This window comes from Triticum aestivum, chromosome 7B (assembly GCF_018294505.1).
Source record: "Triticum aestivum cultivar Chinese Spring chromosome 7B, IWGSC CS RefSeq v2.1, whole genome shotgun sequence".
Lineage (NCBI taxonomy): Eukaryota > Viridiplantae > Streptophyta > Magnoliopsida > Poales > Poaceae > Triticum > Triticum aestivum.
The window spans coordinates 559,752,825-559,824,913 of record NC_057813.1 but is presented as its reverse complement, the minus strand read 5'-3'; the positions used below and the strand labels follow the sequence as shown (position 1 = coordinate 559,824,913).

The 72,089-nt window shown below is 44.0% G+C and overlaps 1 pseudogene; it reads right to left on the bottom strand.

Annotated features, from left to right (window-relative positions):
* Window positions 1-20,797: 20,797 nt before the first annotated feature.
* Window positions 20,798-55,663, bottom strand: LOC123158166 (uncharacterized; annotated as a pseudogene).
* Window positions 55,664-72,089: the final 16,426 nt, after the last annotated feature.

Here is a 72,089-nt window from a genome sequence, read left to right as displayed (position 1 = left end):
CTACGATTGAATTTCTATGATTTTTTGAAGTTTATAACATTTTCTGGATTTTCCTGATTTAATTAAAATCCAGAAAATGAATAACTGCGTCAGCATGACGACAACACGACGTCAGCAGGTCAACCGGGGCTGACCAGGGTCAAACCTGACATGTGGGGTCCACACGTCAGTGACACAGGGTTAAACAGGGGTTAGTTTAAACCTAATTAGAAGATTAGGGGCGTCGGGGCCCACTGTCAGCGCCAGGGGGTTAGGTTAGGTGGTGATTATCTTAAGCTAATCACCTGACGAGCCGGACCCACCTGTCAAGCCAGCGAGGTCAAAGCGGTCTACCCGCCGGCGTTTAACCGCAGCAGCGGAGGGCTCGGGTTTGCGTCTACAGCGACCAAACGGGCCATGGAGACCACCTACGAGGAGCCCAGGCTCGCGCACATCCAGTGGGACGCGCGGGAGACCGTGGGGGTGCCGGAGCTCGCCGGAGCAGAGCTTGCGGCGGCGTCCAGAGCACGGCCAAGGGCGGGCGCAGCGCTGCGGTGCACGGGGGCGGCGGCTGAGAGCACTGGGGCATAGCCCGGGCTCGTCAGCATCCAAGAGAGCAGACAAGAGGCTGCGGGGGCGGCGGAGCTTGCCGGAGCGAAGCTCACGGCGGCGGCCGGAGCTCGGCTCGAGCGGCAGAGGGGGCTAGAGGGCGCTGGAAGAGCAGGGAAGAGGGGGGTTCGACGGCGGGGCTCACAGTGGATCCGGCCGAGGCGTCAGCAAGCCGGGGGAGGCCCGAAGCGTGCAGGGCGGCAAAAGGCGATCTTCGGTGGCCGGAGATGAAGACGACAGCGACGGCGGCGATATGGTGTGTCCGTCAACGCGCGGCTTGGCGGAGAGCACGAGGGCGACGTGGCGGAGCTTCTGGGCACGAGGAGGGGCGAGGCCGTGGCGGTGGGCACAGCAACGGCGTGCGACGGCGACGGGGGTGCTCGGGTGTCGCGCGAGAGAGCGAGGGAGAGGAGAGGAGTGGGCACGGGAGAGTGAGAGGGATACGGGGTGATGCGTGGTGTCGCGCGGGGCATCCAGAGCGACGAGGGGGAGGATAGGTAGGCAGGCAGGAGGTGGCGCGCATGCGTGCAGGCGGTGAGCGCGTGCCCCTGTCCTCTTGGCGCGAGGAAGGGGATGACTGGCACAACCAGCTGGCCGGGCCGGCCTGCTGGCCCGCTGGGCCAGGCCAGGACGCACACTGCCAGGCCGCAGGTAAGCTCCCTTTTTCCTATTTGTTTTTGTTTTCTACTTTCTGACATTTGTTTTGATTTAATAAAAATACTAAATCATTTTATTTCCTTATGCCAATTTTGTAGGAACTAGTGGTATTATTCCAGAGCTCCCCAACAAATGGCATAATTTTTGGACATACATTATATATATAACATATATATATCCAATGCAAATAATTATGCATTAATTCCAAATGACCAAAATAAATATTTATGAGCTCCTAAAAATATTGGTTTGATTTTTACCTCTGACCAATATTTTCAGAGAGCAACATGAACATTTTCTTGGACCTTTTTGGAGCAATTTTTATTTGGGTCATTTCCAAAAATGATTCTGAGGGTTTCACAAATCCCCATTGCAAGTTTAAATGGAATTTAAACATGATGCACACATGACTAGCTAGCCTTGAGCATACCAGAGCTAGGGATGTGACAACTCGCCCCCACTTGAAAGAATCTCGTCCCAAGATTCAGGGGTCGACGGAAAGAAAGCGGGGTACTCCAGTCGAAGACAATCTTCTCGCTGCCAAGTAGCTTCTCTCTCGGAATGATGAGACCACTGAACCTTGAGAAACTTGATGTTCCGACATCGGGTAACACTCTCTGCTTGATCAAGAATGCGAATCGGGTACTCTTAGTATGTGAGATTATCTTGGAGATCAAGCGTTTCATGGTCCACTCTACGGATGGGGATCCGAGAAGCAACGCCTGAGTTGAGAGACGTGGAAGACATCATGCACTCTGTAAAGATGTGAAGGTAGTTCCAACTGGTAGGCAACCTCTCCTCGTTTAGAGAGAATGTGAAAAGGACCAATGTAACGAGGAGACAACTTGCCCTTGATACCGAAACGATGGGTACCCTTCAAAGGAGTAACCCGAAGGTAAGCTTTGTCGCCAAGTTCATAAGTCATATCCTTATGATGACGGTCGTACTGGCTTTTTTGACGAGACTGGGCTATTTTCAAATTCTCACGAATAATGCGAACTTGCTCTTCTGCCTCCTGGATCATGTCCGGTCCAAAGAACTGTCTTTCACCGGTTTCTGACCAGTTCCAGGGTGTTTGACATCTTCATCCATAGAGAATATGAAAAGGAGCTTTCTTGAGACTAGATTGATAGCTATTGTTATAAGCAAACTCGGCGAAAGGAAGACATTTCTCCCAATCCATACCGAGTGAGATAACGCAAGCTCTAAGCATGTCTTCGAGAATTTGGTTGACCCTTTCCACTTGACCACTTGATTGAGGGTGGAAAGCAGTACTGAAGGATAGATGGGTTCCCATGGCAGTTTGGAAACTCTCCTAGAAATGAGAAGTGAAAAGACTACCATGGTCTGAATTGATCTCTAGTGGAACACCATGAAGTGACACTATTCGAGAAATATATAAGTCAGCAAGCTGACTAGCAGTGATACTCTCTCGAACAGGTAGGAAGTGAGCCACTTTGGAAAGACGATCAATGACTACAAAGATAGCATTATTCCCTCTCTTGGTCCTGGGAAAGCCGGTGATGAAGTCCATACCAACTTTATCCCATTTCCATTCAGGAATAGCTAAAGGCTGAAGGGTGCCAGCAGGTCTTTCATGCTCTGCCTTAGCGCGACGACAAACATCACAGTTAGCAATGAACTGAGCGATTTCTCTCTTCATCCTAGTCCACCAGAACCTCTGGCGTAGGTCCTGATACATCTTAGTACTACCGGGATGAATCATGAGAGGAGATTCATGCGCCTCCTTAAGAATCAATTGCCGCAGATGTTGATTCTTGGGAACCACCAAGTGATTCTCAAAGAAGACAACACCTCGATCATCCATAGAGAAACATCCACCAACTCCCTTCTTAATGTTTCTCTTGATGCGGATAACACCCCTATCAAACTTCTGGTCAGTAATGATCTGATCCTCGAGGGTAGGGTTCGCCACCAAGGTAGAAAGGAATTCGTGAGGAGCAATGTGAAGGTTAAGCTTACAGAATTCCTCATGGAGAAGTGGTTGGCCCTGCCGCAACATGAGATTGTTGCAGTAGGATTTACGACTTAGCGCATCAGCCATGACACTGGCCTTGCCTGGAGTGTAGGTAATCCCTACATCATAATCTTAGATCACCTCCAACCAACGTCTTTGCCTAAGGTTCAAATCTGGTTGGCTGAAGATATACTTGAGACTCTGGTGATTGGTGTAGATCTCGCAACGTTTACCAAGATGGTAATGTCGCCAGGTCTTGAGTGCATAGACTAGGCTGCAAGCTCTAGAGAATGCGTAGGATAATTCTCCTCATGTGTATGCAACTGTAGAGATGCATAGGCAATCACATGACGATCCTGCATAAGAATGCAACCTAGTCCCTGTTGTTAGGCGTCGCAGTAGATAACAAAGTCCTTCTTGAAATCCGGTGGCACAAGTATGGGAGCAGAAGTCAGGCGTCTTTTCAGTTCTGAAAACTGTACTCACACTGTGGGGACCAGTCAAACTTTTTATCCTTCTTGAGAAGTTCCGTGAGGGGTTTGGCTACTTTGGAGAAGTTTTCAACAAAGCGGCGACAATAGCTGGCTAGACCAAGGAAACTCCTAACTTCTTTAACTGTTTCAGGTGGAGTCCAATCCAGAACGGCCTTAACTCTCTCGGGATTGACAGCAATGCCCTTACCAGAGATTACGTGGCCTAGGTAGGTCACTTCTGGCAACCAAAATTCACACTTGGAGAACTTGGCATAAAGACGATGCTCTCCGAGTTTTTCTAACACAAGTCTAAGATGTTCGGCATGCTCTTCCTCATTCTTTGAGTAAATAAGAATATCATCGAGGTAAACCACGATGAAGTTATCTAAGTACTCCATGAAGACTGAGTTCATCAAGCGGGAGAAGGTAGCTGGAGCATTGGTTAGACCAAAGGACATGACGGTGTACTCGTACTGGCCATAACGAGTAACAAAGGCCGTCTTGGGGATGTCCCCATTTCTTATCTTGATTTGATGGTAGCCTAACCTCAAGTCCATCTTAGAAAAGACAGAGGATCCAACGAGCTGATGATACAGATCATTGATCCTGGGGAGTGGATACTTGTTCTTTCTCGTGACCAAATTAACGGGACGATAATCTACAACCATCCGGTCCGTACCGTCTTTCTTCTTAACGAAGAGGACGGGGCAAGCCCAAGGAGAAGAACTAGGACGGATGAAACCCTTTTGCAAGGACTCATCAAGTTGTTTCTTAAGCTTAGCTAGTTCTAAGGGTGCCATCTTGTAAGGTCTCCTAGAGATTGGAGCGGTTCCTGGGATAAGATCTATGACGAACTCTACATCTCTGTCTGGTGGAACACCTGGCAGTTCCTCTGGAAAGACATCCGGAAAGTCACGGACTACCGGGATATCTTCAAGGTCTGGAAGAGGGCTGGCATTAAGAGAATAGAGCTGACACCTTGCAACTCTAGTGGAGATAGTGACTATCTTGCCAGATGGGTGTTTAAGCTGAACAAACCTAGTGTAACAATCAATCTTGGCATAATGAGCTTTCATCCAGTCCATACCCAAGATGATGTTTTAATATCTGTAGACTTGAGGGCTATAAGTGAGGCAAGGAATACAAGTCTGTCAACAAGGATTTCGTTACCATGGCTTACACTAGAAGTTTGCCATTTGGATCCAGGAGTTTGAATGACCAGTGGAGAGGGCATATCACAAAATGATATGTTGTGCAAGCTAGCACAACCTTCAGAAATGAAGGAATGAGATGCTCCAGTATTGAACAGACCCGATGCTGGATGACAATTGACAAGGAGTGTACCAAGAACGACATCCGGATCATCATGGGCGTCTTTAGCTGAGATGTGATGCACACATCCACGTTTAGTGTGAGTTGTTTTGGCACTGATCGTCTTGCTTCATGGCTTAACGCAGCCAACATACTTCTCGGGCTGGGGTGGAGCATAACTAGTCTGAGAGCAGTCACGTGCATAGTGTCCTGGCTTCCCGCATGTGAAGCAAGTCCCTGCAGTTGTACATGGACCCGCACTGACAAGCGATCTACCAATAGGATTGGGAGGAACATACGATTGAGCTGGGTGGGGCACCACATAGGATGGCCTTGGTGTATATCCCGAAGGAAGAGCAGAGTTTGGAACCCAAATCCGGCGCTTCTGAGAACTAGAACCAGAGGAAGATCCCAAATCACGGGTGTGCTTACGAGACTCCTCGTAAGTGAGCTGAGCTGTCTCTGCATTAATGGCCTTATTCACAAGAGCTTGGAATGTATCACAATGATGCAGGTGGAGATCACGACACAACTTGGGGTTGAGACCCTTCCGGAACCTAGCCTGCTTCTTGGCGTCCGTGGACCCTCTTCTGTGGCATAGCGAGCAAGGTTCTCAAACTCTCTACTGTAAGCATCAACAACCATCTTACTCTGGGTGAAACTACAGAACTCTTCTCTCTTGCGATCGATGAGGGCCCGAGGAATGTGATGCTCGCGAAAAGCCTCAGTGAAATCCCTCCAGGTAGGAAACTGGCCAGTTGGAAGCATAGCCTCATAGTTCTGCCACCAAAGACTAGCAGGACCTTCCAGGTGGTATGTGGCATAGGTGACCTTGTCATCTTCAGCTACATTCACGGAACGCAGCTTATGAGTGATGCTACGGAGCCAGTCATCTGCATCGAGTGGCTCAATAGAATGATGAAAGGTAGGTGGGTGCAAGAGAATGAAGTCATGAATGGTTGCAGACCCTTTGAACTGATGTGCGGTGTTCTCCTCGATACGTGCCAACAAGCGGTTAGACTCATGCTTGTTCCTCTCCATCTCTAACATGAACTCTGCCAACGAAGGCTGGTCGGGAGGATCCTCATCCCTACAATCTCCATGGTTCTGGCTACGAGTAACAGAACTTCTCTTAAATGATGACATCCTTTGAAACGAAACCAAGGACAGAATCAGCATCATCTATAGGCTGTAGAATGTAGGACAAGGAAATTAGTAACTCTCGAACTCCTAGGGCAATTCCGGCAGCATAACGGCAGTAAAATGCCCAGAATGAGACATCCTGCTAAAAATGGAGTAGTACAACAACTCAACATCACCACTCAAGGTTCTGGGATAGTACTAAACATGCTACACCGGAAGTACTCGAAACCGGGATATGGCCCTGATCAACCAATCCTATGGGACTATGGAGTAGTAACACGTGATCCTGATAGACGGAAGAGAAAGCCTAGTTCCTTAACCCTGTAGGAAAGGTAGGATGACTCAGATCAGAAGGCCATGAGGTATAAGGAGTAAAAAGAGCCTTACGTTCCTTCTCATAATCAATTCCCTTATATAACTAAAGAATTTCTAGACATAACTTCGACCAGTTTGGCTTGGTAATCCTACAGGCAGTCAGGCTCTAATACCAAAGCTGTCAGGACCCCGATTCTATGCCACACCAATCTAGCATGTAACACCTCATATCACTTTGTGGCCTCACGCACGGTATTCCCACAGGAGTCGCCTTACCATGCCCAGGACCATTTGCGCCTTTTGGCACATGTATATGATAGTGTCGCTAGCATCCATATGACAAAGAACCCGGGCTGACATGGCTAGTCGTGAACCCAAAGTGGCACTAACTTACAGGGACAGGCATACATGACCCAGCAACGAACGTGTCAGTTATCAGCGAGTGAATCCGGGCTATAGCAATTGGGCTAGCAGGACTCCGGTAAACCGGGCTATAGCAGGCTAACATGACTCCGGTAGATACCGCGTGACATTTCCCCGAAGGGACAGACACATGAATGAAGAAGGACACATGCCGGCCAGCCTAAGTATTCCGTAGCAGTAGCAAGCTACCAGGGCTCAGTGGAAGCACTAGGAGACATTTCCCGGTAAGAGAGGCTACGAAGGATAAACAACTATATAGTCAGATCCCACACATAGCAATACACATTACATGTATGCATAAGATGCAAGTATGTGCTGGACAACATGGCATCACAACATAACTCAACAACTCATATAGATAAAGGCTCAGAAGAGCCATCATATAATTTATTACAAGCAGGGGTCACATGACCCAACATTCAGAGCAAACAAGCAACAAGCGCAAGCATTACATGTCTGAGTACAGACATCTACAAATGGAAAGGCTGAAGAGCCTGACTATCTACAACATCCGATCAAGATCATAGCTGAGGTACAAGCTACTTGTCGAAGCCCACGAGAACACTAGTAAGACCGAAGTCTCCGCTACGAAAACAAAAATAAAGCAACATGAGTACAAAGGTACTTAGCAAGACTTACATCAGATCCCATCATACATGCACTTGTATCAAGGGGGGTAGTGTGGGGTTTAGTTGCAGCAAGCCAGCTTTGACTCAGTGGCTATCCTGTTCTACGACTACGAGAACTTCTCTGAGGTGATATGTCGCACACGAGTCCACTAATCACCACACAATACACTACTATGGAACCATCCCCGTCTCCCTACGAGAAGGCCATCCATAGCACTAACACTTGTCTTGAGCATTTTAGAGTATCCACTTCAAGTTGTCTATGTACATGTAAGCATCCAAGAAGTCCATAACCGCGGACCCGACTATTCGAATAGATCATGTTAACCCTGCAAGGGTGTACTTCTTCACACACGCTCTCGCCACTTACCTCCATGTACACGTCATGTATATCGGAAACCTTCAAGTGGAAGACTGGCGAGGGTGTCGGCCACGACCTGACTAACCACACGAGACTCTAATCCAGGTTTATCGCCTATTCGGGTTCCATCCACAAGGAGATCCGGCCGGGGTGTCGCTCACGGCCCCAAACGATGTGAGCAGGGTTCCCAAGCCCACCATCCAGGTGCCACTTGGTACACCGTGCCACTGTGCCTAGTCTGTCCCAAGCCCACCTGGCCAGGTGCCACTTGGTAGACTACTAGCACTACCTACAAACACCAGAGACTAATTGCAACTCCTGGACAGAGATCAAGTTGGTTAATAAGTCGAGAGGGGCACTTAAGCATCCAATGTGTGGTAGTAGCTAGTCATTGGACAACATACACAGAACTCAGTGCTTAAGGACGGTTCCAGTGAGACAACCCACCATGTACTCCTACATGGCCTCTCACCGCTACCTTTACCAAATCGGTTTCACACACTTCACTCACAGCATCAGAACATAGAGCACTGCACTCCAATTCATTCCCAATGAATCAGACCTGACACACTCTACGCAATAGCAGGCATGGCATGGTAGGAACACAACAATGGCTTCAATCAACTCCTACACATGCTAGTGGGTTTCAACTATTTACTATGGCAATGACATGTCATGCAGAGGAATGGGTTCAACTACCGCAGCACAAAGTAGCAGATGAATCGTTGTTGTCCTAATGCAATAACAAAGAGCAGGAGCGAGAGAGTAGGATTTTATCAGAATGAACAAGGGGGTTTGCTTGCCTAGTAGATCAACAAGGAAGGCACTCCTCCTCAGTCAGGTACTCTGGAACACTCTTCGGAGCAGGACCTATCGAGAAGGAACGGTGTCAACAATCAAAACACAATCATATGCAACAACATGATGCATGAACATGGCATGTAGATGTGATGCCGTTTGAGCTAATGCAGCTAGCATTCATTTGGTTGAGGTCCATTTGAACCAGGAATTCAAATGCAACTCCAAGTTAAGCCCTTTATAAATGCCATTTTAGTGTTTCACTTATAGAGTAGGTATAAGTTGGTTTTCCATGCATGAAACTAGTACAAATGGATAGATTGCATTTTTCTGATAATTTTTCATATATAAATTATTTCAATCTGAGCTACGGTTGAATTTCTATGAATTTTTGAAGTTTATAACATATTCTGGATTTTCCTGATTTAATTAAAATCCAGAAAATGAATAACTGCGTCAGCATGATGATAGCACGACGTCAGCAGGTCAACCGGGGCTGACCAGGGTCAAACCTGACATGTCAGTGACATGGGGTTAAACAGGGGTTAGTTTAAACCTAATTAAAAGATTAGGGGCATCAGGGCCCACTGTCAGCGTCAGGGGGTTAGGTTAGGTGGTGATTAGCTTAAGCTAATCACCTGACGAGCCAGACCCACCTGTCAGGCCGGTGAGGTCAAAGCGGTCTTACCTGCCGGCGTTTAACCACTGGCGAGGCCGAACACGGTGGAGGGCTCGGGTTTGCGTCTACGGCGACCAAATGGGCCATGGAGACCACCTACAAGGAGCCGAGGCTCGCACGCATCTAGTTGGACGCGCGGGAGACCGTGGGGGTGCCGGAGCTCGCCGAAGCAGAGCTCGCGGCGGCGGCCGGAGCACGGCCAAGGGCGGGCGCAGCGCTGCGGTGCACAGGGGCGGCAGCTAAGAGCACCGAGGCATAGCCCGGGCTCGTCCACATCCAGGAAAGCAGACGGGAGGCTGCGGGGGCGGCGGAGCTCGCCGGAGTGAAGCTCACGACAGCGGCCGGAGCTCGTCTCAAGCGGTAGAGGGGGCTAGAGGGCGCCGGAAGAGCAGGGGAGAGGGGGTTCGATGACGGGGCTCAGCACGGATCCGGCGGAGGCGTCAGCGAGCTCGGGGGTGGCCCAGAGCGTGCAGGGCGGCGAAGGCGATCTTCGGTGGCCGGAGATGAAGACGATAGCGACAACGATGATACCGTGCGTCCGACGACAGGCGACTTGGCGGAGAGGACGAGGGCGACGTGGCGGAGCTTCTGGGCACGACGGAGGGGCGAGGCCGTGGCGGTGGGCGCAGCAACGGCGTGCGACAGCGACGGGGGTGTTCGGGCGTCATGCGAGAGAGTAAGGGAGAGGAGAGGAGTGGGCACGGGAGAGTGAAAGGGGTGCAGGGCAGTGCGTGGCGTCGCGCGGGGCATCCAGAGCGACGAGGGGGAGGACAGGCAGGCAGGCAAGAGGTGGCGCGCATGCGCGCGGGCGGCGAGCGCGTGCCCCTATCTTCCTGGCGCGAGGAAGGGGACGACTGGCACGGCCAGCTAGCTGGGCCAGCCTGCTGGCCCGCTGGGCCAGGCCAGGCCGCATAGTGCCAGGCCGCAGGTAAGCTCCCTTTTTCCTATTTGTTTTTCTTTTCTACTTTCTGACATTTGTTTTGATTTAATAAAAATACTAAATCATTTTATTTCCTTATGCCAATTTTTGTAGGAACTAGTGGTATTATTTCAGAGCTCGCCAACAAATGGCATAATTTTTGGACATACATTATATATATAACATATATATATATCCAATGCAAATAATTATGCATTAATACCAAATGGCCAAAATAAATATTTATGAGCTCCTAAAAATATTGGTTTGATTTTTACCTCTGAGCAATATTTTCAGAGAGCCACATGAACATTTTCTTGGACCTTTTTGGAGCAATTTTTATTTGGGTCATTTCCAAAAATGATTCTGAGGGTTGCACAAATCCCCATTTCAAATTTAAATGTAATTTGAACATGATGCACACATGACTAGCTAGCCTTGAGCATACCAGAGCTAGGGATGTGACATACTTCTAGTTTCATACTTGTTCTAGGTAAGCGAACGTCAAGCATGCGTAGAGTCGTATTAGTGGCCGATAGGACTTGAGAGAGTATTTGTTCCACCTTTAGCTCCTCGTTGGGTTCAACACTCTTACTTATCGAAAGAGGCTACAACTATCCCGTATACTTGCAGGTTATCAGTCCTCACCATCATATTCTTGTAAAACTAAGGAGTCGATGTTCTCCTCCCTCTCTTCATCGTCAGTGTCATCAAATCTAGCATGGCTGCTAGGCTCCTCTGCATATTTATCTTCCACTGCCTGTTGACTAACTCTATCTACAAGTTCAGGGAATAGAATCTCATCCTGATCATCATGTTGATGCACTTCCTCGTCAGGCTCTGCATCTACTTCTACATCAGGTGCAGAAGGGAGAGGAGAAGTGGTAGAATTAGCGGCAGCCGACATGTCGTAGCTTTCAGAACCACTAGGTTTACTTGGTCTCGACCTACAAGGAGTCTGAGGACGCTCGCTATTAGCAGAGACAGATGATGTCTGAACACCCTTCCCCTTCGAGATATGTTGTTTGCGTGCCTGAAGCACACCGATATGGATTTTACCGAAACAACTATCAACATTCAAACTAAATAGCAATCCCAGATGCTAATCACAAGTTAATGGGACAAATCTCTGCTTGGTATTGTCGAAATATCTCAGTTCAACAGCATCGGCAGGGCTCCACGGATACTCACAATAGAGTGCCTCGCGGAAATCTGTGAACGAAATGCTGGTTTCTACCACTTTAGGATAGAAAAACCCAGAAATCAGACACGGTTTAGTTCCATGCAGCTCGCTAGTTTCCATTCTAACCGCCAGCCGAAAAGCAAGTGCAGGATCAACCCTATTCGATTGAAATAAGATAAAGGGCGCAGTTAGGCCAATTTTTTTAGATAAATTGCACTAATTCAGGCTAACAGTGGTCAAATACAGCCTAATTTACGGATCTCCTAATCAACTTGAGAGCATAACGATGCTTACCCAGGTGGAATCCATGAATTATCCGCTTTGATTTAACCTAATCATCTCCACGGTCGATGGGCCAGATGGGGTGCTCCCCTGACATTGCTTCCTAATCCTAGATGGGGAGAGAGGGTAGATGTGGCAGAGGCGGCACGACAGCGGTGGAGGCGGCACGACGGCGGCAGAGGCAGCACGAGAGCGGCGGAGGGGGCGGCGTGGAAGCAACTCGATCTAATTCAGGTTACAGTGAGGGGAACCTATAGTGAGTGTCAGTTTTGCAGCCCCATTGGTTAGCACGTAACGGTCAAAATGTGGACTCGGCCCTACACGGCCCCACTCATCAGAGTTAACGATCAAGCCATTGACCCAATGAGAACATCCGCTGTGACCAGTTCTGAGGGTTTCAGGCAAGGGAGTGGGGAAAAGTGAGCAAAAGTTAATATCGTGGGGATCAATGAGTAGAACTAAGGAACCAGGGGCACAGAAATAAAAATCCCTTAATGGTATACCCTTAATCCTATGGTTTCATTTTTATTTCTTCTAATTCTGGATAATAAAATTTTGTTCTAAATCATTCCTTGTTTTATTTAGAACACTTCTTTTTTCCAATATGGGGATTGAATTTGTTTTGTTCATTGTATCAAAGAATACCACCTGTTAGTGATCAAATTCCAATTTAGGGCATCTAACAAGGTATTGTTTTGGAACAATTCAAATTCTTTTTTTTTCAGAAATGGAGGAGTTTATACACTGTATTGGACCTTGCTAGTTACTCCTATAAAAACTTTTTTATAAATGTTAATGGTTTCATTTTGTGTGTGCATAATAACATCTACAATCAGGATGGGAAAATTCTGCCCCCAATGCATGCGTGCATGTCCGGACGTGTCTGCTAGTAGTGCCCGGATAGTTGCCATTTCCCTCTGCCCATAACCACAAACCCCAAATCTCCTACCTCTGTTTCATACAAAAGCATGCAAACTATGTCGATTAAACAAAATAGCATGAAACTTAGCATTTGCAATGGCAGAAATCCACATAGTTCATACAAAATGACCCAAACAGTTCACATTTCAACTAAATAAACTAAAATATTGATGAGTGTTATTTTTACACTCCTCTACCCTTAGTTTAAACCAATATATTTCGTTAAAACTAGGATATTCGCTCCGATATTGCCACTAATGACTAAGAATGCATAGGATTCCACAAAATCCTCTCTTTATTGTGTATCTACATGAAATGGGCTAAATATGGACGAAATCAAGTGATAACATGGAAAGGAGTAAAGGAAGAGATTTAAGTAATCAAGTGGAGGCGCACGAGCCAAGCCATAGCAAATGATGGCATTTCATACAACCGTGACCGCTCGTATGATAGTCGTATGGCGTGGAAACCAAGGCTCCTCGTCCACCTGAACAACTTTTATAAAGGGGTCGAGGCCAAAATGTCAATAGAAGAGCTGTGAACGGAGGTAGAACAGAGTCATCTTCATCCCATCTTCATCAACCCTAACCGCTGCCATTTCCATCTCCATCTCCACCATAGTTCTCCCTCCACTAGATTATACTTGTAATCGTGTATCACACACATCATCCATTGTAAGACATATTTTCAATCAATCTACCTTCATGATGTGTTCTATGTGTTCTTTGTGTGATCGGATCTCCATGTGTGAGTAGTTCGGTAAGGTATGGGTTGAGGCAAGGGCCTTGCAACCCGATGTATTTGTTTAAGGGGTCAATGGAAGTGCTTTGAATTAACGTCCCCTATGTGTGAAATAAAATTGTTCCATAGATGTCTCTTGTCTCTTTCATGTTCATGATGACCCACAAGTATAGGGGATCAATCTTAGTCCTTTTGATAAGTATAAGAATGTCCAACCCAACAATGAGCAGAAGGAAATGACAAGCGGTTTTCAGCAAGGTGTTTTCTACAAGCACTGAAATTATCGGTAACGAGTAGTTTGATAGCAAGATAATTTGTAAAAAGTGACAAGTAGCAATAGTAACTAAGGTGCAGCAAGGTAGCCCAATCCTTTTTGTAGCAAAGGACAGGCTGGAACAGCCTCTTATAATAAGCAAAATGTTTTTGAGGACACACGGGAATTTCATCTAGTCACTTTCATCATGTTCGTTTGATTCATGTTTGCTACTTTTATAATTTGATATGTGGGTGGACTGGTGCTTGGGTGCTATTCTTACTTGAACAAGCCTCCCACTTATGATTAACCCCTCTTACAAGCATCCAAAACTAAGAAAGAAGAGTTAAGATAAATTTAACAATAGCGTTAAACATATGGATCCCAATCAGCCCCTTACGGAATAACACATAAACTAGGGTTTAAGCTTCTGTCACTCTAGCAACCCATCATCTAATTAATACTCCATAATGCATTCCGTTAGGCCCAAAGATGGTGAATTTTCATTTAGTTGATGTTCACATGACACCACTAAGAGAATCAAAAACATACATATCATCAAAAAATCGAGCGAATACCAAATTCACATGATTACTTATGACAAGACTTCTCCCATGTCCTCAAGAACGAAAGTAACTACTGACACATCATATTCATGTCCAAGATTAGAGGGGTATTGAATAGCATAATGGATCTGAACATATAATCTTCCACCAAATAAACCAACTAGCATCAACTACAAGATGCGATCAACACTAGTAGCAACCTATAGGTACCAATCTGAGGTTTTGATACAAAGATTGAATACAAGAGATGAACTAGGGTTTGAGATGAGATGGTACTGGTGAAGATGTTGATGAAGCTTGGTCCTCCCACGATGAGAGGGTTGTTGTTGATGACGATGGCTTCGATTTCCCCCTCCCGAAGGGAAGTATCCTCAGCGGAATCGCTCTGCCGGAGAGCAAAAGTTCTCCTGCGCAAGTTCCACCTCGTGATGGCAGCGTTTCGTCCCAAAAGTCTTCTCCTTATTTTTTTCTAGGGAAAATGGGCTTATATACCAGAAGATGGGCACCGGAGGATGGCCAGGGGCCCCACAAGCCACTAGCGCGCATCTAGGGGGGTGGGCGCACCCTGGTGCCTCATGGGCACCTGGGTGGCCCCCTCTGGTATTTCTTTTATCTAATATTTGTTATTTATTTCAAAATAAATCTCCATGAACTTTGAGCTCATTTGGAGATGTGCGGAATAGGTATCTCTGACATAGCTTTTTCAGGTCCAGAATTCCAGCTGCCGGCAATCTCCCTTTTTATATAAATCTTGCATATTAAGAGATAAAAGGCATTAGAATTGCTCCACAAGGTGTTATATTGATTGAAAACACTATAAATAACAGTAGGAAAACATGATGCAAAATGGACGGATCAGTTCATCATCCCTGTAGGTACCCATGATCATGAGGAACAAGTCACGAGGAGGCTAACGGCAGGGACACCATGAGGTGTTATTATGAACACCAGTGACAAAAAGGTTTAGTACGGTAACACATATCCCAATGCTTTTGTCTGACTATTGCAATCTTAATTATCGAGGCAACCCCGCAAGACGGATATGGCCTTCGATTGGACAACTGACTCTTGATGCATGGTGTGTGCCAGTCAATACGTAACTTGGACACATCACCCACTTCAGTGTGTAACAAGCATATCTCGATGGGTGACTTCCAGCACACAATTAAGATCATATTTGGTCTAGTCACAAATATATGGTTGCAAGCATTAATACCTCATACCCATGCCTATATTTATCATAAGTGTTCTCCTTCAATTGTTTGATTTTGATCCAGTCAAAAGCTGGAATTGTTTCTTTAACAAAAGCTTGCTTCAGACCCTAGCTTCAAGGGGATCATTCTCATGTGGGTTTAATAACTCAGGGTCACCTTTGTGGAAAAAGGCGAGAATCCTTTGTGCTCCATTTCTGGATCACCAAAAGAAGCAATCAAGCCTTTTTCTGGCGTCATTGCTGGGGAGACTTTGTGTTTATAGTTTTTGTTAAAGTTTAGTTTCTGTTTTTGTTTTTGTTTTAGTTTTCCTTTTTGTTGCAAGCCTTGTTATATGAAAACCCCAAAAATATTACCATGGCTCAGAATCTTAGAAGTTTTGCTACTCCCAACAATAATTTTATGCATGAACCTATAGCACAACCTGATGTTGTTGCCGCTGAGTATGAGATAAAACCGAACCTAGTCTCTATGGTTCAACATGACCAATTTGGAGTCTCTTCTTCTGAGGATGCTAGTATGCACTTGCATAATTTTACTGAATTTTAAAACATGACATGCATTAGAGATTATGATCCTGACACTTTGAAGTTGCATCTATTTCTTTCTCCTTGAAGGAAAAAGCAAAAGAATGGCTTCTATCTCTACCTAGAGGCAGTGTAACTTCATGGGCTGATTATTGGAGCAAGTTTTATCTAAGTTTTACCCACCTACAACTTTGTTCGCAGATAACAAGTTTTAAGCATGAAGATTGTGAGCCACTAGCACTTGCGTGGGATCGAATGAAGGAAGCTATAAGGAATTCTCCTAACCAGGGAATGCAAGAATGATTGATCATTCATTTGTTTTATAATGGTTTAAATCCTATGTCGAAAACTATTCTTGATACAACTGATACATCTCCAATGTATCTATAATTATTTATTGTTCCATGCTATTATATTATCAATCTTGGATGTTTTATATACATTTACAAGCAACTTTATATCTTTTTTGGAACTAACCTACTAACTTAGTGCCCAGTGCCACTTGCTGTTTTTTGCTTGTTTTTTATACTTTGTAGAATATCAGTACCAAACAAAGTCCAAATGCTACGAAACTTTTTGGAGATTTTTTCTGGTGATAAGAGCCACTGGAAGCTTCTGTTGGCCACGAGAAGATGGAAGAGGGGACCACTAGGCACCAGGGTGCGCCAGGGGCCTCTGGCACGCCCTGGTGGGTAGTGGGGCCCATGGGCATTGTTTTGACCTACCTCCGCCTCTATAAATACTCTAAAATCCCAAAACCCTCAGGGGAGTCCAGGAAATACCTTTTCTGCTACCGCAAGTTCCAGAACCACGAGATCCAATCTAGAGGCCTTATCCAGCACTCTGCCGGAGGGGGAAACGATCACGGAGGGGTTCTCATCATCCTTGCTGCACCTCCGATGATGCGTGAGTAGTTTACCACAGACCTACGGGCCCGTAGTTAGTAGCTAGATGGCTTCTTCTCTCTTTTTGATCTTCAATACAATGTTCTCCTCGGTGTTCTTGGAGATCTATTTGAGGTAATGACTTTTTGCAATGTGTTTGTTGGGATCCAATGAATTGTGAGCTTATGATCAAATCTACAAGAACATTTGTGTACTTGTATAAGTGTACAAGAACATTTGTGTACTTGTATAAATATTTTTTAAATGTCACACACACTCTTTTATCACGGGGATTTTATTTAAAATGTCATGCACATTTTCTAAAATCTGTAAAAAAATTATATCATGCAGACACTTTTTCGTTGTATACAATCTTTTTTAAATGCATGATTATTATAGCTTCGTTTCTTCTCTGATTTATTGGTTTGGTTTGGCCAACTAGATTGATTTATCTTGTCATGGGAAGAGGTGCTTTGTAATGGGTCTGATCTTGCGGTGCTCAACCAAGTGACAGTAAGGGACATGACATGTATGTATCGTTGCTATTAAGGGTAAAAAGATGGGGTTTATTCATACATGAGTTTATCTTGTCTACATAATGTCATTTTGCTTAAATATTACTCTGTTTTCCAATGAACTTAATACACTAGATGCATGCTGGATAATGGTCGATGTGTGGAGTAATAGTAGTAGATGTAGACAGGAGTCGGTCTACTAGTCTTGGACGTGATGCCTATATACATGATCATTGCCTTGGATATCATCATTATTATTTTCTTTTCTGTTAATTTCCCAACAGTAATTTGTTTACCCACCGTATGCTATTTTCTCGAGAGAAGCCTCTAGTGAAAATTATGCCCCCCGGGTCAATTTTCTATCATATATTGAAACCAAAAATACCTTGCTAAATTTTTTTATCTTGTATTTAGTTAGATCTATCTATAAAAACCTACACAATTTAATCTTGCTCATAACTGTTAAGGGATTGACAACCCCTCTACGCATTGGGTTGCAAGTATTTGTTGTTTATGTATAGGTGTTATTTACATAGTGTTGCTTGGTTCTCCTACTAGATTGATAACCTTGGTTTCATAACTAAGTGAAATACTTATCTCTATTGTACTGCATCATCCTCTCCTTTTCAGGGAAATCCCAACGCAGCTCACAAGTAGCAACAATTGCATGAGGAACTATTATGGGTAAGCCCATAGATGATGTCAAGATGCTACTTGATGATATAAACAGAACCATGCCCAATGGCATGTTGAAACAACTAACACCAAAAGAGTCAATGCAGCTAAAGAAAAGAGTAGAAGTTAATCGATAAACTTGATGGACTCATCTCCATCATAAAAGGTAAAGAAGAGGTACACGTGAATGACATCACTGATGAAAAAGTGAATGATGGTAATTTCATTGCTCGCAATAGCTATAATCCCAATGAGAGAAATAATGGGTATGCTCCTAGACTGCCTTATCCTAATAATAGTGGAGCAGACAACAATTTCAATTGAGCTAGCAGTAGCAATAGAAATACTCTTGAAGATACTCTGATTTTTTTATTGCGAGCAAAATGACTAGAATGACACCTTCAAAAATATCCTGAAGATCATGATAACTTACTTGGTCAGCTGACCGGTAAGATTGTTGGACTAACAAATGATGCGCAGATTCTTGATGGAAGAACCAAGAATATGGAAGCACAAGTGACTAAAATTGCAGAGAGCCAAACTTTAATCCTAGCCAAGTGTGCAGGTAAACTGAAACCTAACCTGGTTGAAGATGTCAAAATGATGAGAATGATGAAGGAAAGGCAGAAGAGCTTGATGAAAGCCATGTGCCAGAATACACATATACCGTTGCAGACTTCATGAAGATGATAGCAATGAAGCACCCACTACCCGAGGTAACAATTGATAAGGCATATAATGTCTTTGTTGATCACATTGCAGCCAAGGTACATGAGTTAGTTGATGAAAGAAAGAAGTTGTATAGTAAGTTGCCAGCTAAGCAAGAAGATGTTCTTGAGCCTACTATTTATATTGGGATTGGTTTGAATAGATTTAGTGCTTTATGTGATCTAGGTGCTAGTGTTTCCACTATCACTAAGTCTGTTTATGATAGTCTCAATTTAGTTCCTTATGCTACTACTAAGATTAGATTGAATATGGCCAATTCCACTTTTATTCAAGCAGTAGGAATTAAGCATAATGTGATTATGATACTACTACGAGTTTTGAGTTTGCCTAACATTTTCATGATACACGTTGGACATTTTTCAAATACATCATATAATTTTTAAAAAATACATGTTTTGAACACTTTTTTGAATACATTGTAACATTTTTTAAATACATGTTGTACTTTTTTAATTGCAGTAATCATTTTCCTAACAACATATCATTTTTTACATTCTATAAACTGTTTTTTTAATTCATGACATTTTTTGGAAACACGTGAATATTTCTTCAAAATGTCACATACATTTTTAATGGAAATAAACATTTTTTAACCTAGAACATTTGTGTAATTGTATAAACATTTTTAAAATGTCACACACACTTTTTTTAATCACGGGGATTTTCCTTTAAAATGTCATGTACATTTTCTAAATTCTATAATGCAAACATTTTTTCATTGTATACAATGTTTTTTAAATGTTATAAACAAAAATTTCAAACTCATGAACACTTTTTGAAATGTAAGATATAGCTATTTGAATGTACAAAAAATTTCAAACTCGTGAACATTTTCCATACATATCATTAACAATTTTCTATATATGTTTGACATTTTCAAATGCATGATTAAGACTTCTCATTTTTTATGTAGATCCTTCTTGTAATATATTTAGAATATTAGAAAATATAAATAAATAACCATAAGATAATAGGTACACCATTTGGAACTGATACAAAGTTGCACAAGATTTACCTTATTTCTACAATACAGGAACATGAAAAACGCATGAAGGGAACAACACACTTTTTTTGAGGTAGAACATACACGTATTCATGAATCTTATAGGATCTAAAAAGTTCACTACCAATGGGCCTATGAAAACCACTGGAAGAAATAGAAGCATTGTGTTAGTGGATGAAAATTTTCCTACAAAATAGTGTGTAAAGAAATCCTTATGGAATTTTTCTATGAGTCCAAATCCTGCAATGCAAATCTAACAAATTAAACATGAATTTCTTAAAAGATTCAAATTCTCCCCAAAAAAATCCTACGGAAATTGGTTGAATCGAGGAAGCCTAGTGTAAAGGGATCCTTCGAGAAAAATCCTAAAATAATTCTGACATATAAATCAAAGCAAAGAAAGAAAAAAATCATAAGGATTCCAAGTCATCTTATAAGATGTAAAAGCTTCGGTACCAATGAGTGTTTGAAAACCAGGGAAAATAGAAGACTTGTACTAGTGGATGAACATTTTCCTCGAAATAGAGTGCAAATAAACCCTTATGGAAATTTTCTATGAATTCAAATCACGCGATGGAAATCAAACAAACTACACATGTTCTAAGGACTCAAATCCTCCAATATAAATCCTGCAAAATTGGGTTGAATCAAAGGAGCCTGGCAAAAGGAATCCTGAAAATGTTAGTTCTTTGTTTTGCAGATAGAGAAGAGAGAGAACAAGTGATGAACTTGGGAGGTTGGTGCTTCTTCGTTCTAAGAATAAAATCCCTAGACTAGATAGAACTAACAAACATACAAAATTATCAGGTCATGATGCATCACAGAGAAAGATATAATATGTAAAAGTGTGGAAGCTTATATATGTCATAACATGACCAATTAGCGAATGGGTTTAACAAAATGGCATAGAGCATTGGAAACATGTTTGAGCATCAGCAGCACTCCCATATATATCTCCTAGGGATTTATCGTCAGGAACCCTTATTGCTTATACTTTTCCCTAGTCTTATTATTATTAAGATAAAATTGTTCTTCAGTTGCCCCTCTTCTGGCGGGCCGAGAAAGGCATGTCATAGTCATTGCCTGCAAACTGGGTGCTCCAAAGCCAGAACATGTTGTCAGTGACATTGGACTGGTTTGGGAGATCATACACTGGGGCGTCTCCAGCGGCGGGTTCTTAAGACATGGGTGCGTCCTCGACGTCGTTTGCTGGGTTTGCCTGTTGAAGTGCCTGGTTCCAGGCTTTGTCTTCCTAGAGCAGTTCCTCTGGTGAAATGCCGTCTACCTAGAGCTGATCCACTAGTTCAAGGCGTTGCTACTCCTGCCCTGTCCCATCTGGTTCGTCTAGAATTTCCACACCTCTTCGCAATCCTAGTCATTGAAAGGCTTAGACTGCACATTCTCTCCAGCGGGGTGGTAGTTTTCTATACCGTCAAGCAGGGCATTACCTGCTAGATCCACCAGATAACCATCACCCATGGCTACAGTAGGCACCTCATTTACTTCATGCGGAGTGATGTCTGCTAGAACTATGTCGGTATTTCCCTAAAGAGGAAGGGAAGATGCAGTATAGCAACTGTAGGTATTTCCCTCAGTGATGAGACCAAGGTTATCGAACTAGTAGGAGAACCTCCTCACACCACATAAACAACATGTGCACACAAATAACAAATACTCGCAACTCGACGTGTTAAAGGGGTTGTCAATCCCTTCCGGGTACGACTGATGTAGACCGAACCCCGTTGGCGAGATCCGGTCTGTTTTTGCGGCCCGACCTTTCACGACACTCCACCTTCAGCAGCAGTAGCCTCTCACCCGTGCACGCGATATGCACGAAAAATAGAGGGTTTGAACCTTACGACCCAGCACGAGAAAATCAATCTCGACGATGATACTCACGCGCAAAAACAATTTCTACAAAGAAATCGCAACACAGAGGTTTTCTAAAGATCCCTCTAAAACTTGATACGGGTGTTTACCCTTGAAAACACATCGTGTTTATTTTATCAAATAACCTCCTTTACATTGACCGTACTATGGCTATTTATACTAGTATAGCCGACCCTTTTAACTTGACCGACAAACAATAAAACTAGTGTACGTAAACAAGTCAAACTCTTATCTCTAATTAAAATGCCTTTTACATCTCGGCATATATGATAATCTGTGGTGGACCCCAGCCCGTATCCTTTAATGAAAGCAAATCACGTACTAGCAACCTCCAAGTCTTGCCAGATTGAGGGACCTTCTTTTTACGTGGAAGTGGCAAGAATAAAAACAAATTCCTTTCTTTGATTTTATTGGCTGGGTCAAATAGATCACAGATCCTATACTCCCATGTATGTACGTACGCTCCATTAGCTTTCCAAAATTTGGAGAGTGTTTCTGTTTCCTTGCCAGACCTTGCTTGATCAATGTTGCATGTAGATGTCACGTCTTGATTTACCTCTTCACCTTGCATGTAATTACTCTCCTTTAATACATGCACGTCCAGAGACTTCTCTTCCTTCTCGTTGGCGCAAAGATCAAACAAAACAATGTCCTGTTTTATTTTAATAGAAAATAATTCCTCTAACCCACTGACGTGCGGTACTATTTTGCGATCATCAACGCTAACATCAGTTGCGGCCATATCATCCTCTCCTCCTTGAAACGAAACCATCCTCGGTTTCGAATCTATCTCTTCAACAATATTTGTATTTGCAGTTTGAACGATGCTTGGAAAATTTTCAACGACTTCAACCTTCTTCTTCTTTACTTCAGATGCAGCTTGAGCAATGTCCCGCTTCTTGCGATCAGCCATATACTTCTCCAATGTGTACGAATCAAGTGCTATGTATTGTCCTCCACGAACAAAAGAAAATTCGCCAACCGAATGATATGTCAACTGTCTTTTATCTGTCCATGGTTTTCCTAGCAGTATTGAACATGTATGTATGTGCGTAGGAAGCACATCACACATGACCATATCGTCATATCCACATAGAATAAACCGTACCTCAATGCGATGCATGATCTTGACAAACTTGTCCTTCCACCAAAGCTCATACGGTTCTGGATGTTCAATCAATGACAAGTTCAAAGCATCAACCATAGTCTGACTCACCATATTCATACTAGAGTAGCAATTCATCAATGTTGCACAACTCGTCGGCCCGACGCGCACACGCGTAAAGCATTGGTACCAAGGCAAGGAACGCAAGGGATCCTTCTCGACCGCCATCATCATTTGCGAGCTACAATCTTTTCTCATGATAAAAAAACTTCAATAGTAACTCGAAGAAAAATATTGTGTCGTGAACAGCCTTTGCTCTGAATACCACTTGATGTAGACCGAACCCCGTTGGCGAGATCCGGTCTGTTGTTGCGGCCCGACCTTTCACGACACTCCACCTTCAGCAGCAGTAGCCTCTCACCCGTGCACGCGATATGCACGAAAAATAGAGGGTTTGAACCTTACGGCCCAGCACGAGAAAATCAATCTCGACGATGATACTCACGCGCAAAAACAATTTCTACAAAGAAATCGCAACACAGAGGTTTTCTAAAGATTCCTCTAAAACTTGATACGGGTGTTTACCCTTGAAAACACATCGTGTCTATTTTATCAAATAACCTCCTTTACATTGACCGTACTATGGCTATTTATACTAGTATAGCCGACCCTTTTAACTTGACCGACAAACAGTAAAACTAGTGTACGTAAACAAGTCAAACTCTTATCTCTAATTAAACTGCCTTTTACATCTCGGCATATATGATAATCTGAGGTGGACCCCAGCCCGTATCCTTTAATGAAAGCAAATCACGTACTAGCAACCTCCAAGTCTTGCCAGATTGAGGGACCTTCTTTTTACGTGGAAGTGGCAAGAATAAAAACAAATTCCTTTCTTTGATTTTATTGGCTGGGTCAAATAGATCACAGATCCTATACTCCCATGTATGTACGTAGGCTCCATTAGCTTTCCAAAATTTGGAGAGTGTTTCTGTTTCCTTGCCAGACCTTGCTTGATCAATGTTGCATGTAGATGTCACGTCTTGATTTACCTCTTCACCTTGCATGTAATTACTCTCCTTTAATACATGCACGTCCAGAGACTTCTCTTCCTTCTCGTTGGCGCAAAGATCAAACAAAACAATGTCCTGTTTTATTTTAATAGAAAATAATTCCTCTAACCCACTGACATGCGGTACTATTTTGCGATCATCAACGCTAACATCAGTTGCGGCCATATCAACGACGCCTCAAGATAGGGAAATAACGTGAGGTAAAGTGGTAGATAGGATAAATTGCAGCAAGGTATTTTTGTATTTTTGGTTTAATAGATCTAGAAATAAATGCAAGGGAATATAGATCGCAAAGGAAAATATGATAAAAAGAGACCCGGGGGCCGTAGGTTTCACTAGTGGCTTCTCCCGAGAAAAATAGCAAATGGTGGGGAAACAATTACTGTTGGGCAATTGATAGAACTTCAAATAATCATGACGATATCCAGGAAATGATCATTATATAGGCATCACGTCCAAGATTAGTAGACCGACTCCTGCCTGCATCTACTACTATTACTCCACACATCGACCACTATCCAGCATGCATATACTGTATTCAGTTCATGAGAAAACAGAGTAATGCAATAAGAACGATGGCATGATGTAGACGAGATCCATTTATCTATTGCGGAGATATAGATCTCATCTTGTTATCCTTAGTAGCAATGATACATACATTTCGGTTCCCCTTCTGTCACTAGGATCAAGCACCGTAAGACCGTACCCACTACAAAGAACCTCTTCCCATTGCAAGATAAATAGATCAAGTTGGCCAAACAAAAGCCAAATACCGGATAATAAATACGAGACTATTAGCAATCATGCATATAAGAGATCAAAGAAGACTCAAATAACTTTCATGGATAAAAACATAGATCTGATCATACACTCGAAGTTCATCGGATCCCAACAAACACACCGCAAAAAGACTTACATCATATGGATCTCCAAGAGACCATTGTATTGATAATCGAGAGAGAGAGAGAGAGAGAGAGAGAGAGAGAGAGAGAGAGAGAGAGAGAGAGGAAGCCATCTAGCTACAAACTACGGACCCGTAGGTCTAGAAAGAACTACTCACGCATCATCGGAGAGGCACCAATGGAAGTGGTGAACCCCTCCATGACGGTGTCTAGATTGGATCTGGTGGTTCTAGACTCTGCGGCGGCTGGAATTGATTTTCGCCGACTCCCCTAGGGTTTCTGGAATATTGGGGTATTTATATAGCAAAGAGGCGGTTCAGGGGGCACCCGAGGTTGGCACAACCCACCAGGGCGCGCCTGGGCCTCCTGGCACGCCCTGGTGGGTGCTGCTCCCCTCGAGCCACCCCCAGGTGCTTCCTTGGCCCACTAGATGTCTTCTGGCCCAAAAAAAATCCTCCAGGAGTTTTGTTGCGTTTGAACTCCGTTTGATATTGATTTCCTGTGATGTAAAAAACATGCAGAAAACAGTAACTAGCACTGGACACTATGTCAATAGGTTAGTACCAAAAAATGATATAAAATGACTATAAAATGATTGTAAAACATCCAAGAATGATAATATAATTGCATGGAACAATAAAAATTTATAGATACGTTGGAGACGTATCACGGAGTAACTGTGGCATGCGCCCCGTCCATGGTGTCTTTCGGCAGAGTAACTGTGGTGCCCACCTCGTCCATTTTGTCTTTCTACGGAGTAACTGCAGCTTGCATGTCGTCCTGGTGTCTTTATGCATATCATCGCTCTCCAGGTTGATGACAATCTTGCCTGTTGCTTCAATAAGACTAGTTTTCTCCCTCCTTAGGTTGATGAAAATCAAGTGCTTTGCTCTTTGTAGGCAGCACCACGCATTTGTATGATAGGTTCTCATTATAGTACCGCGGGCTCTCGTTGTACGACCCCAGATGGACTTGGTACCATGTATTAGAACTGGATGTGGGCTTGCATTGGTCTGAGAAACTGTGCTCCGGCCAAACTCTCTCCACTTATCCCCATGGCTTTCGGGGTAATTGTACCACATAGCAAAGCCAGTTGAACTTTGATGAGTGATATTTTTACGCTCATTTCAACCTTGCCTAAACCGAGTGATTTCATTAAAAGAGAAATATGTGCTTCGATATTGCCACTAATGACTAATGAATGCAAAGGATTCCACAAATCCTCTCTTTGATATATTTTCCACAGGAAATGGGCTAAAAAGGGAAGAAATCACGTGCGAGAAAGGAAATGAAGGGAAATGGAGAAGAAAGAAGTCACCAAGAGGCGTCATAAGGCTGCGAGAGCCAAAGATGACATTCCATGCGACCGCACACGCTCGCATGAGTGTTCATTTGGTGTGGAAACCAAGGCAGGTCGTCCACCTAAAGAACTTTTATAAAGGGGACCCTGTCGAAATGTCAACGAAATGAGAGAGAGAGGAGCGTCGAGCACAGCCAGAACCTGTTCATCATCATCGTCATCCACAAACCCTAGCCGCAGCCATTATCATCTCCATAGCCATCTCCACCACCATAGTGCTATCTCATCTAGTTAATACTTGTAATCGTGCATCGTACAAGGCATTGATGTCTGAACTACATCAGTGTTTACCCAAAGAGGAAGGGATGATGCAGTATAGCGATGATAGGTATTTCCCTCAGTGATGAGACCAAGGTTATCGAACCAGTAGGAGAACCTCCTCACACCACGTGAACAACACCTGCACACAAATAACAAATACTCGCAACCCACCGTGTTAAAGAGGTTGTCAATCCCTTTCGGGTACGACGCCTCAAGATAGGCAAATAACCTGAGGTAAAAGTGCTAGATAGGATAAATAGATCGCGGAACAAATAAATTGCAGCAAGGTATTTTTTGTGTTTTTGGTTTAATAGATCTGAAAATAAATGCAAAGGAAAATAGATCGCAAAGGTAAATATGATAAAAAGAGACCCGGGGCCGTAGGTTTCACTAGTGGCTTCTCTCGAGAAAAATAGCAAATGGTGGGAAAACAATTACTGTTGGGAAAGTGATAGAACTTCAAATAATCATGACGATATCCAGGCAATGATCATTATATATGCATCACGTCCAAGATTAGTAGTCTGACTCCTGCCTACATCTACTACTATTACTCCACACATCGACCGCTATCCAGGATGCATCTAGTGTATTAAGTTCATGGAGAAACAGAGTAATGCAATAAGAAGGATGACATGATGTAGACAAGATCTATCTATGTAGAGATAGACCCCATCGTTTTATCCTTAGTAGCAACAATACATATATGTTGTTTCCCCTTCTGTCACTCGAATCAAGCACCATAAGATCGAACCCACTACAAAGCACCTCTTCCCATTGCGAGATAAATAGATCAAGTTGGCCAAACATAACCCAAATACCGGAGAAGAAATCCGAGGCTATAAGTAATGATGCATATAGGAGATCAAAGAAGGCTCAAATAACTTTCATGGATAAAAACATATATCTGATCATAAACTCAAAGTTCATCGGATCCCAACAAACACACCGCAAAAAGGCTTACATCATATGGATCTCCAAGAGACCATTGTATTGATAATCAAGAGAGAGAGAGAGAGAGGAAGCCATCTAGCTACTAACTACGGACCCGTAGGTCCACAAAGAACTACTCACGCATCATCAAAGAGGCACCAATGGAAGTGGTGAACCCCTCCGTGATGTGTCTAGATTGGATCTGGTGGTTCTGAACTCTACGACATTTGGAATTGATTTTTGGCGACTCCCCTAGGGTTTCTGGAATATTGGGGTATTTATAGGGCAAAGAGGCGGTTCAAGGGGCACCCGAGGTGTGCAAAACCCACCAGGGCGAGCCTGGGCCTCCTGGCGCGCCCTGGTGGGTGCTGCCCCCCTCGAGGCTCCCCCAGGTGCTTCCTTGGCCCACTAGATGTCTTTTGGCCCCAAAAAAATCCTCAAGAAGTTTCGTTGCATTTGGACCCCGTTTGATATTGATTTCCTGCGATGTAAAAAACATGCAGAAAACAACAACTAGCACTGTGCACTATGTCAATAGGTTAGTACCAAAAAATGATATAAAATGACTATAAAATGATTGTAAAATATCCAAGATTGATAATATAGCAGCATGGAACAATCAAAAAATATAGATACATCGGAGACGTATCAGCATCCCCAAGCTTAATTCCTGCTCGTCCTCGAGTAGGTAAATGATAAAAACAGAATTTTTGATGTGGAATGCTTCCTAACATGTTTATCACATTTTTTTTCTTTATAGCATGGACATATGGACTTTTATATGATTGAAAGCAATAGTCTAGTTTTGACGTGAAGACTTTAATACTCAAGCAACCAACAAGCAACCATGTCTTTCAAAATATCAACACTAAAGCAACCAACAAGCAATCATTGATCCATACATGAAACACACTCGAATATTAGCTACACCCAATGCTCGAATACAATCATAGTGCCCCTTAGTTGGTGCTTTATAAGAGAAGATGGAGACTCAAATTCAAAAATAAAAATTGCATAAGTGAAAGAAAGGCCCTTCGCGGAGGGAAGTAGGGATTTGTAGAGGTGCCAGAGCTCAAAGCTTAAATTGAGAGATAAAAATAATTTTGAGAGGCATACTTTTCCCACCAACGGAAACGACTTAGGGACCCCAACACTTTGCATGCTAGATACATCATAGGCGGTTCCTAAACAAAAAATAAAGTTTATTCCTTTTTCCACCATTACTTTCACTTTCCATGGCTAGCCTAATCCACGGTTGCCCTCCATACCAACACTTTCCAAGGAATTTATTATTTGACAACATAAAGTAAATTCATTTTTCATTTTAGGACTGGGCATCACTAATATCTTTGTGGTACTATCGTGCAATGACAAGTGAATAAACACTCATCATGAGAATATGACATCTAGCATGGAAAATATTGGTCACCCTTCACCTCCTCGCGAGCGGTAGAGCACACAAAAGAGAATTTTGTTCTGAAAATTAGAGATGGCACATGTAAATCTGCTGGCATGAGAATACCGCATATAGATAGGTATAGTGGACTCATAAGGAAAAAGTGGTTTAAAGGGTTTTGGATGCACAAGTAGTGATCATACTTAGTGCAAAATGAAGGCTAGCAAAAAGATTGAGAAGCGACCAACCAAAAAGAGAAAAATCTCATACCCAAGCATTAAGCGTAACTAACACTGAATAATGCACCATAAGTAGGATATAAATTTCATTGCATAACTATTTACTTTTGTGCTTGCATAGGGAATCACAAACCTTAACATCAATATTCTTACTAAAGCACAATTACTCATCAACATGACTCACATATCATATCATCATATCTCAAAACCATTACTAAGAATCAAGTTTACTTTGTCCAATGATCTTCATGAAAGTTTTTATTATATCCTCCTTGGATATCTATCACTTTGGGACTATTTTCATATGTTGCTTTTGATAAGCTCAAACAAATATAAGTGAAGATCACGAGCATAATTTTTTCTTTCTCTCAAAATAATCTAAGTGAAACAAGAGAGAATTTCTAAAAATTTTACTAACTCCCAAATAAATCAAAGTGAAGCATGAGAGCATTTCTTCAAAAATAACAAAGCATACCATGCTCAAAAAGATATAAGTGAAGCACTAGAGCAAATCCATGGCTCTCAAAATTTAAGTGAAGCATAGGAGCAAGCATAGCACAATTTTTTGCTCTCTCAAAAGGGTGTGTCCATTAAGTATTCAACACTTAAAACAGAAAGCGAAACAAGCAAAGACTCATATCATACAAGACGCTCCAAGCAAAATTCATAGTAGGTGACGAATACAAATATAGCTTCAAGTAAAATACCGATGGTTGTTAGAGCAAAGCGGGGATGCCACTCGGGGGCATCCCCCAAGCTTAGTTGCTTGATACTTCTTTGAATATTATCTTGGGGTGCCTCGGGCATCCCCAAGCTTTTGCTAATCCTTATTCCTTCATACATCGTAAGATCACCCAAAACTTGAAAACTTTAATCACACAAACCTAAACAAAACCTTCGTGAGATCCGTTAGTATAAGACAACAAGCCACTACTATAAGTACTATTCAAAACCTATTCTTATCTTGTTTCATTATATCTACCGTATACCAACTTTTCTATGGCAAAAACTCATCAAAGAAAACCGTAGAATTATCAAAACAAGCACACAACGCAAAGAAAACAGAATCTATCAAAAACAGAATAGTCTGTAGCAATCTGAATATTTCAAATACTTCTGTAACTCCAAGAATTCTGAAATAAATTGGTGGACATGAGAAATTTGTCTATTAATCTTCTGCAAAAGGAATCAACTCAAAAGCACTCTTCTGTTAAAAATGACAAAAATAAACTCGTGAGTGCAAAAGTTTCTATTTTTGAGAAAGATCAAATCAACTTTCACCCAAATCTTACCAAGGGCCTTGCTTGGCACAAACACTTATTAAAACACAAAAAACACAATCATAACAGTATCATAATTGTGTTAACACACAAGAACAGAAAAAAGCAAAAATAAAATTTATTCATTGGGTTGCCTCCCAACAAGCGCTATCGTTTTACGCCCCTAGCTAGGCATAACGCGTAGGATCTAAGTTTTGTCATCTTTGGTTCTAGATCCATAAGATGCCCTCATGATTGATTCATATGGTGGAATAATTCTTGCTCTAGAGAAGTGTTACATTCCCTTCCTCAGTGGAAATTGAAATTTAATATTGCCTTCTTTCATATCAATCACGACACCAATAGTACGCAGAAACGGTCTACCAAGAATAATTGGACAAGACGTATTGCAATTAATATCAAGAATAATAAAATCTATGGGCACATAATTCTTATTTGCAAGAATAAGAACATCATTAATTATTCCCATAGGCTTTTTAATAGTAGAATCCGCCAAGTGCAAATTTAAAGAGCATTCTTCAATATTGGTCAGACCAAGCACATCACATAAAGATTTTGGAATTGTAGAAACACTAGCACCCAAGTCACACAACGCAAGACACTCATAATTTTTAATCTTGACTTTTATAGTAGGTTCCCACTCATCATGCAATTTTCTAGGAATTGAAACTTCTAATTCCAACTTTTCTTCAAAAGCTTTCATCATGGCATCAACAATATGTTTAGTAAAAGCTTTATTTTGTTCATAAGCATGGGCTGAACTTATCATGGATTGCAACAAAGAAATACAATCAACAAAAGAGCAACTATCATACTTAAAGTATTTGTAATCCAAAATAGTGGGCACATCACTAGTTAAAGTCTTGACCTCTTCAAACCCACTTTTATCAAAATTTTCAACAAGATTTTCACCCTCCGAAACATAGGGACGCCTTCTAACTAAAGTTGACTCTTATCCAGTCCCTTTTTCACCAACCTTAATTTTACTAAAAAAAGAACCAATAGAAGAAACACTAATCATTTTAAGATCTTCATCACTTTTATGATAGTAATCACTAGAAAATGCTCTTTCTAAAAATTCTGTTTTTAGCTCTAAGAATAGCGGTTCTTTTCTTACTTTCATCCATAGAAACATAAAAAGATTTATTTGGTTCTTCAACTTTAGGAACAAACATTTTCATCTTGAGAGTTTCTAGATCATGAGAAATTCTATCAATTTTTCTAGACAAATCATCAATTTTGTTCAACTTTTCTTCTATCGAAGTGTTGAAAGCTTTTTGCGTATTGATAAATTCTTTAATATTGCTCTCAAGATCAGAGGTGTTTATATTATTATTATATGTTGGATTACCATAGGAATTACCATAGTTATTAGAGGAATTACTAGGAAAAGGCCTAGGATTAGAATTACCTCTATAAGCATTGTTATTGAAATTGTTTCGCGAGACAAAAATTCACATCTATGGCATCACTATTTTGCTCAATCAAAGTAGACAAAGGCACATCATTAAAATCAATAGGAGCACTTTTATTAGCAACCAACTTCATAAGGGCATCAACTTTTTCACTCAAAGAATTTATTTGTTCTACCGAATTGACTTTTTTTACTAGTAGGAGCTCTTTCGGTATGCCATTGCGAGTAATTTGCCATAATATTGCCTAGCAATTTAGTAGCTTAACTCAAAGTAATTTCCATAAAAGTACCCCCGCGGCGGAATCTAAAAGATTATGAGAAACAAAATTTAATCCCCCATAAAAGTTTAGTATGATCATCCAAAGATTTAACCCATGAGTTGGGCAATTCCTTAGCATCAATTTCATCCTTCCCCGCGATTGTGCAACATGCTGATGTCCAAGTTGCTTGAAATTCATGATCTGGGTTCTAAGGGAAATAATTTTTGCAGGAGGAAAATACTTAGTAATGAAAGCATCCTTGCACTTGTTCCAAGAATTGATACTATTGCGAGGCAAATAAGAAAACCAAATTTTTGCACGATCTCTCAAAGAAAATAGAAATAATTTCAACTTCACAACATCATTGTACACATATTTTTTTGTTTTGCATATCGCATAATTCCACGAATGTGTTAAGATGGGACGCGACATCCTCGTTAGGAGTACTGGAAAATTGATCTTTTATGACAAGATTCAACAAAGCAGTATTAATATCACAAGACTCCGCACTAGTCGTGGGAGGAGCAATCAGAGTGCTAATAAACTCATTGTTGTTGGTATTTGAGAAATCACACAACTTCGTGTTCTCTTGAGTCATTATGACTTCACAACAAGATTGCACTCAAAAATAGATCTGACGAGAAAACAACGAACAAAACAGAGGGCGAATAAAGTGGCAAAATTTTGTGAAGTGGGGGAGAGGAAAATGAGAGGCAAATGGCAAATAATGTAAATTGCGAGGAGATGAGATTTGTGATTAGGAACCTGATTGATGTTGAAGATCCTCCCCGACAACGGCGCTGGAAATTCCTTTTGATGTCTGCTAGAACTACGTCGGTATTTCCCCATAGAGGAAGGGATGATGCATTATAGCGATGGTAGGTATTTCCCTCAGTGATGAGACCAAGTTTATCAAATCAGTAGGAGAACCTCCTCACACCACGTAAACAACACCTGCACACAAATAACAAATACTCGGAACTCGACGTGTTAAAGGGGTTGTCAATCCCTTTCGGGTACGGCGCCTCAAGATAGGCAAATAACATGAGGTAAAAGTGCTAGATAGGATAAATAGATCGCGGAACAAATAAATTGTAGCAAGGTATTTTTGTGTTTTTGGTTTAATAGATCTGAAAATAAATGCAAAGGAAAATAGATCGCAAAGGCAAATATGATGAAAAGAGACCCGGGGGCCGTAGGTTTCACTAGTGGCTTCTCTCGAGAAAAATAACAAATAGTGGGAAAACAATTATTGTTGGGAAATTGATAAAACTTCAAATAATCATGACGATATCCAGACAATGATCATTATATAGGCATCACGTCCAAGATTAGTAGACCGACTCCTTCCTGCATCTACTACTATTACTCCAGACATCGAGCGCTATCCACCATGCATCTAGTGTATTAAGTTCATGGAGAAATAGAGTAATGCAATAAGAACGATGACATGATGTAGACAAGATCTATCAATGTAGAGATAGACCCCATCGTTCTATCCTTAGTAGCAACGATACATACGTGTCGTATCCCCTTCTGTCACTGGGATCAAGCACCGTAAGATCGAACCCACTACAAAGCACCTCTTCCCATCGTGAGATAAATAGATCAAGTTGGCCAAACAAAACCCAAATATGGGAGAAGAAATACGAGGCTATAAGCAATCATGCCTATAAGAGATCAAAAAATGATATGAAATGACTATACAATGATTGTAAAACATCCAAGAATGATAATATAGCAGCATGGAACAATAAAAAATTATAGATACGTTGGAGACGTATTAGGCATCCATTGTATGACATATTACAATCAATCAATCCCAAGATGTGTTCTTTAATGTTTTCTTCTTGCAGTTTGATCTCCATGTGTGAGTAGTTCATTAAGGTATGGGGTGAGGCATGAGCCTTGCAACCCCAGGTATTTGGTGAAGGGATCAATGGAAGTCTTTGACACAACGCCTCCTATGTGTGAAATAATTTTTTTCGTGAAGTATCTCTTGTCTTGTCCGCGATCTTCATCCCTGCAGGTACCTAGGATCATGGAGATTGAGCACCGGTGAGGCTAGGAGCAAGGGGACCGTGAAGTGTTATACCGAACACCAGTGATAGTAATGTTTAGTAGGGTAACATGGATCACATCCTTGGGGATTCATGAGGTGTAGTCATTAAACGCCTAATGCTTTTGTCTGATATTATTATCTTACCTATCGGGGCAACCCCACGAGACGGATAGGGCCTTTCGTAGGACAACTGATTCTTGATGCAGGACTCGTGTTGGTCAATATGTGATACGTCTCCAACGTATCTATAATTTTTGACTGTTCCATGCTATTATATTACCCCTTTTGGATGTTTATGGGCTTTATTTTACACAATTATGTCATTTTTGGGATTAACCTACTAACCGGAGGCCCAACCCGTATTGATGTTTTTTTGCCTATTTCAGTATTTTAAAGAAAAGGAATATCAAGCAGAGTCCAAACCAAATGAAACCTTCGGGAGCGTGATTTTTGGAACGAACATGATCCAGAGGACTTGGAGTGCAAGTCAAGAAGCAATCGAGGCGACCAGGACATAGAAGGGCGCGCCCACGCCTCTTGGGCATGCCCCTGTCTCCTGTGCCCCTCGAGCGGCCACCGACGTACTTCTTCCTCCTATATATACCTACGTACCCCGAAAACATCTAGGGAGCCAACGAAAAACAATTTCCACCGCCATAACCTTCTGTATCCGCGAGATCCCATCTTGGAGCCTTCGTCGGCACTCCGCTGGAGGGGGAATCGACCACGGAGGGCTTCTACATCAATACCATAGCCCTTCCGATGAGTTGTGAGTAGTTTACAACAGACCTTCGGGTCCAAAGTTATTAGCTAGATGGCTTCTTCTCTCTTTTTGGATCTCAATACCATGTTCTCCCCCTCTCTTGTGGAGATCTATTCGATGTAAACTCTTTTTGCGGTGTGTTTGTCGAGATCTGATGAATTGTGGGTTTATGATCAAGCTTATCTATGAGAAATATTTGAATCTCCTCTGAATTATTTTATGTATGATTGAGTTATCTTTGCAAGTCTCTTCGAATTATCAGTTTGGTTTGGCCTACTAGATTGATCTTTCTTGCCATGGGAGAAGTGCTTAGCTTTGGGTTCAATCTTGCGGTGTCCTTACCCAGTGACAGAAAGGGTTGCAAGGCACATATTATATTGTTGCCATCGAGGATAAAAAGATGGGATTTATATCATATTGCTTGAGTTTACCCCTCTACATCATGTCATCTTTCTTAATGCGTTACTCTGTTCTTATGAACTTAATACTCTAGATGCATGCTGGATAGCGATCGATGTGTGGAGTAATAGTAGTAGATGCAGGCAGGAGTCGGTCTACTTGTCGCGGACGTGATGCCTATATACATGATCATGCCTAGATAATCTCATAATTATTCGCTTTTCTATCAATTGCTCGACAGTAATTTGTTCACCCACCGTAATACTTATGCTATCTTGAGAGAAGCCACTAGCGAAACCTATGGCCCCCGGGTCTATCTTTTATCATATAAGCTTTCAATCTACTTTTGTTTGCATATTTACTTTTCGCATCCATATTATAAAATACCAAAAATATATTTATCTTATCATACTATCCCTATCAGATCTCACTTTCGCAATTGGCCGTGAAGGGATTGACAACCCGTTTATTGCGTTGGTTGCGAGTGTCGTGGTTCTAAGTCTGACAGTAGAATGGGGGTAGGTATGGAGAGGCAAGATCCTAGCTATGGAGTAGTTGTACACATGAGTGTTTAGCGAGTTTAGGCCCTTCTCGGAGGAAGTAACAGCCCTACGTCTCGGAGCCCGGAGGCGGTCGACTGATCTCTGTGTATATGAGTTACAGGGGTGCGAACCCTTCTACCAGTGGAGGGGGGTGGCTTATATAGGGGACGCCAAGACCCCAGCCAGCCCATGTTAGCAGAGGGTTAAAGTACATTAAGGTTTGGCGTTACTGGTAACGCCCTACATAAAGTGCCATCATGACCATTAAGACTACTTAATTATAGACCGTTTGGATGCAGAGTAGATCCTGAACTTCTGATGGTCGAGTGAGTCTTCATGGTCTAGTGTCTTCCAGCCGGTCGAGTGGAGCCTCTCTTGGTCGACTGGAAGGTAGCTTCGTCTAAGGATGACCTTGGGCATGGTATCCTGGATAGATCCATGACCTTACCCTAGGTACATAACATCATCATTAGCCCCCGAATGGATCGAGGTTCGAGTGAGGAAGGAGTTGATGATTTTCTCCGACTCATTTTCTACGTTTTGTTTGTGTCGTATCTTGGATCGGCGATCTTCCTTTCGACGTTGGCGTCAACTTTTACTTCAGTCGGCTTGATCCATTCTTATCTTCTGTCGAGTGAACTTTTGAACTTTGGTGAACTTCCGAGCGACGGATCGCGGGAAGGATATCGTCTGACAGATTGATCTGTTGTTAGCGGATTTTGCAGGATCTGAAATTTGGGAAGCGCGCGAAGCGGGGCGATCTGCGGCAATCGGGCGGGATAAGGCATGGACGCCTCGATTTTGTGCCGGCTTTTTCGCCACGTATCGTGTGTGCGCGACTGTTTCGGGATGTGACAGGTCTGCTCGGACCCACTCGTCAGCCACTCGGAAGCGCCCTTATATAAAGCGTCGGGGAAGAGTTTTTGAACAGTGCCTCCCCATTCTCCTCTCTTCCCTCTTTGCCTCCGCCCACAGCGCCTGCTCCCACCTCCGCCTTATCCACCTCTCGAGCGCTTCGCCGGCGATAATGGTGAAGGAGAAGACGGCGGCTCTAGAGCGCGCGAAGAAGGCGACGGCGACGGGGCAAGCGAAGGGGAGACCATCTAGTCGGGGCGGATCTTCGTCGAGGTCCCGCCTGCCGAAGGGTTGGGTCCAAGGGGATTGGATCCGCTCGACCATCACTGAGAAGGACCTCAATGACCTGGCCAATGAGGGACTGATCCCCCACGGGTTAGCGAGGCTCCCGGGGTCCGAGTGTCAACCGCAGCCGCAGGAGGGTGAGTGCGTTCTCTTAGCCACTCACATAGATCATGGTTTCTCTCTGCTGCCGAGTGTTTTCTTCCGAGGGTTTCTGAATTTCTTTGGGGCGCAACTCCATCATTTCAATCCCAATTCCATCGCCTATCTTGCTGCCTTTGTGTCCATGTGCGAGAACTTCCTGGGTTGTCGACCGCACTGGGGTCTCTTCAAGTACATATTCACCTGTCGCTCGCAGACAGTGAAAAAGGCGAGTCCGGACGATGAGAGGACCAAGGTCATTCAGATGTGTGGGGGTCTTGGGATTCAGTTGAGGAACAAGAGCACTTTCCCGACCATGACCCTTCCTGAGTCGGTCAGAGGGTGGCAGTCGACTTGGTTCTACTACCAAAATGAGTCGACGCCGGGGCAGTCGACCGGTCTCCCTCCGTTCTCCATGGACCGAGTGGACAAACCGTCTTCTCTGAAGGTGCTCCCTGAGGAGAAAGCCGAGGTAAAAATGTTGATGGAGCGCGTGGTCCAACTCGTTCGGGACGGAGTGACGGGCATGGATCTTCTCGAAGTCTTCCTTAGGTGGCGCATCCAATCGCTTTAGTTCCGAGGCCACCCGATGTGGTTGTACTGTGGTACCGAAGACACCACTCGGGTCCATCCAGAAGCAGTCGACGATGCCACGCTGGAGAGGTGGGTGGCCGCCATCACAGGGAACAAGGACAACCCTCGAGGGGCTAGGAGGATCCCGCCACTCGACTGTACTTATACGCCGGACACGGTATGACCACTTATCTCCGATTGTGATCTTGCTTTATCCATTCTGCTTTGCTGCAAATTGGTCGATTGATCTTTCTTTTGCTTTGTTATCTGACAGGCCGCCACTCAGTTATACTCGATGCCCAATGGGGCGCAGACGCCGACTGAGGAGGAGGAAGGAAGTGGGGGCGAAAGCCCGGAGGAGTGGGATTTGAATGCTGACGATGACGACGAGGGTGACGATTCTGGTGAGGAGGAAGATGAGGAGGAGGAGGAGGAAGTTGTGCCTCCTCGCTCGGAGAGATGTTCGAAGCTTGTCCATGACCCCGCGACTGAGCGCGGTAAGGGGGTGGCGACCGCTACCCAGTCGACCAAGCGCCCTCGGACGGCTTCTCCGGCGCCGACTGAGAAGGCTCCGAAGCAATCTCGAGTGGCACCGTCGAAACCTGCGAAGGTCTTGCCGAAGATGAAGATGGTGATCCCCACAATCTCAGGGTAATGGTAGTTTTGAGTTTTCCCCGTTTCATGAACCTGTTCTTGGTCGACTCATGGGTCAATCGACTGACTTTTGGAACTGCAGCGCTACTACTTCCGACACTTCGGCGAGGGCCGAAGACCACGAGATGGAGGATGCCGCAACCTCGAAGCCTGGTATGACTCTTGTGATGTCATTTTCAGTCGACTGACTCATTGTCCCTAATTTTGATTCTTTCTGCAGTTTCATCTAACATTGTTATTCACCTTCCTGATGACGACGACGAAGAACCACCACGGCCGAGGAGGAGCAAGAAAACGTCTGCTGGCAAGGCGACTCAGGATGTGCCGGCACCTGAGACGTTGGTCGCGGAGGGAGACAATGTCGCTCGACCCACCATAACTTTCGCAGTGCCGTTGACGAGTGCTCGCCCTTCGTTGTCGAGTGCAGCTCAACCCTCGCTTTTCTCCACCTACCCCGTTCCAGAAGACCAAGCTAGCGCTGCTAGAGAAGCAATACGCCAAGCGGGGGTCATGATGGAGCAAGTGAAGGCAATACGAGAAGCTAGCCAGGTAGCCTATGACGCCAGTTCGGCTCCTCAAAGTAATGTTCAGGTCAGTCGGTCACTGCCTTTTCTGTTAGGATATGATATCTGCAAACTCTTCTTTCTGCAATTCTTAGAGTTTGTCCTACACCCACTGGGTGTGTCGATTGAAATTCCGGATGAGTGGGGGCATGCTGAGTGCACCCACTGGGTGTAGTCCCCAAGGCTATGGTCGACTGCTGGCAGTCGACCATAGGCTTTATGTCTTAAGTTTTTTCTTACTCGTCTAGGTCGAATAGATTCATAGACCGGTGGGGGCACGCTGAGTGCACCCACTGGGTGTAGTCCCCGAGACTGTGGTCGACTGCGGGCAGTTGACTATAGTCTGAAGAACATCTCCCGTTCTTTTTTGTTGGTCGACTGGTCAACTCTAACCGATGAAACTAGTGGGGGCACGCTGAGTGCACCCACTGGGTGTAGTCCCCGAGACTATGGTCGAATGTTTGCATTTGGCCGTAATCTTAGAAACGTTATGATTTTTCCTTACTCACTCGGAAGTGAATCGTCTTTGACATTTGTCGATTGGTTCTTCGTAGAAATCCTGTGACCTTGCGGCTCATTATACTGAGTTGGAGAACAAACACATTCAGCTTGAGCTCGATCTAAAACTGGCTCAAGAGAACTTGACGAAGGCGAAGGAGGAAGATAAAGGTATGCTTGGGAGGCCTTTGACGATTGCCTTTGCCTCTCACTTGCTTCCCAATTTAATCTTCACTATAACTTTGCAGACAAAGTGAGGGATGCCCTGAAGAAACAAGAGCTTGACTTGGCTGAGATGCAAAAAACTGCTTTAGAGAAGACCAGGCTTGCTGATGAGAAGCTGGCTTCAGTGACCAAGCTTGAAGAAGAAAACACCAATCTGAAAGCTGCTCTTGATGCTGCCAACCAGGAGGTCAGTCGACTGAAAAGCGACAAGACCACCCTGAATGACAAGGCCGGTGAATTGAAGAGAAAGAAGAATGATCTAGAGGCTTATCTGGGTGGACTCGCTAGGAAGTTGTTCCTCATGCTTGAAGGTAACCCTTTGTATCAACCAAACCAATTATTTTAATTGTAACCTCCGACTGTTTGTCTTGACTTGGTGGTTGTGATTGCAGAATTCTGTCAGAACTTTGAAGAGGAGACTGGTCGACTGGAAGTAAACCTGGACCCCATCAACTCTTCTATGAAAGATGAAGTCACCATGAACGTGCTCTGGCTTGAATCTCGTGTTGCTGTTGTCATCGATTATCTTGCAAGGCTGAAGGTCGCAACTTCTTGCATCGACACAACACTCTGGCCAAGAGAGACGCTCCAGAACGACCTCGAGTCTCTGATGACTCGACTGAACGAGGTCCCAAGTCGAGTGCAGGAGTGGAAGAAGTCTTCGGCCAGGTGCGGTGCGGATGTTGCTCTGTCTCTGGTCCGCGTTCACTACAAGGATGCACGAGAGAACAAGCTGGTGGCCCTTAGGGTGGCTAACACCAAGAAGCACGACTTCAGATCCTTCATGGAGACCTTCATTGCCGCTGCCACTCGGATTGCAGATGGAATTGATCTGGACGAGTTCGTGGCACCTTCCAGCCCTCCACAGGAGGGGTAAAAAACTTCTGAGCTTGATACTTTAAATTTGCCTCGGTATGCCGAGTGAGTTTTGTAGCCGACAAACCTTAACAGGCCTAGTGCCTGAGCACATTCGATTTTGTTAGGTGTTATCAGAACTTGGATTCGTTGTTGAATATGTTTGCATTTGGTTTGAGGTGTCTTTTGCAGGTTAAAGCGAAGCGCTTATTGCAATCGACTTCTTCCCCAACACACTTAGGCGAGCACTGGGCTGCAGCTAAGCCCCCGAGTGAGAGGTTTGCTCTCCACTCGGTAGGATTTTCACATACTTAGGCGAGCACTGGGCTGCAGCTAAGCCTCCGAGTGGGAGGTCTGCTCTCCACTCGGTAGGAATTCAGATACTTAGGCGAGCACTGGGCTGCAGCTAAGCCCCCGAGTGGGAGGTTTGCTCTCCACTCGGTAGGATTTCAGATACTTAGGCGAGCACTGGGCTGCAGCTAAGCCCCCGAGTGGGAGGTCTGCTCTCCACTCGGTAGGATTTCAGATACTTAGGCGAGCACTGGGCTGCAGCTAAGCCCCCGAGTGGGAGGTCTGCTCTCCACTCGGTAGGATTTCAGATACTTAGGCGAGCACTGGGTGCAGCTAAGCCCCCGAGTGGGAGGTCTGCTCTCCACTCGGTAGGATTTCAGATACTTAGGCGAGCACTGGGCTGCAGCTAAGCCTCCGAGTGGGAGGTTTGCTCTCCACTCGGTAGGATTTCAGATACTTAGGCGAGCACTGGGCTGTAGCTAAGCCCCCAAGTGGGAGGTCTGCTCTCCACTCGGTAGGATTTCAGATACTTAGGCGAGCACTGGGCTGCAGCTAAGCCCCCGAGTGGGAGGTCTGCTCTCCACTCGGTAGGATTTCAGATACTTAGGCGAGCACTGGGCTGCAGCTAAGCCCCCGAGTGGGAGGTCTGCTCTCCACTCGGTAGGATTTCAGATACTTAGGCAAGCACTGGGCTGCAGCTAAGCCCCCGAGTGGGAGGTTTGCTCTCCACTCGGTAGGATTTCAGATACTTAGGCGAGCACTGGGCTGCAGCTAAGCCTCCGAGTGGGAGGTTTGCTCTCCACTCGGTAGGATTTCAGATACTTAGGCGAGCACTGGGCTGCAGCTAAGCCCTCGAGTGGGAGGTCTGCTCTCCACTCGGTAGGATTTCAGATACTTAGGCGAGCACTGGGCTGCAGCTAAGCCTACGAGTGGGAGGTTTTCTCTCCACTCGGTAGGATTTGAATTGGTGGCGTAGCTCGGAAAGAGAGGGTAGCAGTCGACCTGCACCTCGTCTCCCTTGCAGAGCGCATGTTGAACTTGTGGCGTAGATCAGAAGGAGAGGGTAGCAATCGACTTGCACCTCGTCCTCCTTGCAGAGCGCACGTTGTATTTGGACTTAGGCGAGCGCAATGTTGCAGCTAAGCCTCCGAGTTGAAGGCTGGCTTACCACTCGACAGGATTTTGTTGATCTTAGGCGAGTACTTGGACTGCAGCTAAGCCTCCGAGTGGAAGGCTGGCTTACCACTCGGTAGGATTTTATTTATCTTAGGCGAGTACTTGGACTGCAGCTAAGCCTCCGAGTGGAAGGCTGGCTTACCACTCGGTAGGGTTTTATTTATCTTAGGCGAGTACTTGGACTGCAGCTAAGCCTCCGAGTGGAAGGCTGGCTTACCACTCGGTAGGATTTTATTTATCTTAGGCGAGTACTTGGACCGCAGCTAAGCCTCCGAGTGGAAGGCTGGCTTACCACTCGGTAGGATTTTATTTATCTTAGGCGAGTTCTTGGACTGCAGCTAAGCCTCCGAGTGGAAGGCTGGCTTACCACTCGGTAGGATTTTATTTATCTTAGGCGAAACGGATTTCGCAGCTAAGCCTCCGAGTGGAAGGCTGGCTTACCACTCGGTAGGATTTTATTTATCTTAGGCGAGTACTTGGACTGCAGCTAAGCCTCCGAGTGGAAGGCTGGCTTACCACTCGGTAGGATTTTATTTATCTTAGGCGAAACGGATTTCGCAGCTAAGCCTTCGTGTGGGAGACTGGCTCACCACTCGGTTAGGATTTTTTTTACAGACTTGGGCGAATCGGATTCGCAGCCAAGCCGCCCACTGGGGGATTGTTTTGAGTAGACAAAAGAAATAACGACTACAGGGAAGATTATAAATCTCTTGTCTTTGATCAACAAACTACAGAAGTACTTTTATTACAACTCGTTTGAGTGAATACTTAGGTGTAAAAGGGACGGAGAAGTTCCGCGTTCCAAGCTCGGGGCTCGTCGATCTGATGCTCGACATTGTAAAGACGGTATGCTCCATTGTGGAGAACCTTGGTGACGATGAAGGGACCTTCCCAAGAAGGAGCAAGTTTGTGTGGTTTCTGCTGATCCACTCGGAGAACTAAATCTCCTTCCTGGAAGGCTCGACTCTTCACGTTTTTGGTGTGGAAGCGACGCAAGTCCTGTTGGTAAATTGTCGATCTGATCAGAGCCATCTCCCTCTCTTCCTCTAACAGGTCGACTGCATCCTGCCGCGCTTGTTCTGCTTCTGCTTCAGGGTAGAGCTCGACTCGAGGAGCATTGTGGAGAAGGTCACTTGGTAAGACTGCTTCAGCCCCGTAGACCAAGAAGAATGGAGTTCTCCCAGTCGACCGGTTGGGCGTGGTCCTCAAGCCCCAAAGCACTGAGGGAAGTTCGTCGACCCATGCACCAGCCGCATGCTTAAGATCACGCATTAAACGGGGATTCAACCCTTTGAGGATCAAACCGTTGGCTCGTTCAGCTTGTCCATTCGACTGTGGGTGAGCGACTGAAGCATAGTCGACTCGCGTGCCCTGGGATGTGCAGAAGGCTCTGAACTCTTCGGAGTCGAAGTTTGACCCGTTGTCAGTGATGATGCTGTGCGGGACCCCATATCTGAATATCAATTCTCTGATGAAGCTGACGGCATTACTGGCATCGAGGTTCTTGATGGGTTTAGCTTTGATCCACTTAGTGAACTTGTCGACTGCTACCAGCACATGGGTAAAACCGCTTCTGCCTGTTCTCAAAGGACCGACCATATCCAAACCCCACACTGCAAAGGGCCAGACGAGTGGTATAGTCTTCAAAGCTGACGCGGGCTTGTGTGACATATTGGAATAAAATTGGCACCCCTCACACTTGTCGACTATCTCCTTCGCCATTTCATTTGCTCTAGGCCAATAAAATCCTTCTCGGTATGCTTTGGCCACGATGGTCCGAGAGGACGCATGATGGCCACAGGTCCCTGAGTGGATGTCATCAAGGATTATTTGACCTTCCTCTGGCGTTATGCATTTCTGACCAACTCCAGTCGCGCTTTCTCTGTACAACTGTCCCTTTATCACAGTAAAGTCTTTAGATCGGCGGACGATCTGTCGAGCCTCTTCTTCATCCTCCGGGAGCTCTTTCCTCAAGATATACGCGATATATGGTACTGTCCAATCTGGAGTGATCACTAGAACTTCCATGATCAGGTCGACCACTCCTGGGACTTCAACCTCAGTCGGGTCCGTGACACTCTTAGGCTACGGGGCTTCATCGGTAAAAGGATCTTCTACGACTGATGGAGTGTGGATATGTTCCAAAAACACACCACTAGGGATGGCTTCTCTCTTGGATCCTATCTTCGCCAGGTCGTCAGCTGCTTGATTTTTTAGTCGGGGTATGTGGTGGAGCTCTAACCCTTCGAACTTCTTTTCGAGCTTCCTCACTGCATTGCAGTATCCAGCCATAGCTGGGCTTCTAACGTCCCACTCCTTCATTACTTGATTGACCACCAAATCTGAATCGCCGTAGACCAAAAGGCGACGGACGCCGAGTGAAATGGCCATGCGTAATTCATACAAGAGCGCTTCATATTCTGCTTCATTGTTGGAGGAATCAAAGTGGATCTGGAGCACATATCTGAGCTTGTCTCCTCGGGGGGAAACCAAAACAACCCCAGCACCAGAACCATTTAACATCTTAGAGCCATCAAAGAACATGGTCCAATGCTCCGAGTGGACTTGAGTCGGCTGTTGTTGCTCAATCCACTCGGCAAGGAAATCTGCTATAGCCTGGGACTTAATGGCTTTCTTTGCCTCGAATTTGATATCAAGGGGAAGGAGTTCAATCGCCCATTTAGCCACTCGACCAGTTGCATCTCTGTTGTGCAGAATTTCTGACAATGGTGCATCGCTGACGATTGTAATGTCGTGATCAGAGAAATAATGAGCAACCTTCTTCATGGTCATGTAGATCCCATATACGAGCTTCTGATAATGAGGATATCTTTGCTTCGATGGGGTTAAAACTTTAGAGAGATAATACACTGGGCGCTGAACTTTGAAGGCTTTCCCTTCTTCTTCCCGCTCGACCGTAAGTACTATACTGACGACTTGTCCTGTGGCTGCAATATAAAGCAACAGAGGCTCTTTGCTGATTGGAGCAGCAAGCACCAGCTGGGTGGAGAGCAGAGTTTTTAACTCGGCAAACGCTGCATCAGCTTCTGGAGTCCACTCGAACTTGTCTGCCTTCTTCATTAGTCGGTAAAGGGGCAACGCCTTTTCACCGAGGCGAGAGATGAATCGAGTTAACGCGGCCAAGCATTCAGTAAGCTTCTGGACGTCGTGCACACGCACAGGGCGTTTCATTCGGAGTATGGTGCCAACTTTTTCTGGGTTAGCATCGATTCCTTGTTCGGAAACGAGAAAACCGAGTAACTTTCCGCCAGGTACTCCGAATGTGCACTTTGAAGGATTGAGCTTGATAACATACCTCCTGAGATTGGCAAATGTTTCAGCTAAGTCAGTCAACAGGTCGGAACCCTTTCGCGACTTGACCATGATATCATCCATGTATGCTTCCACATTCCGACTGATTTGAGTGAGTAAACACTTTTGAATCATTCTCATGAACGTGGCTCCGGCATTCTTGAGGCCGAATGGCATAGTGATATAGCAGAAGCACCCGAATGGAGTGATGAAAGCTGTTTTGATTTCGTCGGGCCCATACAGACGGATCTGATGATACCCGGAATAAGCATCTAGAAAAGACAATCTCTCGCACCCTGCGGTCGAGTCGACAATTTGGTCGATGCGAGGGAGAGGAAAATGATCTTTCGGGCAGGCCCGATTGATATGTTTGAAATCAATGCACATACGAAGGGAATTGTCCTTTTTGGGAACCATAACTACATTGGCGAGCCACTCGGAGTGGTATATCTCCCGGATGAACTCTGCTGCAAGGAGTTGAGCCACCTCTTCGCCAATGGCTTTTTTCTTCTGAACGGCGGACCGTCGAATATGTTCTTTAACAGGTTTTGCTTTTGAATCGACTCTAAGGCGATGCTCAGCCAGTCCCCTGGGAACACCCGGCAAGTCAGCTGGCTTCCATGCGAAGATGTCCCAGTTCTCACGGAGGAACTGGATGAGCACTTCTTCCTATTTAGAGTCGAGTGTTGTGGAAATATGGGTCGGAGCTACATTGGGGTCAGTCGGGTGGATGTGAACTGGCTTCATCTCACCGGACGACTGAAATGCTGACTCTATGGCGGGCTTCTTGGCCCGCAGTAAATCACTCGGATCTGCATTCTTCTTGTATCCCTCTAGCTCTACCACTGTTATCTGGTCATCCGCAATCTTTGAGCCTTTCTGGAAACACTCTTCTGCTTTCTTCCGGTTGCCAGTGACGGTGATCACGCCTTTGGGGCCAGGCATCTTTAACTTGAGGTACACGTAACATGGTCGAGCCATGAAGCGGGCGTAGGCTGGTCTTCCCAAGATAGCGTGGTAGGCGCTCCGGAAATCCATGACTTCAAATGTCAGCTTATCTTTGTGGAAATGCTTTGAGTCGCCGAACACCACATCTAGAGCTATTTGGCCGAGTGACTCAGCCTTCTTTCCTGGGATGACTCCATGAAAACTCATGTTGCTGGAACTGAGCCTAGACATCAGAATGCCCATTCCCTTGAGCGTCTCTGCTTACAGTATATTCAACGCGCTGCCGCCATCCATCAATACCTTCGCCAGTCGAGTGCCTTCGACGACCGGGTCGACCACCAGCGCTTGCCTTCCAGGGGTGGCAATATGAGTAGGATAGTCAGACTGGTCGAAAGTAATGGGATTTTGCGACCATCTCAGATAGTTTGGTGTTGCCGGGGCGACCATATTAACCTCACGGTTGATCACTTTCAGTCGACTTTTGCTCTCTACATCAGCAAAAATCATCAGAGTGGAGTTGATATGAGGGTACTCTCCATCACTGTCCTCCTTGTCCTCAGCCTTGCCCGACTCCTTCTCTTTGTCTTTCGGCTGTTTCCCTTGAAACTGCTAGATTAAGAGCCGGCACTGGCGAGTGGTATGCTTTGGGTAGATGAAGTTACCCTCTTCATCTTTCTTCGTGTGGATATGACACGGCAGATCCATCACATCATTACCTTCCTTATCTTTTACCTTCTTGGGGTTCCAAGATCCTTTGGGCTTCCCTTTGAATTTGCCTGTGTCACGGCCAGAGCCTCTCCAGGAGCTGCTGGCTCGGCCTTCCGCTTTTGCTTCCGACTGGAGTTTCCTTTATCCGACTGACTCGGCTTGTACTTGCCGCTCCGGAGTCGGTCCTCTTCTTCGCCGTTGGCATACTTGGTGGCTATTTCCATCATTCGACTCAGGGTCATATCTCCAGTTCGACCAAACTTCAGGCTCAACTCTCTGTTCTTGACGCCATTCTTGAAGGCGCAAACCGCTTGATGATCTGACACATTCTCTACAGTATGATGCAAAGTGATCCACCTCTGGATGTAATCCCTCAGTGTTTCACTCGACTTTTGAACACAAACTTGTAGCTCATTCAATCCGGTAGGTCGCTTGCAAGTTCCCTCAAACGTCCTGACGAACACTCAAGAAAGATCTTCCCAGGTGTAAATGCTGCTGGGAGCTAACTGATTAAACCACGCTCTGGTCGAACCCTCTAGCATAAGTGGCAAATGTTTCATGGCCACCTCATCATTACCGCCACCAATCTGAACAGCCACTCGGTAGTCTTTGAGCCAAGTTTCAGGCTTAGACTCTCCGGTGAACTTACTCACCCCAGTCGCCAACCTGAAGTTGGGGGGTATCACTGCGGCTCTGATCGCTCTGCTAAAACATTCTGTACCTGAAACATGGACTCGGCTGCTCGTGGGCACATCTCTGTCATGACCACCTCTATGAGCTCTGTTTCGGTCAACCAAACCTTGCACGATGATGGATCTCACGTCAAAGCCTGGCTCTCTAGGGTCGACTGGAGCTCTCCGCCCAACACTGAGCTGGCGTTTGTCATCTTGCTGCTGATGGGCGTTAGACCCACTTCTCGGAGGAGGAGTGGGCACTCGACGCCTGTCATCACGACCCAATCGGTCATCATAGTGGTCCCGCCGGCCTTCACGTCCCACGCGCCTCGGAGGCGACCTTGGACTGTGAGCCGACTGAACAGTATTCGCAGCGACGGATCGACTGTGAATCCTGTTGCGCGACTGTGACACAGCTGAATTCTGATCTCCCGCCGCCCGGAGCAAATCTCTGATCTGCATCAAGCCTCTTCCAGCCTCTGACTGAGAGGGCTGAATTGACTCCGCTATGCGGGCTGCAGCTGCCAAATTCTGAATTGGGGTTCGATATACCTGAGTTGGTTGCGGAAAGAGCTGGCGTCGGTTGGAGTTGGTCACTCGTTGACGCGCACGCTCATCGAGTGCTCGCTGGAGGTTTTCCAGTCGAGTGCGTTCAGCCAGGTTGGCTAAACGCGCCTCTTCCAGGGCACGAGCCTCAGGTGTTTCTCCTGCAATGGGAGTATGCAGGGTATCCATGTTCCGGCGGCGAAGTTCTTCCTTCTGCTGGGAAGTGAGCGGCTCGGGTTGGTACTCTTCATGGGCTTGAGCGGGGTCGTCTTCATCATCCATCCCGTCGCCGCGGGGGAAACCGGGAGGACTACGGGGCCCGTTGACCATCAGGACCTCCGCCGCTGGATCACTGCTATCGCACTTGGATGCAGTCTCTATGGAGCCAGTCGACAGTTCGAACATGTCGTAGAGAGATTCGTCGGGCTCAATCGCCGCGACTTGGGTGGTGGCCGATTGGCGAGCCACTGCGTGTCTCACCCATCCCTGGAGACTCGACCGACCAGAGCGCTTGCGCTGGTGGGAGACAGGGAGGGAGGACGGCGCAGGAGTCGACCGGTATGGAGTCGACGGCTGCCGCAACAATACGCCACGGACACACGCCCGAAAGTGCGTCGCCCCGCGGACGGGGAGCGCGTCGATGTCTAGTGGTGCCTCCTGGAGCCAAGCGGAGTCGTCGGCGATGAAAGTGAGCGCACCGAGACGGATCTCGTGGCCTTCGACCAGAGCTCTGCCGGAAACCATGATGAAGGCGATCGGACAAATTGCAACTTCTCCAAAAAAGTCGCTAAGACACCGGCCCCACGGTGGGCGCCAACTGTCGTGGTTCTAACTCTGGCAGTAGAATGTGGGGTAGGTATGGAGAGGCAAGATCCTAGCTATGGAGTAGTTGTACACATGAGTGTTTAGCGAGTTCAGGCCCTTCTCGGAGGAAGTAACAGCCCTACGTCTCGGAGCCCGGAGGCGGTCGACTGATCTCTGTGTATATGAGTTACAGGGGTGCGAACCCTTCTACCAGTGGAGGGGGGTGGCTTATATAGAGGACGCCAAGACCCCAGCCATCCCACGTTAGCAGAGGGTTAAAGTACATTAAGGTCTGGCGTTACTGGTAACACCCTACATAAAGTGCCATCATGACCATTAAGACTACTTAATTACAGACCATTTGGATGCAGAGTAGATCCTAAACTTCTGATGGTCGAGTGAGTCTTCATGGTCGAGTGTCTTCTAGCCGGTCGAGTGGAGCCTCTCTTGGTCGACTGGAAGGTAGCTTCGTCTAAGGATGTCCTTGGGCATGGTATCCTGGATAGATCCATGACCTTACCCTAGGTACATAACATCATCATTGAGTTCTTTGTTTGTTTGTGTAGGTGCGTGGGACTTTTGAGGAGCCTCCTATTGGATTGATACCTTGTTTCTCAAAAACTGAGGGAAATACTTACGCTACTATTGCTGCATCACCCTTTCCTCTTCAAGGAAAACCAACACAAGCTCAAGACGTAGCAAGAAGGATTTCTGGCGCCGTTGCCGGGGAGGTCTTCGCTCAAGTCAAGACATACCAAGTACCCATCACAAACTCATCTCCCTCGCATTTACATTATTTGCTATTCGCCTCTCGTTTTCCTCTCCCCCACTTCACCCTTGCCGTTTTATTTGCCCTCTCTTTCCCAATCTCTTCTCTCTTTTGCTTGCCCTTTCGTTTGCTCATTTGGTCGGAATAGATGCTTATTTATTGCTAAACAGAACCTAAGATCTATGGATCCTCATCCGCTTGCTAATCTTTTTAAGAGATCCAATTATGATGAACCAATTGCTAGTGAGTTTTGTGCACTAGATTATCTTTATAAAGCTTTGCTTGAAATTTGTGAATCTGAAAATTATGATGAAGAAATTTATGAAGAGATTCACGATAACTCTTTGAATAAAAAGCATGATTGCAATGATTTTACTATAAATTCTCTTGATGTCAATTGTGCTAATAATATGCAAAACCCTAAGCTTGGGGATGCTAGTATTTCTATGTCTACTACTTGTTGCAATAATCATGATTGGGGTGATTCTTCTTATGATCTTGAGAATTTATTTAAGCCTCATGATGAATATGAGATTGATAATAGTGTTTGCAATATTATTGAAAGTGGGTTTGCAAGAGTGTCAACTTTAGATCCCACATATTTGGATAATGTTCAATCTTATGAAATTTTTGAGAAAAGTGGGTTTGGAAGAGTGTCAACTTTAGATCCCACTATTTTGGAAGAGTGTCAACTTTGCATGCATGTGGATCGTGTTGAGAATATTTTATGTGATAGCTATTTTGTTGAATTTGCTTATGATCCTACATGTAATTATTATGCGATAGGAAAATATGGTTGTAGAAATTTTTATCTTACTAAATTACCTCTCGTCATGTTGAGATTGCTATCGTCTATTTCTTCTTCCTTGCATATGCTAATTTTTGCTTGCCTTGAAAATTTGTTTGCTTATAATATGCCTATGCATAGGAAGTATGTTAGACTTATATGTGTTTGTCACGTGTTTTATGATGCTCTCTTTGCGCTTCAATTCTTGTCTTTCATGTGAGCATCATTAAAATTATCACTACCTAGCAAAAAGGCTTTAAAGAAAAGCGCTTGTTGGGAGACAACCCAATATTTTTCCTTTCTGTTATTCAATAAATTTTGCATCTACCTTCTGTTTAGATGTGTTTTTATGTTTTAATTAGTGTTTGTGCCAAGTAGAACCTATAGGATAACCTATGGTGATAGTTAATTTGATTCTGCTGAAAAATAGAAACTTTGCGCGCACGAAATAGTTTTGTTAAATCACAGAAACGTTCTTTTGCCTTGATTCTTTTTTATGCTGATCAATAGATAAATTTTCCAGGACTTCCTTTTTTGGTAGGATTTTTAGAGTTCCAGAAGTTTGCGTTAGTTACAGATTGCTACAGACTGTTCTGTTTTTGACAGATTCCATTTTTCGTGTGTTGTTTGCTTATTTTGATACATCTATGGCTAGTAAAATAGTTTAAACCATAGATAAGTTGGAATACAGTAGGTTTAACACCAATATAAATAAATAATGAGTTCATTACAGTACCTTATGTGGTGGTTTTGTTTTCTTTCACTAACGGAGCTTATAAGATTTCCTGTTGAGTTTTGTATTGTGAAGTTTTCAAGTTTTGGGTAAAGATTTGATGGACTATGGAATAAGGAGTGGCAAAAGCCTAAGCTTGGGGATGCCTAAGGCACCCCAAGATATTCAAGAATAGCCAAAAGCCTAAGCTTGGGGATGCCCCAGGAAGGCATCCCCTCTTTCGTCTTCGTTCATTGGTAACTTTACTTGGAGCTATATTTTTATTCGCCACATGATATGTGTTTTGCTTGGAGCGTCGTGTATGATTTTAGTATTTGCTTTTTATTTTACCCCAATCATCCTTGCTATACACACCTTTTGGGAGAATCCTACTTGATTAGAATTTATTAGAATACTCTATGTGCTTCACTTATATCTTTTGAGCTAGATAGTTTTTGCTCTAGTACTTCACTTATATCTTTTAGAGCATGGCGGTGGCTTAATTTTGTAGAAATTGCTAGTCTCTCATGCTTCACTTATATTATTTTGAGAGTCTCTTAGAACAGCATGGTATTTGCTATGGTTATAAAATTGGTCCTAGAATGGTAGGCATCCAAGTTGGGTATAATAAAAACTATCATAGGAAGTGAATTGGATGCTATGATCAATTTGATACTTGATAATTGTTTTGAGATATGGAGGTAGTGATATTAAAGCCATGCTAGTTGGCTGATTATGAATTTAAAGAATGCTTGGGTTGAAGTTTGTGATTCCCGTAGCATGCACATATGGTGAACCGCTTTGTGATGAAGTTGGAGCACACTTTTATTTATTGATTGTCTTCCTTATGAGTGGTGGTCGGGGACGAGCGATGGTATTTTCCTACCAATATATCCCCGTAGGAGCATGCGTGTAATACTTTGTTTTTGATGACTTGTAGATTTTTGCAATAAGTATATGAGTTCTTTTGACTAATGTTGAGTCCATGGATTATACGCACTCTCACCCTTCCACCATTGCTAGCCTCTCTTGTACTGCGCAACTTTCGCTGGTACCATACACCCACCATATACCTTCCTCAAAACAGCCACCATACCTACCTATTATGGCATTTCCATAGCCATTCCGAGGTATATTGCCATGCAACTTTCCATCGTTCCGTTTATATGACAAGCATCATCATTGTCATATTGCTCTTTGCATGATCATGTAGTTGACATCGTATTTGTGGCAAGGCCACCTTCATAATTTTTCTACATGTCGCTCTTGATTCATTGCATATCCCGGTACACCGCCGGAGGCATTCATATAGAGTCATATCTTGTTCTAAGTTTTGAGTTGTAAGTAAATAAAAGTGTGATGATCTTCATTATTAGAGCATTGTCCCAGTGAGGAAAGGATGATGGAGACTATGATTCCCCCACAAGTCGGGATGAGACTTCGGACTTTACAAAAAAAAAGGGGGAGAAAGGCAAAAAAAGAAAGACCAAAGAAAAAAAGAAAGAAAAAAATAAAAGAAAAAAATGAGAGAAAAAGAGAGAAGGGACAATGCTACTATCCTTTTACCACACTTGTGCTTCAAAGTAGCACCATGATCTTCATGATAGAGAATCTCCTATGTTTTCACTTTCATATACTAGTGGGAATTTTTCATTATAGAACTTGGCTTGTATATTCCAATGATGGGCTTCCTCAAAATGCCCTAGGTCTTCGTGAGCAAGCGAGTTGGATGCACACCCACTTAGTTTCTTTTGTTGAGCTTTCATACATTTATAGCTCTAGTGCATCCGTTGCATGGCAATCCCTACTCACTCACATTGATATCTATTAATGGGCATCTCCATAGCCCGTTGATACGCCTAGTTGATGTGAGACTATCTTATCCTTTTTGTCTTCTCCACAACCACCATTCTATTCCACATATAGTGCTAAGTTCATGGCTCACGCTCATGTATTGCGTGAAAGTTGAAAAAGTTTGAGATTACTAAAGTATGAAACAATTGCTTGGCTTGTCATCGGGGTTGTGCATGATTAAATACTTTGTGTGATGAAGATAGAGCAACAGCCAGACTATATGATTTTGTAGGGATAACTTTCTTTAGCCATGTTATTTTGAGAAGACATGATTGCTTGATTAGTATGCTTGAAGTATTACTATTTCTTATGTCAATATGAACTTTTATTTTGAATCATTTGGATCTGAACATTCATGCCACAATAAAGAAAATTACATTGAGAATTATGCTAGGTAGCATTCCACATCAAAAATTCTGTTTTTATCATTTACCTACTCGAGGACGAGCAGGAATTAAGCTTGGGGATGCTTGATACGTCTCCAACGTATCTATAATTTTTGATTGTTCCATGCTATTATATTACCCCTTTTGGATGTTTATGGGCTTTATTTTACACATTTATATCATTTTTGGGACTAACCTACTAACCGGAGGCCCAACCCGTATTGCTGTTTTTTGCCTATTTCAGTATTTCAAAGAAGAGGAATATCAAACGGAGTCCAAACGGAATGAAACCTTCAGGAGCATGATTTTTGGAACAAACATGATCTAGAGGACTTGGAGTGCAAGTCAAGAAGAAATGGAGGCGGCCAGGAGATAGGAGGGCGTGCCCACCCCTCCTGGGTGTGCCCCTTGTCTCCTGGGCCCCTCGAGCGGCCATCGACGTACTTCTTCCTCCTATATATACCTACGTACCGCGAAAACTTCCAGGGAGCCAATGGAAAACAATTTCCACCGCCGTAACCTTCTGTATCCGCTAGATCCCATCTTGGAGCCTTCGCTGGCGCTCCGCCGGAGGGGGAATCGACCATGAAGGGCTTCTACATCAACACCATAGCCCTTCCGATGAGTTGTGAGTAGTTTACGACAGACCTTCGGGTCCATAGTTATTAGCTAGATGGCTTCTTCTCTCTTTTTGTATCTCAATACCATGTTCTCCCCTTCTCTTGTGGAGATCTATTCAACGTAAACTCTTTTTGCGGTGTGTTTGTCAAGATCTGATGAATTGTGGGTTTATGATCAAGTTTATCTATGAGAAATATTTGAATCTCCTCTGAATTCTTTTATGTATGATTGAGTTATCTTTGCAACTCTCTTTGAATTATCAGTTTGGTTTGGCCTACTAGATTGATCTTTCTTGCCATGGGAGAAGTGCTTAGCTTTGGGTTCAATCTTACGGTGTCCTTACCCAATGACAGAAAGGGTTGCAAGACACGTATTGTATTGTTTCCATTGAGGATAAAAAGATGGGGTTTATATCATATTGCTTGAGTTTATCCCTCTACATCATGTCATCTTTCTTAATGCGTTACTATGTTTTTATGAACTTAATACTCTAGATGCATGCTGGATAGCGCTTGATGTGTGGAGTAATAGTAGTAGATGCAGGCAGGAGTCGGTCTACTTGTCGTGGACGTGATGCCTATATACATGATCATGCCTAGATAATCTCATAATTATTCGCTTTTCTATCAATTGCTCGACAGTAATTTGTTCACCCACCGTAATACTTATGCTATCTTGAGAGAAGCCACTAGTGAAACCTATGGCCCTCGAGTCTATCTTTTATCTTATAAGATTTCAATCTACTTTTATTTGCATCTTTACTTTTCGCATCCATATTATAAAATACCAAAAATATATTTATCTTATCATACAATCTCTATCAGATATCACTTTCGCAAGTGGCCATGAAGGGATTGACAACCCCTTTATTGCGTTGGTTGCGAGTTCTTTGTTTGTTTGTGTAGGTGCGTGGGACTTTTGAGGATCCTCCTACTGGATTGATACCTTGGTTCTCAAAAACTGAGGGAAATACTTACGCTACTATTGCTGCATCATCCTTTCCTCTTCAAGGAAAACCAACGCAAGCTCAACAGGTAGCAATATGTTATTTGGACACATCCCCCACTCCGATACGAAGCAAGTACCTCTTGATGGGGGACTTCCCGAGCACAAACTAATATCATTTTTATCCCAACACCAATACATGGTTGTAAGCATTAAGACCTCATCCCCTTACCTTATTTTTATTATAAGTGTTGAATCACAATTTGCTTGCTGATTCGGACAAAAGCCATATTTGACACTTTCGCAAAAGCTTGCTAGAGACCATTGCTTCAAGGGAATCTTCCTCTCGTGGGTTCGATACTCAGGTTCACCTCTGGAGAAATAGGTATGGGATACCCTTTCTTGTTCCAATACCAGATCAATAAAAAGGAGATATCAAACTTCCATCCACATGTGGCCACACCATGCTGGGGTACTTATCCCAGATAGCAGAGGCAACCCCATGTGCGAACTGTGTTTGGGTTGTTGTCGGATGATTATTGGATTTAGCACTGGTTGCCTTGTATGATGATTCAATCATCTCAGATAATCTTTCATGCTGGCATAATGTTGTGAACCCTCTTCATCGTGAGATAACTTCTGCGCCGACAGCCGGTGTTTCTACATCACAATACATAAAAGAACACACATCACAATATTGAAAGTGAGTGTAATCCAGAAATTTTAGCGCTTTAGCATGACAACGCTGAAATAGATGAACTTGATACTTGTAGTGTATGCACGCCTTTTTCCTCAAACATACTCCTGGACCATCACGAAAGACGGTGTTCCATATGACCATCGCCGCTCGTATGGATGGTTGTATGGACTACCAACTGCACTGTCGGATCCACCTAAACAACCTTTATAAAAGGCCCAACACTAGAAGAGCAACACACGAGGTCACACATCGCCATCTCTGTAGCAGCCATCCCCCTAAACAACCTCAACATATATTGACAGAATACTAAAAGGTTAGTATGGAAACGACAAGAAGTGTTCTTTCCGAGGTCACATGGAGATATTGACAAGATACAAAATGGTTCACTATACACCAAGAAGTGGTCTTGCTGAGGTCACATGAAAAGTTTTGAGCAAGAGTCAGTATCCTAAGAGGACTGATGAGCAAGAAGATATGAGTGAGATTCTATATAAATTTGTGTATGATTTTGTCATATAAGCCATGCTATGTACACAACTAGATATGTGTCGTGCTCTCAGTGTTATGTGCAAGATACCAAATTGAGCAAGGTGTTGATCAAATGGACCACAACAGCGGAAACTATCATTAAGTTCTTGAGAAGTTCTAAGGAAATATTTATCGTAAATGGACATGATGAAGAGCTTCGTTGTAAAGTTTTACATTGATGCATGCTCATTGTAAGGAGTTACATTGATGCAAACTTCACCATTGGTCCAGATGATCTTCAATTTCAATCAAGGTTTTGTGAATACACAAAATAGTGACACAGTAAGTTGGAATTGTTCTAAAGTAGAAAACTATGGCGGATTTTACAACAGAGGCAAAGTATACCGCCGCTTTGGAAGCGACAATGGAGGGTATTTGAACTAAATACGTTCGTCACCGAGCTTGGTATGGTTTCAAGTGGGCTTGTGCAAATGGAGCACTATTAAGAGTAGTGACGCCATAGACCGGGCTAAGAAGCCAAGGTCCTACCAAGAGTTCAAACTTATACAAAGTTGATTCCACATAAATTATGAATTTTGTGGAGCGCGGAGATACAGAGCTATGAAAGATACACATGGACCTGAAGATGTTAGATCCATTGACGAAGTCTATACCATAAGCAAAGCATAAGCAACACAGGAATGCCATTGGTGTTAGAGAACTTATGCAACTAGATTATTAACTCTAGTGCAAGTGGAAGACTATTGGAAATATTCCCTAGAGGCAATAATAAATGTTATTATGCTATTTCCATGTTCATAATTAAGTTTATATTTCTATGCTATAATTGCATTGGTTCTTGAATATGAGATTTGAAGGAAAACCCAATTGCATGTGTGGAAACATAAACACCAAGATGATCCCTAGTCTTGCTAGCTCATGTATCAATGATGATCTTGGTTTCTTGATTATGAGCATTGTTATTGTAACAAGGATGCTATCAATAATGAGAACACATTGTTGGCAGAACAGTGGTGTTGGTTAGACCCAACTTATGAATTACTGAGATATATTATTGTTGTTATGTTGTCAGTATTTTCATATAACTTGTTCATGATTTATCAGTTACTTAGACCATCAGAATATCATATGCCAACATACCAGATGGTTACTTTGGGGTTACCGGATGTCACTCTGTAACTAGATGTGAATAAAGGTGACTTTTGGGTATAGCAGAAACATATGTCTTGGTATTGATAGTTCGAGAGTGGGATTTTCTCCTCTCACGATAGAGAGATACTCTCTGGGGCCACTCGGTGTTTTGGTATCATTATCGTCTGGCCAGACACTTGTGATGGCAACAATGGGATACCAAAACACTGACATGAGTAAAGAGAATGAAACCGGTAACAAGGATGACAGGTATAGTGATCAATGAGTTGATCATGAGGATTCCAATTATCTCACCTTGGGTTTTGTAAACGTATCTTGAAGCAAACACAATGGTATTCATAAATAAAGGTCCATTAGAGAACTTCGTGAATATGGGGGAATTAATAATGATGTCTAGATCCCGATGTTAACTATGGACCGAAAGGTGTTCGGGTCATGATTGCTTATTTCCAAACGTGTAGGGTCACACACTTAACGGGTTCTAGTCCTGATTACCGCCATCTTCATAGTGTTCCTCGGTGTGATTGTGTAGCATTTTTTTTGTTCTGTAGCACATTCCACTACCATAGCGCCCGTACTCCCCTTAATGCCACGCAAGCTATGTGCCCCTCGTATGGATTCCTATTAGGTATCACCTATGGGCGATCGAATCGGGTCAACTCATTAGCATCGCTGCCTTTGTTGTCGCTGTGTTGGTTCGCTCTGCTATATTTTTGTCTTCTTTTCCATATATTTTTTATTTTTCTTTTTTTTCATCGGTTTTATTTGGTTTTTATTAATTTTCTCTTGGGTTTCTTTGTTTTTCATATGTATTATCTTTTCCTCCTTCGTTATACTTTGTTTTTATTTGTTTTTCATCTGTTTTCTTTGCTTTTTTATTTTAAGTTTGTTATATTTTGGTTTTGTTTATTTGTATCTCTTGTTTTCTTTGGGGGTTTTCTTTCTTCGTCTACTTTGGCTTTCATTGTTTCTTTCTTGGTTTTGTTTTTTTACGGTTTTTATCGATTTTTTAATACATGTCTACCTTTTCTTGGTACACAATGTTCATTTTTAGCGCACATGTGAAATACTTTTTATATACACGTTGGACATTTTTCAAATACATGATGCACTTTTAAAAAGTATATGTTTTGAATACTTTCTTGAATACACAGTAACATTTTTCAAATACATCTTGTACTTTTTAATTGCAGTAAACAATTTTCTAACTACATGGGCAATTTTTACATTTAAAAGTTCACGGACATTTTTGGAAACACATGAACATTTCTTTAAAATGTCACAAACTTTTTTAATAGAAATAAACCTTTTTAACCTACATGAACATTTGTTTACTTGTATAAACAATTTTAAATGTCACAAACATTTTTTTAATCATGGGAATTTTTCTTTAAAGTCACATACATTTTCTAAATTATATAAAAATATATATTATGCAAACATATTTTCATTGTATACATTCTTTTTGAAAATGTCACAAACACAATTTTCAAAGTCACGAACATTTTCTAAAATGTAATTTACAGTTCTATGAATGTATGAAACATTTGTTTATGAGTTACATCATTTTTTTTCATTTTAAAATTAATTTTAAAATGTCACATACATTTTTTAAACACGTGACATTTTGAAATGTCACAAACATTTTCTGTATACATGATTAACAATTTCCTATACAAGTTTAATATTTTCAAATGCATGATTAACACTTCCACTAGGAAAGTCTTTAATATATTTGGAATATTACAAAACATAAGCAACAATGAACAAATAAAGGAAAAGAAACAAAACCGTCAGATAATTGGTACACCGTTTGGATATGATACAAAGTTGCACAAGATTTACATTATTTCTAAAACACTGGAACATGAAAAACACATGAAGGGAACATCACACTTTTTTTAGGGAAGAACATCTTCATGAATCTTATGGGATCTAGAAAGTTCACTACGAATGGGTTAGTGAAAACCACAGGAAGAAATAGAAGCATTGTGAAAGCACATTTGCTCCCTTGGGTGTTTTGGTAATCAATGTGAACATACATATTATTGGACTAATAGTTCTACTAGAATATTTTAGATAAATCCAATGGTGGCATGGCGAGGACAAGAAGATGTAGAACCCCTTCAAAATGTGAAGGACAAGAATTTGCTATCCCAAGACTCTACATTTTTGGTTTAGTGATCCAAGATACATACATTCAGTCCCTTAGGAAAGCTAATATTATTAAAAGGGGATGAGCTTGTTGCTCAAGTGCTTAGTGATATTGCTCCCAAACCCCTCAATCACTTTCCCAAAACACATCTGTCCAAAATCCCAATTCATCATTTCGGTCCCATCGATATATCCATTCTGGACCCACCGAGATGATCCTACTACTGCCATAGCCAAAACCCTAGTTTTTTGGTTTGATTGAAACAACTCCCGGTCCCACCAAGATGGCCTGACCAAGTTTCTGTGATGAAATCACTTCATCTCGGAATCACCGGGTGAAACTGATCGGAATTACCGAAACATGGTTCAGTCGTTGCCATTGCACTTCGGTCTCACCGAGATGATCTAGTCGGTCCCACCGAGACCCCAAACGTTCATATCTTTTGCATAGGTCGGTCTCACCGAGAATTCCAGTAGGTGCCACCGAGTTTGGTCAAAAGTGTGTAATGGTTGGATTTTGTGTGGAAGTTATTTTTACCCCTCCACCCCTCTTACTCAATAAGAGAGCCATCATAATGAACCACAACTTCCACCTTTCATTTTCTGAGAAAGAACCACCTGCTCAGGTGTTGAGATCAAGAGATTCCATTCTTACCATTTCAACCTTAATTTCAAGCCTCTTCAAGTTGCTTTCATTCCAATCCTTCTCCTACCAAAGCCAAATCTGTGAGAGAGAGATTGAGTGTTGAGGAGACTATCATTTGAAGCACAAGAGCAAGGAGTTCATCATCAACACACAATCTATTACCTTTTGGAGAGTGGTATCTCCTAGATTGCTTAGGTGTCACTTGGTGTCGCGGGAAACCACGACCACCTATGGGACCAGGACGGCCCCTTGCTGGTTCGGCACGGGGGCGCCGCATTGCACAAAGAGCAGAAGGACATGGGGCAGCAAGGCAAAGATCACACAGACAGTTTTACCCAAGTTTGGGCCGCTGCGAGGCGTAAAACCCTACTCCTACTTTGGTGGATTGATGGTGGAAATATGGTGGTGGAGCGCAATACACTTGCCCGGCAAGGGTTGCCTCAGGACAGCAGCGACTATGCGCGTATGGGGGTGTGAGTTATCCAACCTTCCAACCTCACGAACCATTGCCATGGGCCTCCTTTTATAGGTTAAGGGGTCACCACAGTGGCAAATTAGTCATTAGACACTGATAAGATAGCAAATAGTAATATGATACCTGACTCTGCAGGTTGACATGGCACATTTAATGTGCCGCTTAACATCACGTCGTTGGTTGCCCGACAAGGCTTGCCGGGCTATCTTGCCAGCTCCAACACTGCTCGTCTAACTCATCATAGCACGGGTGTCATCTGTGGGTTTTCTGGTAGAAAGGGGCTGCCGTGTGGCGAATGGCTGCCACTTAATCACTTTGTGTCTTGACACCGCACTGATCGACGACGTGAGTCATGGTGGAGTGGTCGGTGAGGTGGTTTTGGCCTCCGCAAGTCCTGGCAGGCTCTGCCAGGACACCTTGGTCGTCTTCTTCTTGGGGTGGCCTTGCCCCTTGTCGGGCTCGCCTGCCCGACAAGGGAGGACTTTCTCTTGATGATATCTTGCTTCTTTGGCTTGGTCTTGGTCCCTCTGATCTGCTCGTTGCTCCTTCGAATCTCTTGGTTTCTGGTACATCTTGGTTCGATCTTAGTTTGTCCGTGCACGAGTCAGTGGAAAACATATACTCCTGTATAGTTTCCCCGACATAAGCCCCCGGTCCTGAGCCACATGTGTGGCGGGCACGTTGTTTAGGTCCCAAACCGTGCGTGGACACATGGCAGGAGAGGGCTGCGCATGCCGGTTTGCCATGATGACTAGTCAATCCAACGTCCACTTTGCGTAATTACTGTGAAACGATAAATTTCTGAAGCGTCGTGCCTCCGTCCCGCTTCTCCCTCTTAAGAGCAGGAAAAATGGAGCAGCACGATTCACCTGTTTCCTGCCCCGCTCTCCCATCTTCTTCCTTCACAAGCCAAGTGACTGTTCTTCCACTCTCTCCCTTTCGCTGCCGCCCTTCCTATCGATTCCCTCTCCCTTCCGCATCGCTGCCACCGGAATGGGGAAGAAACCTGTGGAGAAGAAGAAGCAGACAGCTGCGGCAAAGGAGGCCGCCACTGAGGGAAGCAAGAGAGGGGCGGAGCTAAGCAAGAAGAAGAGTGAAGATGTCGTCTTCAACCCGTCGAACTTGAGCTGCCCAGTCCTTCAGGCAAGGTATGGGTATCTGTGGGGGAGGCCTTTTGAAAAAGGGCATGGAGCGCCTGTGGTTTATGTGGCGGGGAAGGAGGATCCACATGATTCCTATCGATTCTTCTGCGCTTACTTCATCTGCGGTCTTGGTCCCCCGTTCTCCGAGTTTTTTGAGGCAATTATGAATATCTACAGGTTCCACCTCCTCGATTTCACGCCAAATGCAATGGAGACTATGGCCATCTTTGGGCATTTGTGCAAGAATTTCGTTGGAGTTAGGCCCAATGTGGATCTATTCCGGCATTACTTTCTCCTGCGAGTGGAGAGTAGAGTTTACCACTCCAGAATCATTAGTTGGATGCCACACGTGGCAAGGAAGATCTGGGATTATCTCTCTGGGTACCAGCGTGAGAGGAGGGACGAATGGAGAGGGGATTGGTGCTGGATCCAGGATAAGGAAGCCCCCAATGTTTGTGAAGCCCGGAAGGAATGTGTTGAGCGCAACAAGGCTTGGAGCGCCAAGGGCCTTACCGAGGATAGGTTGCACCCGGGAATAAATAGGATCACCCATTTCAGGACTGCCGGGTTAAACATCGAGCATGTGGGGACATACTTTCTTCTCTTCTGCATCTCTCCGTTGCAGGAAAGGGACAGATGCGCGTGGCTGTATGCTGATGCGGCACATAGGATGAGGTTGCTTCCTGGATTGGCCAGCAACTTATCAGTTTAAGGTCATGCCTGGTTGTGCTCCCAATTGTTCGGTCGCTTCGAGTTGTTCAACCTCCCAGCAACCGAACGTCAATTCTGCCCGAGACCAGATATTGAAATGGATGCCGGACTTCAATGTCGAAGGGGTAGCGAGCACTTGGCATCTACCCACCCTAGACGAAGAGCTTGAGTGGTCGAACACCCTGGTGGAAAGGGCCACCGGAACTGAAACTAGAATGTACAAGCCCACCTCTCATGTGGAGGTGGCGTATATCTTGAAGAGGGTCGAGGAAGGCCGCCCGCCTTGCTGAGATGAGGAAGGCATGAAACACCGGAAAGAGCAAGGCGAAGGCTGAAGACGGGAATTCTTCCCAAGGTGGCAGCAAGGCGCAAGCCACGAAAGGAGATGCTGGGGAAGAGCTTGCCGGGGATAACTTTGCCGGGCTAGATGCCCTAGCCACGTCAGTAACGGATCTTCAGAGGGAGGAGGAGGTCGGCGAGGTGGCGGAGCTCGAGGAGTGGCTTGCGGTTGGGCCACAAGCCACCGAGCTGGACCTCGAGCAGCGCACCCGTAGGCGTGCTGCCGGCAACCCAGCCGCCAAGAAGGTGAAGAGACTACCATCAAAGCCACCAAGGCCGAGGTGGCGTGCCGCCAATCTCCACGTCTCGCCAGGAGCAGGGCCTCTTCCGCCGGGCGAGTGGTGATCGCGGAGGATGATTCAGACTCCATCTCGAGCTTGATTTCTTCACAGAACTCGTTGATAACCCGCAAGTATACGAGATAGTTGTAGCCTCTTTCGATAAGTAAGAGTGTCGAACCCAACGAGGAGCTAAAGGTAGAACAAATACTCTCTCAAGTCCTATCGGCCACTGATACAACTCTACGCACGCTTGACGTTCGCTTTACCTAGAACAAGTATGAAACTAGAAGTACTTTGTAGGTGTTGTTGGATAGGTTTGCAGGAAAATAAAGAGCACATAAACATAAACTAGGGGCTGATTAGAAGCAATAAAGTAAATATAGCGAGTGTGGAAAAGTGGTGGTAGGAGTTGTGAAATTGTCCCTAAGCAATTGACTATGTTACTAGACCGGTAATCACTATTGCAATTCTATTTGAGGGAGAGGCATAAGCTAACATATCATCCCTTACTTGGAATTCTATGCACTTATGATTGGAAATCTAGCGAGCATCCGCAAATACTAAAGATTCATTAAGGTAAAACCCAATCATAGCATTAAGTATCAAGTCCCCTTTTATCCCATACGCAAACAACCTACTTACTCGAGTTTGTGTTTCCTCACTCACGCAACCCACCATAAGCAAATCATAAACATATTGCAAACCCTACAAAGGGAATCCCTCACACTTGCGCGACACGGAGGGCACCATAGGACAGCACCAATAATAAAACATGCAACTCAAACCAATCATAGCAATTCATCAATCACCGATAGGACAACGAAAATCTACTCAGACATCATAGGATGGCAACACATCATTGGAAAATAATATGAAGCATAAAGCACCATGTTCAAGTAGAGGGTACATCGGGTTGCGGGAGAATGGACCGTTGGATATAGAAGGGGGAAGGTGATGGAGATGTTGGTGAAGATGACAACGGTGTTGGTGGAGATCGCGGTGATGATGATGGCCCCCGGCAGCGCTCCGGCGCCACCGGAAGCAAGGGGGAGAGAGGCCCCCTTCTTCTTCTTCTTCCTTGACCTCCTCCCTAGATGGGAGAAGGGTTTCCCCTCTGGTCCTTGGCTCCTATGGCTTGGGAGGGGTGAGAGCCCCTCCGAGATTGGATCTATCTCTCTGTTTCTGCGTTCTCTGTTTTTTCCCCTTCACCGTTCCCTTTATATCTGGAGATCCGTAACTCCGATTGGGGTGAATCTTTTGCCCAGATTTTTCTCATAAAATTAGCTTTCTTGCGGCAAAAGAAGGGCATCAACCGCCTTACGGGTGGCCCACAAGAGCCCAGAGCGCGCCTGCCTCCCTGGGGCGCGGCCCCCTGTCTCGTGGCCACCCCGAACACTGTTTCGCGTTGATTTTACTTCCCAAAAATCATAAATATTCCAAAAAAATCTCGGTCCGTTTTTATCTCGTTTGGACTCTGTTTGATATTGGGTTTCTGCGAAACAAAAAACATGCAACAGACAGGAACTGGCACTGGGCACTGGATCAATATGTTAGTCCCAAAAATAGTATAAAAAGTTGCCAAAAGTATATGAAAGTTGAAGAATATTGGTATGGAACAATCAAAAATTATAGATACGATGGAGACGTATCACTCGTCTTCACCTGATCCCCCGGCTCCACGCCAGGCGCCGCAGCTGCCGGAGAGCTCGGCCCCACCGCCCCTGAAGAGGAGAAGGGAGCCCTCACCTCCCATGGAGTTCAACTTGGACTCCATGCTTATTACAGAAGAGTAAGGATGGTTTTTTTGAGGATAGCTTGTGCAGAGCCAATTATCTTTGTTGACTGACCTCTTGTTTTTGTTGTCTCTGACAGGGAGGTGGAGGAGGACACGGAAACCCTTGTCCACCTCTCCCAAAGGAAGCACCGACATCTTGGAGCATTGAAGGGAGCAAAGAGCTCGACCTTGGCGGGGGTGATGCAGAGGACCCTGTGCCAAGCCCCCAGCCCAGCCCTAGGCCCGGGAGTGGAGACTTGGTTCCACCCGCCGGGGGCGATGGTGTTGGGGAACGAGGTAATTTAAAAAAATATCGTACGATCATGCAAGATCTATCTCTAGGTGATGCATACCAACGAGAGGGGAGACTGTTGTCTACGTACCCTCGTAGACCGAAAGCGGAAGCGTTATGACAATGTGGTTGATGTAGTCGTATGTCTTCAAGATCTGACCGATCCTAGCATTGAAGGTACAGCACCTCCGCGATCTGCACACATTCAGCTTGGTGACGTCCCACGAACTCTAGATCCAGCTGAGGTCGAGGGAGAGTTTCGTCAGCACGACGGCATGGTGACGGTGATGATGAAGTTACCGGCGCAGGGCTTTGCCTAAGCAGTACGACGATATGAACGAGGTGGAAATCTGTGGAGGGGGGCACCGCACACGGCTAAACAATCAACTTGTGTGTCCTAGGATGCCACTTCCCCCGTATATAAAGGAGTAAGGGGGAGGCCGGCCGGCCCCTTTAGGCGCTCCCCAAGAGGGGAGTCCTACTAGGACTACTAGTCCTTGTAGGATTCCACAAAGAGGGGAAGAGGGGGAAGGAAGGAGAGGGAGAGGGGGAAGGAAAGGGGGGGGCGCCCCCTTCCTTGTCCTAATCAGACTCAAGGGGAGGGGGTGCACGGCCTGCCCTGGCCACCCCTCTCTCTCTCCACTATGGCCCATCGAGGCCCATTAGTTCCCTCGGGGTTTTCGATAACCCTCCGGCACTCCGGTTTCATCTAAAACTTCTCCGGAACACTTCCGGTGTCCGAATATAGTGATCCAATATATCAATCTTTATGTCTTGACCATTTCGAGACTCCTGTCATTTCCATGATCATATCCGGGACTCCAAACAACCTTCAGTACATCATATCACATAAACTCATAATACCAATCGTCATCAAACATTAATCGTGCGGACCCTACGGGTTCAAGAACTATGTAGACATGACCGAGACATGTCTCCGGTCAATAACCAATAGTGGAACCTGGATGCTCATATTGGTTCCTACATATTCTATGAAGATCTTTATCGGTCAAACCGCATAACAACATACATTGTTCCCTTTGTCATCGGTATGTTACTTGCCCGAGATTCGATCGTCAGTATCATCATACCTAGTTCAATCTCGTTACCGGCAAGTCTATTTACTCGTTCCGTAATACTTCATCCTACAACTAACTCATTAGTTACAATGCTTGCAAGGCTTATAGTGATGAGTATTACCGAGAGGCCCCAGAGATACTTCTCTGAAACACGGAGTGACAAATCCTAATCTCGATCTATGCCAACCCAACAAACACCTTCAGAGACACCTGTAGAGCACCTTTGTAATCACCCTTTTAAGTTGTGACGTTTGGTAGCACACAAAGTGTTCCTCCGGTATTTGGGAGTTGCATAATCTCATAGTCTGAGGAACTTGTATAAGTTATGAAGAAAGCAGTAGCAATGAAACTGACACGATCATAATGCTAAGCTAACGGATGGGTCATGTCCATCACATCATTCTCCTAATGATGTGATCCCGTTCATCAAATGAAAACACATGTCTATGGTTAGGAAACATAACCATCTTTGATTAACGAGCTAGTCAAGTAGAGGCATACTAGGGACTATATGTTTTGTCTATGTATTCACACATGTACTAAGTTTCCGGTTAATACAATTCTATCATGAATAATAAACATTTATCATGAATTAAGGAAATAAATAATAACTTTATTAATGCCTCTAGGGCATATTTCCTTCAGTCTCCCACTTGCACTAGAGTCAATAATCTAGATTACATAGTAATGATGCTAACACCCATGGAGCTTTGGTGCTGATCATGTTTTGCTCGTGGAAGAAGCTTAGTCAACGGGTCTGCAACATTCAGATCCGTGTGTATCTTGCGAATCTCTATTACCCCTTCGACACTTGATGACAGATGGAATTGAAGCGTCTCTTGATGTGCTTGGTTCTCTTGCGAAATCTAGATTCCTTTGCCAAGGCAATTGCACCAGTATTGTCACAAAATATTTTCATTGGACCCGGTGCACTAGGTATGATAGCTAGATCAGATAGAACACCTTCATTCGCTGCTTCCGAAGTAGCAATGTACTCCGCTTCACACGTTAGATCCCGCTACGACGCTCTGCTAGGAACTGCACCAACTGACAGCTCCTCCATTCAATAAAAATACGTATCTGGTTTGTGACTTAGAGTCATCCGGATCAGTGTTAAAGCTTGCATCGACGCAACCATTTACGACGAGCTCTTTTTCACCTCCATAAATGAGAAACACATCCTTAGTCCTTTTCAGGTATTTCAGGATGTTCTTGACCGCTGTCTAGTGCTCCATTCCGGGATTACTTTGATACCTCCCTGCCATGCTTATAGCAAGACATACATCAGGTCTGCTACACAACATTGCATACATGATAGAACCTATGGCTGAAGCATAGGGAATGACTTTCATTTTCTCTATATCTTCTGCAGTGGTCGGGCATAGAGTCTGACTCAACTTCACACCTTGTAACATAGGCAAGAACCCTTTCTTTGACTGATCCATTTTGAACTTCTTCAAAACTTTATCAAGGTATGTGCTTTGTGAAAGTCCAATTAAGCATCTTCATCTATAGATCTTGATGCCCAATATGTAAGTAGCTTCACCGAGGTCTTTCATGGAAAAACTCTTATTCAGGTATCCCTTTATGCTATCCAGAAATTCTATATCATTTCCAATCAACAATATGTCATCCACATATAATATCAGAAATGCTATAGAGATCCCACTCACTTTCTTGTAAATACAGGCTTCTCCAAAGGTCTATATAAAACCATATGCTTTGATCACACTATCAAAGCATTTATTCCAACTCTAAAAGGCTTGCACCAGTCCGTAAATGGATTGCTGGTGCTTGCACACTTTGTTAGCACCCTTTGGATCGACAAAACCTTCTGGTTGCATCATATACAACTCTTCTTCCAGAAATCCATTCAGGAATGCAGTTTTTACACCCATTTGCCAAATTTCATAATCATAAAATGCAGCAATTGCTAACATGTTTCGGACAGACTTAAGCATCTCTATGGGTGAGAAAGTCTCATCGCAGTCAACTCCTTGAACTTGTCGAAAACCTTTCACAACAAGTCAAGCTTTGTAGACAGAAACATTACCGTCAGCGTCGGTCTTCTTCTTGAAGATCCATTTATTTTCTATGGCTTGTCGATCATCGGGCAAGTCCACCAAATTCCACACTTTGTTCTCATACATGGATCCCATTTCAGATTTCATGGTCTCAAGCCATTTCACGGAATCTGGGCTCATCACCGCTTCCTCATAGTTCGTAGGTTCATCATGGTCTAGTAATATGAATTTTAGAACAGGATTACCGTACCACTCTGGTGTGGATCTTACTCTGGAAGACCTACGAGGTTCTGTAGTAACTTGATCTAAAGGGTCATGATCATCATCATTAGCTTCCTCACTAATTGGTGTAGGAATCACGGGAACTGATTTCTGTGATGAACTACTTTCCAATAAGGGAGAAGGTACAACTACCTCATCAAGTTCTACTTTCCTCCCACTCACTTCTTTTGATAGAAACTCCTTCTCTAGAAAGGATCCATTCTTAGCAACAAAGATTTTGCCTTCGGATCTGTGATAGAAGGTGTACCCAATAATTTCCTTTGGGTATCCTATGAAGACGCACTTCTCCGATGTGATTTCGAGCTTATTAGGTTGAAGTTTTTTCACATAAGCATCGCAGCCCCAAACTTTAAGAAATGACAACTTTGGTTTCTTGCCAAACCACAGTTCATAAGGCATCGTCTCAACGGATTTTGGTGGTGCCCTATTTAAAGTGAATGCAGCCATCTCTAAAGCATAACCCCAAAACGCTAGGGGTAAATCAGTAAGAGACATCATAGATAGCACCATATCCAATAAAGTATGGTTGTGACGATTGGACACACCATTTTGCTGTGGTGTTCCAGGTGGCGTTAATTGTGAAACTATCCCATGTTGTTTCAAATGAAGACCAAACTCGTAACTCAAATATTCTCCTCCATGGTAAGATCGTAGAAACTTTATTTTCTTGTTATGATGATTTTCCACTTCACATTGAAATTCTTTGAACCTTTCAAATGTTTTAGACTTATGCTTCATCAAGTAGATATAACCATATATGCTTAAATCATCTATGAACGTAAGAAAATAATGATACCCACCACGAGCCTCAATACTCATTGGACCACATACATCAGTATGTATTATTTCCAATAAGTCAGTAGCTCATTCCATTGTTTCGGAGAACGGAGTTTTAGTCATCTTGCCCATAAGGCACGGTTTGCAAGCATCAAGTGATTCATAATCAAGTGATTCCAAAAGTCCATCAGCATGGAGTTTCTTCATGCGCTTTATACCGATATGACCCAAACGGTAGTGCCACAAATAAGTTGCACTATCATTATTAAAATTATATCTTTTGGCTTCAACACTATGAATATGTGTATCACTACTATCGAGATTCAACAAAAATAGACCACTCATCAAGGGTGCATGACCATAAAAGATATTACTCATATAAAAAGAAAAACCATTATTCTCTGATTCAAATGAATAACCGTCTCGCATTAAACAAGATCCAGATATAATGTTCATGCTCAACACTGGCACCAAATAACAATTATTCAGGTCTAAAACTAATCGTAATGGTAAATGTAGAGGTAGCATGCCGACGGCGATCACATCGACTTTGGAACCATTTCCCACGCGCATCGTCACCTCGTCCTTAGCCAATCTTCGCTTAATCCGTAGCCCCTGTTTTGAGTTGCAAATATGAGCAACAGAACGACTATCAAATACCCAGGAACTACTGCGTGCATTAGTTAAGTACACATCAATAACATGTATATCAAATATACCTTTCACTTTGCCATCCTTCTTATCCGCCAAATACTTGGGGCAGTTCCGCTTCCAGTGACCAGTCCCTTTGCAGTAGAAGCACACAGTCTCAGGCTTAGGTCCAGACTTGGGTTTTTTCTCTTGAGCAACAACCTTTTTGCCGTTATTCTTGAAGTTCCCCTTCTTCCTTTGCCCTTTTTCTTGAAACTATTGGTCTTGTTGACCATCAACACTTTATGCTCCTTTTTGGTTTCTACTTTTGCGGCCTTTAGCATCGCGAAGAGCTTTGGAATTGTCTTATCCATCCCTTGCATATTATAGTTCATCACGAAGCCTTTATAGCTTGGTGGCAGTGATTGAAGAACTCTGTCAATGACACAATCAACTGGAAGATCAACTCCCAGTTGAGTCAAGTGGTTATGGTACCCAGACATTCTAAGTATGTGTTCACTGACAGAACTATTCTCCTACATTTTGCAGTTGTAGAACTTGTTGGAGACTTCATATCTGTCAACTCGGGCATTTTCTTGAAATATTAACTTCAACTCTTGGAACATCTCGTATGCTCCATGACGTTCAAAACATCTTTGAAGTCCCGATTCTAAGCCGTAAAGCATGGCACACTGAACTATCGAGTAGTCATCAGCTTTGCTCTACCAGACATTCTTAACATCATCAGTAGCATCTGTAGCAGGCCTGGCACCTAGCGGTGCTTCTAGGATGTAATTCTTCTGTGCAGCAATGATGATAATCCTCAAGTTACGGACCTAGTACGTTTAGTTGCTGCCATCATCTTTCAACTTAGCTTTCTCTAGGAACGCATTAAAATTGAAAGGAACGGTAGCACGGGCCATTGATCTACAACAACATAGACATGCAAAATACTATCAGGTACTAAGTTCATGATAAATTAAAGTTCAATTAATCTTATTACTTAAGAACTCCCACTTAGATAGACATCCCTCTAATCATCTAAGTGATCGCGTGATCCAAATCAACTAAACCATGTCCGATCATCACATGAGATGGAGTAGTTTTCAATGGTGAACATCACTATGTTGACCATATCAACTATATGATTCACGCTCGACCTTTCGGTCTCAGTGTTCCGAGGCCATATCTGCATATGCTAGGATCATCAAGTTTAACCCGAGTATTCTGCGTGTGCAAAACTGGCTTGCACCCGTTGTATGTGACCATAGAGCTTATCACACCCGATCATCACGTGGTGTCTCGGCACGACAAACTGTAGCAATGGTGCATACTCAGGGAAAACACTTGTACCTTGAAATTTAGTAAGGGATCATCTTATAATGCTACCTACATTCTAAGCAAAATAAGATGCATAAAGGATAAACATCACATGCAATCAAAATATGTGATGTGATACGGCCATCATCATCTTGTGATCATGATCTCCATCACCGAAGCATCGTCATGATCTCCATCATCACCAGCGTGACACCTTGATCGCCATCGTAGCATCGTTGTCGTCAAGCCAACTATTGTTACTACAACTACCGCTACCGCTTAGTGATAAGGTAAAACAATTACATGGTGATTGAATTGCATACAATAAAGTGACAACCATATGGCTCCTGCCAGTTGCCGATAACTTTGTTACAAAACATTTTCATCTCATACAACAATTTATATCACATCATGCCTTGACCATATCACATCAGAACAAGGCCTGCAAAAACAAGTTAGACGTCCTCTACTTTGTTGTTGCAAGATTTACGTGGCTGCTACGGGCATCTAGCAAGAATCGTTCTTACCTACGCATCAAAACCACAATGATTTTTCGTCAAGTGTGTTGTTTTAACCTTCAGCAAGGACCGGGCGTAGCCACACTCGATTCAACTAAAGTTGGAGAAACTGACACTCACCAGCCACCTATGTGCGAAGCACGTCAGTAGAACCAGTCTCGTGTAATCATACGTGTAACGTCGGTCTGAGACGGTTCATCCAACAATACCGCTGAATCAAAATATGACATGCTGGTAAGCAGTATGACTATTATCACCCACAACTCTTTGTGTTCTACTCGTGCATATAACATCTACGCATAGACCTGGCTTGGATACCACTGTTGGGGAACATGGTAATTTCAAAAAAATTCCTATGATCACGCAAGATCTATCTCTAGGTGATGCATAGCAACGAGAGGGGAGAGTGTTGTCTATGTACCCTCGTAGATTGAAAGCGGAAGCGTTATGACAACGCGGTTGATGTAGTCATACGTCTTCAC